Genomic DNA, 61,425 nt, shown 5'->3' on the forward strand with positions numbered 1-61,425 from the left:
CTATTTGATCATCGCTGTATGTTGCTACACCTTCTGGTGTTTTGTAACAAGATGCAAGATGTCTCTTTCTTTTCATCAAACGGCACTGTGGACTATTCGGGAAACTGGAATTATTACGAACGTGCGCGAGGAGGAGCCTTTTGAAGTAATCAGATGAAAACATAATGTTTGGTTGTGTTTAAGCTACATTTAAAAGCTAATACACTTTAAAAGTGTAAATATTTACTATTAGACCCACAGAGATCCTTTTAATGTAATAGGGATTCTGTAATTCTATGATTAGGTCCATAACACATCTTTGTGTATGCATAAATAGGAGCTGTATTTATATGGTTTAGCTACAACTTTTTAAAGCAAATTATGGGTAACAATAACAAGACACAGTCGTCCTTCTGAATTGAGCTGCAGGACAGGAAGTAAACTGCTTAGAGATGTCACCATGAGGCCATTAATAAGATAATTACAATTAGCTTTTCGCTTTAGCACCGTCTGTACCTAATAGAGCAGATGTAGTCTGACGTGTGGAAGTCAGCCATCTGTACCTAATAGAGCAGATGTAGTCTGACGTGTGGAAGTCAGCCATCTGTACCTAATAGAGCAGATGTAGTCTGACGTGTGGAAGTCAGCCATCTGTACCTAATAGAGCAGATGTAGTCTGACGTGTGGAAGTCAGCCATCTGTACCTAATAGAGCAGATGTAGTCTGACGTGTCTAAGTCAGCCATCTGTATCTAATAGAGCAGATGTAGTCTGACGTGTCTAAGTCAGCCATCTGTATCTAATAGAGCAGATGTAGTCTGACGTGTGGAGGTCAGCCATCTGTACCTGATACAGCAGATGTAGTCTGACATGTGGATGCCAGCCATCTGTACCTAATAGAGCAGATGTAGTCTGACGTGTGGAAGTCAGCCATCTGTACCTATTAGAGCAGATGTAGTCTGACATGTGGATGCCAGCCATCTGTACCTAATAGAGCAGATGTATTCTGATATGTTGATGCCAGCCATCTGTACCTATTAGAGCAGATGTAGTCTGACATGTGGATGCCAGCCATCTGTACCTATTAGAGCAGATGTAGTCTGACGTGTGGAAGTCAGCCATCTGTACCTATTAGAGCAGATGTAGTCTGACATGTGGATGCCAGCCATCTGTACCTAATAGAGCAGATGTATTCTGATATGTGGATGCCAGCCATCTGTACCTATTAGAGCAGATGTAGTCTGACATGTGGATGCCAGCCATCTGTACCTATTAGAGCAGATGTAGTCTGACATGTGGAAGTCAGCCATCTGTACCTATTAGAGCAGATGTATTCTGACATGTGGAAGTCAGCCATCTGTACCTATTAGAGCAGATGTTGTCTGACATGTGGATGCCAGCCATCTGTACCTATTAGAGAAGATGTATTCTGACATGTGGATGCCAGCCATCTGTACCTATTAGAGCAGATGTAGTCTGACATGTGGATGCCAGCCATCTGTACCTATTAGAGCAGATGTAGTCTGACATGTGGATGCCAGCCATCTGTACCTAATAGAGAAGATGTATTCTGACATGTGGATGCCAGCCATCTGTACCTAATAGAGCAGATGTATTCTGACATGTGGATGCCAGCCATCTGTACCTATTAGAGCAGATGTAGTCTGACATGTGGATGCCAGCCATCTGTACCTAATAGAGCAGATGTATTCTGACATGTGGATGCCAGCCATCTGTACCTAATAGAGCAGATGTATTCTGACATGTGGATGCCAGCCATCTGTACCTATTAGAGCAGATGTAGTCTGACGTGTGGAAGTCAGCCATCTGTACCTAATAGAGCAGATGTAGTCTGACGTGTGTAAGTCAGCCATCTGTACCTAATAGAGCAGATGTATTCTGACATGTGGATGCCAGCCATCTGTACCTATTAGAGCAGATGTAGTCTGACGTGTGGAAGTCAGCCATCTGTACCTAATAGAGCAGATGTATTCTGACATGTGGATGCCAGCCATCTGTACCTATTAGAGCAGATGTAGTCTGACGTGTGGAAGTCAGCCATCTGTACCTAATAGAGCAGATGTAGTCTGATGTGTGGATGTCAGCCATCTGTACCTAATAGAGCAGATGTAGTCTGACATGTGGATGCCAGCCATCTGTACCTATTAGAGCAGATGTAGTCTGACATGTGGATGCCAGCCATCTGTACCTAATAGAGCAGATGTAGTCTGACGTGTGGAAGTCAGCCATCTGTACCTAATAGAGCAGATGTAGTCTGACGTGTGGAAGTCAGCCGTTGGTACCTAATAGAGCAGATGTAGTCTGACGTGTGGAAGTCAGCCATCTGTATCTAGTAGAGCAGATGTAGTCTGACGTGTGGAAGTCAGCCGTCTGTATCTAATAGAGCAGATGTAGTCTGACGTGTGGATGCCAGCCATCTGTACCTAAAAGAGCAGATGTAGTCTGACGTGTGGAAGTCAGCCATCTGTATCTAGTAGAGCAGATGTAGTCTGACGTGTGGAAGTCAGCCGTCTGTATCTAATAGAGCAGATGTAGTCTGACGTGTGGAAGTCAGCCATCTGTATCTAGTAGAGCAGATGTAGTCTGACGTGTGGAAGTCAGCCGTCTGTATCTAATAGAGCAGATGTAGTCTGACGTGGGGAAGTCAGCCATCTGTACCTAATAGAGCAGATGTAGTCTGACGTGTGGAAGTCAGCCATCTGTATCTAATAGAGCAGATGTAGTCTGACGTGTGGAAGTCAGCCATCTGTATCTAGTAGAGCAGATGTAGTCTGACGTGTGGAAGTCAGCCGTCTGTATCTAATAGAGCAGATGTAGTCTGACGTGGGGAAGTCAGCCATCTGTACCTAAAAGAGCAGATGTAGTCTGACGTGTGGAAGTCAGCCATCTGTACCTATTAGAGCAGATGTAGTCTGATGTGTGGAGGTCAGCCATCTGTACCTAGTAGAGCAGATGTAGTCTGACGAGTGGAAGTCAGCCATCTGTACCAAATAAAGCACATGTAGTCTGACGTGTGGAAGTCAGCAGTCTGTACCTAATAGAGCAGATGTAGTCTGACATGTTGAAGTCAGCTGTCTGTACCTAATAGAGCAGATGTAGTCTGACGTGTGGAAGTCAGCCGTCTGTACCTAATAGAGCAGATGTAGTCTGACGTGTTGAAGTCAGCTGTCTGTACCTAATAGAGCAGATGTAGTCTGACATGTGGAAGTCAGCCATCTGTACCTAATAGAGCAGATGTAGTCTGACGTGTGGAAGTCAGCTGTCTGTACCTAATAGAGCAGATGTAGTCTGACGTGTGGAAGTCAGCCGTCTGTATCTAATAGAGCAGATGTAGTCTGACGTGTGGAAGTCAGCCATCTGTACCTATTAGAGCAGATGTAGTCTGACATGTGGAAGTCAGCCATCTGTATCTAGTAGAGCAGATGTAGTCTGACGTGTGGAAGTCAGCCGTCTGTATCTAATAGAGCAGATGTAGTCTGACGTGGGGAAGTCAGCCATCTGTACCTATTAGAGCAGATGTAGTCTGACGTGTTGAAGTCAGCTGTCTGTACCTAATAGAGCAGGTGTAGTCTGACATGTGGAGGTCAGCCATCTGTATCTATTAGAGCAGATGTAGTCTGACGTGTGGAAGTCAGCCAGCTGTACCTATTAGAGCAGATGTAGTCTGACGTGTGGAAGTCAGCCATCTGTATCTAGTAGAGCAGATGTAGTCTGACGTGTGGAAGTCAGCCATCTGTATCTAGTAGAGCAGATGTAGTCTGACGTGTGGAAGTCAGCCGTCTGTATCTAATAGAGCAGATGTAGTCTGACGTGTGGATGCCAGCCATCTGTATCTAATAGAGCAGATGTAGTCTGACGTGTGGAAGTCAGCCATCTGTATCTAGTAGAGCAGATGTAGTCTGACGTGTGGAAGTCAGCTGTCTGTACCTAATAGAGCAGATGTAGTCTGACGTGTGGAAGTCAGCCGTCTGTACCTAATAGAGCAGATGTAGTCTGACGTGTTGAAGTCAGCTGTCTGTACCTAATAGAGCAGATGTAGTCTGACGTGTGGAAGTCAGCCAGCTGTACCTATTAGAGCAGATGTAGTCTGACGTGTGGAAGACTCATTGGGAGGGAGAAGATCTGACTGAATGCACATTTGAGAACTAGAACGGTACATTTACTTTGTGCTTTTTTTATTGACCAATCACAAGTGGCCGTCACTGGTCCCCCCCCAAAAAATCAGCACCTGAACAGTGGCCAAAACTCTCTCTCTGTCTTACTACAGTATGTGTAGCCTATGTATCTGATGCTGTCTGGCCAAAACTATCTCTCTGTCTTACTTCAGTATGTGTAGCCTATGTATCTGATGCTGTCTGGCCAAAACTATCTCTCTGTCTTACTTCAGTATGTGTATTTTGGACAGGCAAGGAGGTACGGTAGGGAGGCCCAGGCCCCCTAAGGCAAGCCCATAACGCCGGCCCTGCCTTTTATTGACACCTGCGGTGCATATGTACAGTAATGTACAGTAATGGACAGTTAAGGCAGAACATTATTAAAGTTTGTTGACTGGAATTCATGGGCATCTCTGCTGAAACCAACAAAGTAATAGAGAAAGTCCTGTACAGGGAAGAAATTCCATCTACTTTCACACCTGTTCATAATGAAATCAGAGATAGAGCGCCCTCTACAGGTCAGATGACAGAAACACACTCACAGACGCACTACGGCAGATATACTGTCCCAGAATCCCACTACCCAATCACATACATATCACTACACATCCAGATGGGAGGATGCTGTCTAGAGAGGAGAGCCACAGTCATTCTACCACTGGAGGGCGATCTCCCTCCATATCAGACTTTGTGTCTCGTGACACAACCTGACTACATGGGAGAATCTCAATTGGTTACGCCCTTGTGTCCTCTCCTCGTCTCCTTCTCAAAACCCATTGGAGGAGAAGGTCAGAGGGGAGGGACTTCCCAATGGCTCCTGACAGATGAATGTAACTCTTCACCTAGTAAAACCAAAGACTGAATCCTAGCAATTATGGGTGACATTTTCCAGGTGCAAAACTGCTCATAACGTTCACAATGTTGCTGTGAAGTGACTTCATGCAATGACATGACTTTGACTTTTGATTTTACTGCAGAAACAGAAAGTGACTATGGGTACCATTTTTCGTGGTGCAAAAGAGCACAGATCTGTGTAAAAAAAAAGTTTATATATATTTTATTTTTTTGCTATTTTATGTGTGAGTAACAATGCAACAAACTTGAAGAAGGACAAAGCAAGATATTCTGACAAAAATGGCTATAAATAAGGAAATAATACATTTGTCAACAAACAAAACAGGTTTGGGGGTTAGTGAATAGGATGAATTTTAAATTACGCCTCTTCTTTCTCTCCTCTTTTACCTCCTTTCTCACTCATCCATATTCCTCTCTTCTTCTCTACATTTTCCTCCCCTTTAGGCCTCCTATTCCTCTGGTGATTTAATCATTGAGTGCATTTGATGTCCTCTTTTATCATATCATCTGAACATATTATTAAACTGAACTGTTTATTGAAGTAAGTTTCTTACCCTTCTGGTGAAGTTAGTAAGGTTAGTTTTTCTCAGAGTTGTGGTTTCATCTCTGCCATGCTGTTACTGAGAGAACAGGAAGTAGCTTCGTGACTGTGTCAGCAACACATTTGTGAAAAAAGGAAACGCCTCTTTGTACATCCTGTTCTTTTGGTATCTGTCAAGGACGCGTCTTACTTTTCCCCCAACGCAGTTAAGCCAAAACCACACATCATTATTCAGAGGGGCGTTCTACTAGGCTCCCATTGGCTAGCTAGCGTTCTCACACTCACTGTCGATCAGCGCAGATCCAGTGACCTTCCAAGGTAAGGATGGAAAGTGTAATTTAACAATTAGCTGCCTACCGTAATGCAGGCCTGTTATATTCATATTTGGTAACATTTGCCCATGTATTTAATTTTAGAGTTTGAATGAGATGTAAAAATGTCACAGAGAACTCTGTTGAATTCCCTCAATTAAAGGTCAGCTAAGTTAACCTAGGCTACTTAATGTCACTAGCTCGGTATTTGAAGTTGTTATATTATCATTAGTAGTGTCACGGGCGTCGTAAGAAGTGGACCAAAGTGCAGCGTGGTGAGCGTACATATTCCTTTTATTTATTGAAAATGTCACCAACAAAACAAAGAAACGACCGTGAAGCTTAACATAGGCTATAATGCCTCTAACAAAGTCAACTACCCACACTGAAAGGAGGGAAAAAGGGCTACCTAAGTATGATCCCCAATCAGAGACAACGATAGACAGCTGTCCCTGATTGAGAACCATACCCGGCCAAAACATAGAAATAAAGAAACATAAAAAACAAAACATAGAATGCCCACCCCACATCACACCCTGACCTAACCAAATAGAGAAATAAAACAGCTCTCTAAGTTCAGGGCGTGACAAGTAGTCTATTATCAGGTAAAAGCATATGCTTATTATTCAGAATTTCTCAAATATTTATTATAATCATTCAGTCGAATACGCTATTCTACAGCCATTGAATCTGTCTTTGAGTGTTAAGGGACGTTAATGGCTAGCTCAGTCCACGACATTATGTTATTATATTTTTCAATCTTGAAATACAAGGGAAAATGTTATTAATCAGTGACTGAAATTTCGCACTCCGTGATATTCACTTCCGGACTTGGAGACTTGGAGAACGCTCAAAGTTTTGTAGAACGCCCCTCTGAATAACGGGCCGTGGTTTTGGCTTAACTGCGTTGGGGAAAAGAAAGACGCGTCAAGGACACAGCTGTGTCCCTGATGTGAAGAGAACAGAAGCTAGCTTGAGCAGCAGTGCCTAGATATCAGAAGAAAGGAGTAACAAAACTGGTGTTATCACTTTTTTGCACACTATGTTCCCACCAGGTTCTCACACATCTGCTAAATGTCACGTAGAACAAAGAGTTTGTACATTGCTATAAAAGCTGAGACGTAACTCTTGTTCGTTGGGCTCTTTAACTCTGCACCATTGAGTGATTGCTAACAGCTCCAGAATTGCATTTCTTAGAATAAAATTGTTGTTTGAAGAATCTACAGTCTCTTCTTTTTGGTTAGAATTTCCACGACAATTGTTGGTGACGAGGATGGCAAACTCCGTTTGCTGATCGTTGCCGGTAACACCGAGGTTAACTGCACACAGGGGCTGCATTAGACGTGGCTCAGGGACCCACACTCCGCCTGAGTGGAGCAGAAGGGACTCACCTTGGACCCGTCAGGGAGCATTAGTGGACGGATACGCCATCCCGAACAATAAAATGAAGGGTGAGACTGACTTTTTTAACCTGTCTAGCACCGGGGTTCCGCTAGCGGAACACCTCCCACATTCCACTGAAAAGGCAAAGCGCGAAATTCAAAAAATATTTTTTAGAAATATTTAACTTTCACACATTAACAAGTCCAATACAGCAAATGAAAGATACACATCTTGTGAATCCAGTCAACATGTCCGATTTTTAAAAGTTTTACAGCGAAAACACCACGTATATTTATGTTAGCTCACCACCAATTACAAAAAAGCACAGACATTTTTCACAGCACAGGTAGCTTGCACATAACCAACCAAACTAACCAAGAACCAACCAAACTAACCAAGAAACAACTTCATCAGATGACAGTCTTATAACATGTTATACAATAAATCTATGTTTTGTTCGAAAAATTTGCATATTTGAGGTATAAATCAGTTTTACATTGCAGCTACCATCACAGCTACCATCAGAAATAGCACCGAAGCAGCCAGAGTAATTACAGAGACCAACGTGAAATACCTAAATACTCATCATAAAACATTTCTGAAAAATGCATGGTGTACAGAAAATGAAAGACAAACATCTTGTGAATCCAGCCAATATTTCCGATTTTTTAAGTGTTTTGCAGCGAAAACACAATATAGCATTATATTAGCTTACTACAATAGCCTACCACACAACCGCATTCATTCATTCAAGGCACGTTAGCGATAGCAATAGGCACGTTAGCGATAGCGAATAAACCAGCAAAAGATATACATTTTTTTACTAACCTTCATAAACTTCATCAGATGACAGTCCTATAACATCATATTACACAATACATATATGGTTTGTTCGAAAATTTGCATATTTAGAGCTGAAATCCGTGGTTATACATTGTGAAAACGTAGCATCTTTTTCCCAGAATGTCCGGATATATTTCTGACACTCACCTATTCTGACCAAATAACTATTCATAAACTTTACTAAAAAATACATGTTGTATAGGAAATGATAGATACACTAGTTCTTAATGCAATCGCCGTGTTAGAATTCTAAAAATAACTTCATTACGACATGCAGCTTACGTTATAGCGAAAGAGCGCCCAAAATCTGGGCGCAAACTAAAAGTAAACATGTTCGACAGATATATGAAATAACATCATAAATGGGTCCTGCTTTTGATGATCTTCCATCAGAATGTTGTACAAGGGGTCCTTTGTCCAGAACAATCATTGTTTGGTTTTAGAATGGCCTTTTTCCCTCTCGAATGAGCAAGCAAAACTAGCCAAGTGGCGCTAAGCTGTCCATCGTCACCAAACGCAAAGAACGCAACACGCCTAAACTCCCGGAAAAATTTCAATAATCGGATAAAACTATATTGAAAAAACATACTTTACGATGATATTATCACATTTATCAAATAAAAGCAAAGCCGGAGATATTAGACGTCTATAGCGAATGCTTTTCAGAAGCCAATACTGATGACCTTTATGCGCTTCCTGAACAAAGGAATTCGGGGGTCATGTCATTCCAAGCTCTCTCTTTTGACCATAGAAATACCTAGAAACCCCATTTCACCTCTCACAGCCTATTGACATCTAGTGGAAGGCGTATGAAGTGCATGTATAGTCATAAATGTCAAGCAAAATGATAGGGAGGCCCTGGAACAGAGCCTCGATTTCAGATTTTTCATTTTCTGACAGGAAGTTTGCTGAAAAATGAGTTCTGTTTTACTCACAGATATAATTCAAACGGTTTTAGAAACTTGAGAGTGTTTTCTATCCAATAGTAATAATAATATGCATATTGTACGAGCAAGAATAGAGTACGAGGCCGTTTAAATTGGGCACGATTTTTCCCCAAACTGAAAATAGCGCCCTCTATCCTCAACAGGTTTTAAAGGACAATTAAAGTGCACATTAAAATATAGATCTTGTCTTAGTGACAGAAGACTCTACTGTGTGTAGAGGAGAATTTACTGTGTGTGAAGAAGGCGTTGTGTTAATGACAAGGAGGGCTCTACTGTGTGTAGAGGAGAATTTACTGTGTGTGAAGAAGGCGTTGTGTTAATGACAAGGAGGGCTCTACTGTGTGTAGAGGAGAATTTACTATGTGTGAAGAAGGCGTTGTCTTAGTGACAAGGAGGATTCTACTGTGTGTAGAGGAGAATTTACTGTGTGTGAAGAAGGCGTTGTCTTAGTGACAAGGAGGGCTCTACTGTGTGTGGAGAATACCCTGTTTTATAACAGAGGTATTCCTGGGTAAATGCGCATTATTGGGCAAAGTACTAAATTAATATGAATTGATATGCTATGGTTTGCAATCGTCAGATGTAAATGCACGATGAAAGGTTTTCCAAGATAAGATCCTGAGGTACAGTAATCCCTCGTTTATCGCGGGGGTTACGTTCCAAAAATGACCCGCGATAAGTGAAATCCGCGAAATAGAAAACTTTTTTTTTTTTTACAATTAGCAACTATTACATGTATACAAATACAGTGACTCACGTGTAGGCCGTTTCGTCGACATTATGGGTTTAGGAGATGTTCGAAATTACAAGATAATTTGGCCAACTTAATGTAAATTTGCCAAGCTGTTTTATGTACGTACACATAACTGCACGAGACGACAAAATGATAGCACAATTCGTAGCATGTTTTGATACAAGAAGCGGGAGTGAGTTTTTAGCGAATCAGAATGCAGAGCACAATGCACCAAAAAAAAAAATAAGTGGGGTAGTGGTGGGGCAGGACATTCTGGAACAGGTACCGTTCTGGCACAAGGTAGCAGATTTCACCTTGAAAAGTACATTAAGTGTAGCCAACAGAATGTAGAAAGAAGTTACAGGATTTTGAGACCAAGAAACCAAGTAGGAAAGATTGGGATAATTTCAGGAAATGGGAAGGAGAAGCAGCATGTTCTGATAGGAAAGTTAAAGAAATAATGGTAAAAGAAGGTCTGAGGTCAGCCCACATCTGCCAGATGAGACTGCGATGGACTGACGTGGCAGGAGGATTCGACGAGAACCACCTCTGGGGTGAGGATAGAGCCTATCAGACTCAACTGACCTCTCTGTGTGACCCTATTAAAGAACATTACCCACCTACTGTATGACTGATTGGGAAGCTGTCCATAGCTGCATACGAAAGGCCAATTGGAAGGTCATTGGAAGATTACAGGCACAGACTTGAGAACTGTTTCCGTAAACACAGTGGCATCAGACCAGGCACTGACGACTACAACAGCCTCCTGAAGGCTGCCCTGATGAATGGACTACGTCCGGGCCTGGATAAGCAGGTTAAGTTAAACACAGTAGCATCAGACCAGGCACTGACGACTACAACAGCCTCCTGAAGGCTGCCCTGATGAATGGACTACGTCCGGGCCTGGATAAGCAGGTTAAGTTAAACACAGTAGCATCAGACCAGGCACTGACGACTACAACAGCCTCCTGAAGGCTGCCCTGATGAATGGACTACGTCCGGGCCTGACTACAACAGCCTCCTGAAGGCTGCCCTGATGAATGGACTACGTCCGGGCCTGGATAAGCAGGTTAAGTTAAACACAGTAGCATCAGACCAGGCACTGACGACTACAACAGCCTCCTGAAGGCTGCCCTGATGAATGGACTACGTCCGGGCCTGACTACAACAGCCTCCTGAAGGCTGCCCTGATGAATGGACTACGTCCGGGCCTGGATAAGCAGGTTAAGTTAAACACAGTAGCATCAGACCAGGCACTGACGACTACAACAGCCTCCTGAAGGCTGCCCTGATGAATGGACTACGTCCGGGCCTGACTACAACAGCCTCCTGAAGGCTGCCCTGATGAATGGACTACGTCCGGGCCTGGATAAGCAGGTTAAGACGACCTGTTTTGGCTGGGAAACCACCACCATCCAAACCGTTGTTGAATACTGTAAACATGCTGAGAGACAACAGCTGTCTCCAAGACCAAACAGACAATGAAGAAGGAGAGTGTGAAACTCCAGGCTGCACAATTGGCATTGTCTCAGGGGCAGAAGTAACTCACAGTCCAAGGTCAATTCCGCTCATGGTCAAGGAGGGCATGGAGGAGGTAGAGCCAAAGGTGGATGTGGCGTCTGGCAGAAATACGGCCCGCTCTGTTATAATTGTGGAAAGAGTTGACATTTTGCAAAAAAACTGCAAGAACGGATTGGGGGCGTGGCAGGGCGAGGGGCAGGTAACTGGAGAACATAACCACCACCGTAAATGACCCTTTACAACCCACACACCAACTGACACGAGGTTGAGACAGTTGACACCGTAGGACAGCACCTAAAGATTTTTTCTAGCCTCCGTGAGGAACCAATGGTTCGTCTTCTTGTCAAATTCTGTCAACTTTTTACTAGACATAAAATCTAAATCCCAAACCTCGCATGTCAAATGAATCAGTCAGCACTGTGGGATCCTGGGGAGTGACTATGAAAGAGTTGCTCCCAATCCCCCTACCTGTTAAAGTTGATGACACATGCATAAAACATCAGTTCATTTCTTTTGCATGTTGTCCTGTAAATGTGGCAGGAAGAGATCTTCTCCGTAAATTGGGAATTAATATTCTTTGTAAAGAAAAAGTCCTCACTGTTTTACAGCCTCAGGAGACATGTCATCGCATGATGCTGTCTAACACTAACCCAACAAGTGTTTGGTACTATGCGTGGGACATGCAGGTTATTGATGGATCACACTGTGATCCCATCCCCTTCTTAATTGCTCGCATTTGTTATTAACAAACAGTCAGTTTTATGCCAGACTGACTTACATTGCACCGCCCATTTTTCACCATTGAAGAGAGATTTGTAATACGAATAAAATTGGCTGAAAGAAACCGCAATCCAAGAAAAGCTTACTGCGCAGTGACATGTATAGTGGGCCCCAATGTTGTGCTGTTAGTGTAAAGATAACCAAGGTACAGACTTGATCTCTTAATCGAAACGATACCTCAGTTTTTCAATAGCTAAGACAGATGATGTTGCCTGGAAGGACACCGGTGTCTGGTTGAAGTCTGTCTTGCAGGTTACTGACTGGGAAGTTAGTGTAAGGGGTGAGTAACTGGTGGCAGTGAAGTCAAACGCAGGAGAGCAGAACTCGGTAATAGCCGGAGCAGTTTAAATTCAAAACCAACGGCATCAAGAATAAACCAACATGGGTACAAAACCCGACGCGCACCCGTAACCATGTGCACAAGCACTTACAACAAACCACACAAAGACATGGAGGGAACAGAGGGTTAAATACACAACACGCAATGAGGGAAATGAGAACCAGGTGTGTGGGAATACAAGACAAAACAAATGGAAAATGTACAAAAACATTTACGATGGCTAGAAGACCGGTGACGCCGACCGCCGAACGCCGCCCGAACAAGGAGAGGAACCGACTTCGGTGGAAGTCCTAACAGTTAGAGTGGATGGATCTAAATTCACCCCTGGCACATATACTCTGTGTGGGCTGCGCCTGTTCAACAATGTGTGCATGGCTTAGATAATGCAAAACCAACTAAACAGATGGTTTCCGTGGAGACTGAGTCACCCTTGTTGGCTGGTCTCCAAGACTCTCTGTGGGCTAAAGATAAGTATGACATTGGGCGAAAGAGGAGGGTGAAACCGCTGACTGTCACACCTAAGAGCACACACACAGACCCAGCCGGGCCCAGTATCCTCTGAGTCAGGAGGCAGTGAGGGGGATTACCCCTGTTCATGCTTCATTGGTAGAAAGAGGAGCAATTGTGCCTTGTCCAGACTCTTCCTGCAACACCCCCATTCTTCCCGTCCGGAAAGCCTCGGGTGATTGGCGTTTGTTCAAGATCTTAGACCAGTTAATGATGCTGTTCATGTTCAGGGCTCCTGTTGTGCCAAACCACAGCACTATCTGCCGTGCCGGCATCGGCTAAATGGTGTTCAGGTGTTAAATCTGACAGATGCTCAATTCTAGCAGTCCCGTTGCACCACAATCACAGTTCTGGTTCGCTTTTTACTTTTCTGAACAAGCGCTGGACCGTTTGCCCATAAGATTACATGGACTTGACGGAGGTGTTTTCTGCTACTTTGGTGCAAAATTTAGAGTGTTTCATACCCCCCGCTGGGAGTACGTTAATACAGTATGTCAACGACCTGTTACTGTGTTCTGAAACCAAACAAGCATGCGAACTCTGCTAGGCTTTCTTGCTGAAAATGGCCAAAGTCTCAAAGAAAAAGCTGCAGCTTGTCTCTGAATCAGTTAAATATCTGGGACATGACATTACACCAAATGGTAGAAAATTGGGTCTAGAATGTGTGACTGCAACTTTATCAGTACCACAGCCAGTTATTTAGGGGGCAGCAGGTAGCCTAGTGGTTAGAGCGTTGGGCCAGTAACCGAAAGGTAGGTGGCTTGAATCCCCGAGCTGACAAGATAAAACTCTGTTGTTCTGCCCCTGCCCCTGAGCCTACTGTTCCCCGGTAGGCCGTCATTGTAAAATAATAATTTCTTCTTAACTGACTAGCCTATTTAAATAAAGATAAAATAAAACAAAATGTTGACACACAGGAATGGCAGGCTATTATAGAGCCTAGGCACTCATTTATCAATGTTGCGTATGAACAGAAATGTTGGTAAACCATGCTGCGTGCCATCATTTCTAAGCAAAGTGTGGGATTTATCAATTTGTACTTATACTTGAGAATGTGTGTAAATTTAAGCACACCTCTGACCTGCGTACCCACAGCACCTTGTGGTAGAAAAGTCAAATCTGCTAATGAAATACCATCCACCAAATGGAGAAAGGATTGACATACTGGACCAAATCATCAACTATGAAGAAAAAAGTTAATACAATAATAGTTTAGTAATGTTTTTCTTTTATAGACACTTAAGCTACTAATAGTTTTCTCAGGGTGCTATCGAATTCATAAACATGAAAGCATTTAAGCCTAATTGAATAATAAAGTCATTTAGAAAGAGAGTGGAATGTAAGATTGGAGGCAATTTAGTTAAACCAGTTAAATAGTATAAAAGGCAACACTGAGGCGTTATGACTTGTCCAAAATGACAAATCTTGCATTTCTGGAGGATCTGGCACAAGCTGCATTACGCAGGGAGCGTGTTTTCAATGAGCGTGCAGATTCTTTTGCTGAGAGCGACGCTTGGCTTATTAGTAGATTTAGTTTTCCAAGGCGTATTTTATTGTATCTCTGCAACCAACTCTTTCCAGTATTAGAAAGGGAGACGAAATGCACCAATGCCATCCCAGTGCAAACCCAAGTCCTCTCCACCCTGGGATTTCTGGCCACTGGAACATTCTGACAGGAGATTGTTCTGGCATTTCACAACCAACCATGAGCCGGATATTACCTGCAGTCCTTCATGGCATTATTTCGTTGACCCCACAATACATACCGTTTCCGTACACTGCTGCACCCACATCTCAATAAAACTGTCTAACCCTAACCCTAACCCTAACCCTAACCCTACCCTTCTGGTAGGCCTGGGGCTGAGGGGTCAGGGGACACCCTTCTGGTAGGCCTGGGGCTGAGGGGTCAGGGGACACCCTTCTGGTAGGCCTGGGGCTGAGGGGTCAGGGGACACCCTTCTGGTAGGCCTGGGGCTGAGGGGTCAGGGGACACCCTTCTGGTAGGCCTGGGGCTGAGGGGTCAGGGGACACCCTTCTGGTAGGCCTGGGGCTGAGGGGTCAGGGGACACTCTTCTGGTAGGCCTGGGGCTGAGGGGTCAGGGGACACTCTTCTGGTAGGCCTGGGGCTGAGGGGTCAAGGGACACCCTTCTGGTAGGCCTGGGGCCTATAGGCCTCCTATTCATCCTGTGATTTAATCATTGAGTGCATTTGACTTCCTTATTTATCATATCATCTGAACAATTATGAACCTGAACTGTTAATTGAAGTAAATTCCTTACTTTTCTGGTGAAGTTAGGGATAGCTTTTCTCAAGAGTTGTGGTTTTAGTCGTACTTCCTCTCTCTCTGCCGTACTGTTACTGAGAGAACAGGAAGTAGCTACGTGACTGTGTCAGCAACACGTTTGTAAAAAAAGGAAAAGCACAACTGGCTGGGTTTGTGCAAAAGACAAAGAAGGGCGGAGTGCGAGAGACAGCGAGAGAGAGAAAGTGAAAGAGAGAGAGAGACCTAACTAGGCTTCTGCCAAATTTATTACATCATCATAACAACAACATAGTCATCATCATCATCATCCAGATGAATGATGAAGAACCAAGTCCTTTACTGACAATGTAGCGTTGATTTCAGTTTTAAAATGAATACATCAACATAAATGATATACACAATACAAATGTACATAACAATCAGTTGTTAATGCTCAGTGTAAAGCATTGAGGTGACCTACAGAAGCAGTCTTCTGTTCTGGCACCGTCACACCACAACACTATGGACAGTAATTAGTGCCAATATTATCCAACCACTGATATTAGCAACATTTTATATTATACAGTCATTGCTAATTTCTGGTTAGCATCAGTTCATATTATTCAACGATTTCCAATCCATAGTTAGCGTCAATTATTAATTAAGTTCATATTAGCCACCTATTGCTAATGGTTAGTTAACATCAATTAGCATCAGTTCATATTATCCAGTCATTGCTAATCACTAGTTAGCATCAAATAGCATCAGTTATCATCAACCATTGCCACTGAACAAAAATATAAACGCAACATGCAAAGTTTTGGTCCCATGTTTCATGCAACAACAAAAAATCCCAGAAATGTTCCATATGCACAATAATCGTATTTCTCAACAAAAATATGCACAAATTTGTTTATGTTCGTGTTAGTGAGTATTTCTCATTTGCCAAGATAATCCATCCACCTGACAGGGGTGGCATAACAAGAAGCTAAACAGCATGACCATTACACAGGGGCACCTTGTGCTCTCTCTCGCTCTACAGTGCCACAGATATCTCCAGTTTTGAGGGAGTTTGCAATTGGCATTGCTAATGGCTAGTTAGCAGCAGTTCATATTATTCAGTGATTGTTAATCATTAGTTAGCATTAGCATTAGCATCAGTGTTTTGAGGCCTAATGAAAAGCTTTATATCACTACAACCCATTTTTGGGTAGAGTCCCGAATGTCACACTACATTCCTACATAGTGCACTACTTTTGACCAGAGCTCTATGGGCCCTGATCATAAATAGTGCACTATGAAGGGAATAGGGTGCCACTTGGGACACAACAATTGTCTTGGCAGCATCAGCAATCCAGTCATTAACAGAAGCGACAATCAACCAATCAAGAGGTCTGTCTTGACAGAACCAACCAGTCATTGGAGATAATTCACATGATTGGCCTGTGCTTAAGAGGAGTGGATTCCCAACTTCTTTTCTCATTCTTCCTCTTCCCCTTTATATACACACGTTATATACAAACGCACAATATTATACACATCTCAACCCCAGGACCACCCTCTACCTCCTCTTCATCATCCTCCTACTCCTCCTCTACCTCCTTCTCTTCCTTCTCCTCCATTCTGCTTCTCATCCTTCTTTCTCTCCTCTTTCCTCCTCCTCCTCGTCCTCCTCCTCCTCTCCCTCGTCCTCTCCGGCTCCACCACCCCCCCACCCCCACCAGCTCCTCTTCTTCTTCTTCTTCTTCACCTTGTATTTGAGGCGGCGTATCGGGTCGGTGACGCTCCGCATCTTTTTGTCATCAAACTCCTCGTTCAGCATGAAGTTCCTGTCGATAAGCTCAGCTGATTCCTGTCAGACACACGTTGTTATACACACCTTATATACACACACGCACACGCATAATACACACACACACACACACACACACACACACACACACACACACACACACACACACACACACACACACACACACACACACACACACACACACACACACACACACACACACACACACACACACACACACACACACACACACACACACACACAAATAATATATATAAATACATACATACAAAATAAAGGAAACACTTCAGTAAATGAGGGATACAAAGCGCTTCCTTCCGCACAGCTGTGGTTCCTGACATCCCATCATGCTTAGGGTCATGTATAAAAATGTCCAGTTGCCCATTATTTTGGCTACCATGGCTAGAAGAAGAGATCTCAGTGACTTGGAAAGAGAAGTCTCAAAGGAGAAAAAGTGGCTAAGAAATGTGTGTGTGTGTGAGCGCACGTGCGCGTGTGTGTGTAGAGTCACCAGATGTCAACCCAATTGAGTGGCACCTGAGACATCGTTTTCCACCCCCATCAACAAAACACTAAATTATGGAATTTTTCGTAGAATAATGGTGTCACATCCCTCCAATAGAGTCCCAGACACTTGTAGGATCTATGCCATTGAAGCTGTTCTGGCTCATGGTGACCCAACGTCCTATTAGGACACTTTATGTTGGTGTGTCACGGTTTTCTTCCATAGGTGAAGGAGAGGACCAAAATGCAGCGCGGCTAGTGTTCAACATGTTTAATAGACGAATAAACGGTAACACTACTACAAGTAACAAAATAACAAATGTGAAAACCGAGACAGCCCCATCTGGTGCAGACAAAACACAGAGACAGGAAACAATCACCCACAAAATCCCAACACAAAACAAGCCTCCTATATATGATTCTCAATCAGGGACAACGATTGACAGCTGTCTCTGATTGAGAACCATATTAGGCTGGACACAGAAACAGACAAACTAGACACACAACATAGAATTCCCACCCAGCTCACGTCCTGACCAACACTAAACAAGCAAAACACATAAGAACTCTGGTCAGGACGTTACATGGTGTTTCCGTTACACTCACACAATATTATATACACACACTTTATACACACTCACACAATATTATACACACACATTGTCATACACACACAAACAATGTTGTATAAACACACACACACAATGTTGTATACACACAAATGCACGTTATACACACACGTTACATATATGTACACACACGTTAAACGCCCACGTTACACACACACACACACACACACCCACACACACACACAGAGACCTGCCAGTTGTGGAAGCAGTCGGTTCCGAGGCTGCTTATCTCAGAGACAGCGTTGGGAGATAGAACAGAACAGTCTGGACGCAGAACCACCACCCTCGGTACATCCTCCACCTCAAACATAGACTCCAGCTCTCTGATACACACACACACACACACACACAGACATGTTATATACACACCCACACACAGTGTAAGATATACACATACATACACATACATACACATACATACACAGACATACACAGACAGACAGACAGACAGACAGACAGACAGACATACAGACAGACAGACAGACAGACAGACAGACAGACAGACAGACAGACAGACAGACAGACAGACAGACAGACAGACAGACAGACAGACAGACAGACAGACAGACAGACAGACAGACAGACAGACAGACAGACAGACACCGACAAGTTGTCATACACACACAATCACTCTATACACCCACGCACACAGTGCAAGATACACACACACTCTATAGACAAACACTCCACCCCACCCAACCCCATCCACCCATACCTGCGATAGGGGTCATCGTGGGGTAGGAACAGGCATTTCTCCTCCCCACCCAACCCCATCCACCCATACCTGCGATAGGGGTCATCGTGGGTTAGGAACAGGCATTTCTCCTCCCCACCCAACCCCATCCACCCATACCTGCGATAGGGGTCATCGTGGGTAGGTACAAGCATTTCTCCTCACCACCCAACCCCATCAACCCCACCCAACCCCATCCACCCATACCTGCGATAGGGGTCATCGTGGGTTAGGAACAGGCATTTCTTGGGCAGCTCTTTGAGGAGGTGCTCCAGCTGCTCCTCTGATTGGTCCAGGCTGATGTACAGAAGGACCAACTGGGCGGAGCGTTCCACGTAGAACTCATCAGTTAGACGCTTGAAGAAGTCCTAAGTGGAGGGGGTAGATTGGGGAAGGAAAGGGGAAGGGTGTAGAGGGAGGGAGGAGAGATGTGAGATGTTTATAATACCTTAATTGGCACAGAGAGAGAGAGAGAGAGAGAGAGAGAGAGAGAGAGAGAGAGAGAGAGAGAGAGAGAGAGAGAGAGAGAGAGAGAGAGAGAGAGAGAGAGAGAGAGAGAGAGAGAGAGAGAGAGAGAGAGAGAGAGAGAGAGAGAGAGAGAGAGAGACTTGACCTACTCTACTATTGGCTATCAAGTGAGTCAATGTGTGAGTGTGTGTGTGTGTGTGTGTGTGTGTGTGTGTGTGTGTGTGTGTGTGTGTGTGTGTGTGTGTGTGTGTGTGTGTGTGTGTGTGTGTGTGTGTGTGTGTGTGTGTGTGTGTGTGTGTGTGTGTGTGTGTGTGTGTGTGCCTAGGAGCCTGTGAGTGGTGTGTGTTTACCTTAAGTGTGGGGATGAACTCCTGGCACCGTTGGCAGTCTGCGGAACCAAAGAACAGGAGCAGGATCCGGTTCTGGAGACGAAGCATGACTTCTCGTTCCGTATCGTACTCAACACGATCCCTGTTGTTACATACTAGTGAATGACCTAGGAACAAATCTACCATGATCTACTACTGGGGGGAGGAGAGGAGAGGAGAGAGAGGAGAAGGAACGAGAGAGAGAGAGAGAGAAAGAGAGAGGGAGAGAAATCACGTCAGTACACCCCATTGAAGTTGCATGAGAAGTTAGGAATAGGTGGCCATGGGTCCTGGTTAAAAGTAGTGCACTAGATAGGAAATAGGTGGCCATGAGCCCTGGTTAAAAGTAGTGCACTAGATAGGGAATAGGTGGCCATGGGTCCTGGTTAAAAGTAGTGCACTAGATAGGGAATCGGGGGCCATGGGCCCTGGTTAAAAGTAGTGCACTAGATAGGGAATGCCATTTGAGGACTCAGCCTCTCTCAGCTAAGATGAGCTAAACATATATATTTCTTTTTTCAAGACGGCGTAGCAGTGCAGACGTGGTTTGTTGTCCTCTCGTTTACTTATTGTATTTTTCGTCTTTTTTGTATATATTAAAATTTATTTTACAATCTCTTTTCCATTTTTAAATGTAATATACATTCCGGGAACCCGCCTCACCCAATGTGATACGGATCCGCTATTTTTTTTACTTTATAGCCAGAACCTCCATCAGCAGCTAACCAGCTAATTAGCTACTAGCTATTTAGTCATTGTTAGCCACTGCTAGCGGCCTTTACCTTCTGCTCAGGCACCAGCAGTTTTTTTATCGCCTGGATAATACCTGCCAGCCTCGGACTGTTTTTCTCAACTACAACGCCAGATTCCTGCCGTAAACCCTGAACCATTACTCCTGATCATCACAGCTAGCTAGCTGCTACCGAGTGACCCATCCCCGAAGCTAGCCCTGAGCCAGGCCCACCTCCCGGCCTACTCTGTGATCACCCGGCTACTCAGCCGATGCCTCCCGGAATCTACCCCAACACGGGTAGCAAACAAAATTACTACAACTACAATACCTCTTTCGCCATCTGGCCTGGACCCTTTGTCAACACGGTGCCCCGCCGTACCACCACGACTGGTCCGCAGACGTAATTCCATCCGCTGTGCCCTCAACCGGCCTTTGCCGGACGCCGGAGCAGACACTTCTCCTTACCCCGGCCTGCTAACTTTAAACGCTGTGTCTCCCGCATGCTAGCGTAGTAACGACTACCCCACGGGTTCCCTGTTTCATCTATTGCTGTTCACTGTACCCTATGATCACGTGGCTACATAGCTGATGCCTGCTGGACTGTTCATTTATCACGGTACTCCACTTTGTTTACTTTTTAGTTTATCTGTCAGCCCCAAATCAGGCCCTGTGTGTAGTTAACCGACCCTCTCTGCCCATTCATCGCCATTTTACCTGTTGTTGTTTTAGCTGATTAGCTGTTGTTGTCTCACCCGTTGTTGTCTTAGCTAGCTCTCCCAATCAACACCTGTGATTGCTTCATGCCTCGCTTTATGTCTCTCTCAAATGTCAATATGCCTTGTATACTGTTGTTTAGGATAGTTATCATTGTTTTAGTTTACTGTGGAGCCCCTAGTCCCACTCTACATGCCTCAGATACCTCCTTTGTCCCACCTCCCACACATGCGGTGACCTCATCCAGTATAACCAGCGAGGCCAGAGATGCAACCTCTCTTATCATCACTCAGTGCCTGGGCTTACCTCCACTGTACCCGCACCCCACCATACCCATGTCTGCACATTATGCCCTGAATCTATTCCACCACGCCCAGAAATCTGCTCCTTTTATTCTCTGTCCCCAAAGCACTAGATTACCAGTTTTGATAGCCTTTAGCCGTACCCTCATCCTACTCCTCCTCTGTTCCTCGAGTGATGTGGAGGTTAACCCAGGCCCTGCGTGTCCCCAGGCACTCTCATTTGTTGACTTCTGTAATCGAAAAAGCCTTGGTTTCATGTATGTTAACATCAGATGCCTCCTCCCTAACTTTGTTTTACTCACTGCTTTAGCACACTCCCTGATGTCCTTGCCGTGTCTGAATCCTGGCTTAGGAAGGCTACCAACAATTCTGAGATTTCCATACCCAACTACAACATTTTCCATCTAGATATAACTGCCGAAGGGGGAGGAGTTGCAATCTACTGCAGAGATAGCTTGCAATGTTCTGACAAACTTTCCAGGTCTATGCCCAAACAGTTGAAGCTTCTAATTTTAAAAATGAATCTCTCCAGAAATAAGTCTCTCACTGTTTCCGCCTGTTCCCCCTCAGCTCCCAGCTGTGCCCTGGACACCATATGTGAATTCATTGCCCCTCATCTATCTTCAGAGTTCGTTCTGTTAGGTGACCTAAACTGGGATATGCTTAACACCCCGGCAGTCCTACAATCTAAGCTAGATCAATCTCACCCTCAATCTCACACAAATTATCAAGGAACCAACCAGGTACAACCCTAAATCCGTAAACATGGGCACCCTCATAGATTTTATCCTGACCAACTTGCCCTCCAAATACACCTCTGCTGTTTTCAATCAGGATCTCAGAGATCCGCGGTCAAACGACCACCCCTCATCACTGTCAAAACGCTCCCTAAAACACTTCTGCGAGCAGGCCTTTCTAATCGACCTTTTATTTATTTATTTATTTTATTTAACCTTTATTTAACCAGGTAGGCAAATTGAGAACACGTTCTCATTTACAATTGCGACCTGGCCAAGATAAAGCAACCTGGCCCGGGTATCCTGGAAGGATATTGACTTCATCCCGTCAGTAGAGGATGCCTGGTCGTTCTTTAAAAGTAATTTCCTCACCATCTTAAATAAGCATGCCCCTTTCAAAAAAAGTAGAACTAAGGACAGATATAGCCCATAGTTCACTCTAGACCTGACTGCCCTTGACCAGCACAAAAACATCCTGTGGTGGACTGCAATAGCATCGAATAGTCCCCGCGATATGCAACTATTCAGGGAAGTCAGGAACCAATACACGCAGTCAGTCAGGAAAGCAAAGGCTAGCTTTTTCAAACAGAAATTTGAATCCTGTAGCTCTGACTCCAAAACGTTTTGGGACACTGTAAAGTCCATGGAGAACAAGAGCACCTCCTCCCAGCTACCTACTGCACTGAGGCTAGGTAACACGATCACCACCGATAAATCCATGATAATTTCAAATTTCAAAACGCATTTCTCTACGGCTGGCCATGCTTTCCTCCTGGCTACCCCAACCCCGGCCAACAGCGCCGCACCCCCCGCAGCTACTTGCCTAAGCCTCCCCAGCTTCTCCTTCACTCAAATCCAGATAGCAGATGTTCTGAAAGAGCTGCAAAACAGCTCAGCCACGCTCAAGGCACTAAACGATATCATAACCGCCATCGATAAAAGACAATACTGTGCAGCCATCTTCATCGACCTGGCCAAGGCTTTCGACTCTGTCAATCACCGTATTCTTATCGGCAGACTCAACAGCCTTGGTTTCTCAAATGATCCCTCGCCTGGTTCACTAACTACTTCTCAGGTAGAGTTCAGTGTGTCAAATCGGAGGGCCTGTTGTCCGGACCTCTGGCAGTCTCTATGGGGGTACCACAGGGTTCAATTCTCGGGCCGACTCTTTTCTCTGTATATATCAACAATGTCGCTCTTGATTCCCTGATCCACCTCTACGCAGATGACACCATTCTGTATACATCTGGCCCTTCTTTGGACACTGTGTTAATTTCTTTGGGATAGGGGGCGGTATTTTGACGTCCGGATGAAAAGCGTGCCCAAAGTAAACTGCCTGCTACTCAGGCCCAGAAGCTAGGATATGCATATAATTGGTAGATTTGGATAGAAAACACTCTACAGTTTCTAAAACTGGTAACTAACCTCCAAATGAGCTTCAATGCCATACAACACTCCTTCCGTGGCCTCCAACTGCTCTTAAACGCTAGTAAAACCAAATGCATGCTTTTCAACCGTTCGCTGCCAGCACCCGCCCGCCCGACTAGCATCACTACTCTGGACGGTTCTGACCAGGAATATGTGGACAACTACAAATACCTAGGTGTCTGGTTAGACTTTAATAACCTCTTGGCGCACCGATCCCTTTAGCGGGATCATTTTCATAAACAACCACTGAATTGCAGAGCGCCAAATTCCCAAAATATTACAAAAAATATTTATATTCATGAAATAACAAGTGCAATATAACAAAACACAGTTTAGCTTGTTGATAATCCACCTGTCATGTCAGATTTTGAAAATATGCTTAACAGCGAAAGCAATCCAAGCGTTTGTGTGAATTTATCGATCAGTAGACAAAACATTATGAACACCTAGCAGCAAAGTAGCTTGGTCAGGAAAGTCAGAAGCAATAAAATGAATCGCTTACCTTTGATGATCTTCGGATGTTTGCACTCACGAGACTCCCAGTTACACATTAAATGTTCCTTTTGTTCGTTATAGATTATATTTATATCCAAAAACCTCCATTTGGTTTGCGCGTTATGTTCAGTATTCCACAGCCTTAGGCAGGTCATGAAGGGCAGACAAAAATTCAAAATTGTATCCGTTAAGTTCGTAGAAACATGTCAAACGTTTTTTATAATCAATCCTCAGGTTGTTTTTAACATAAATAATCGATAATATTTCAACCGGACGGTAAACTATTCAATACTACAGAGAAAGAAAATGTCGAGCTATCACTGTGGCGCACATGAACTAATGGAAGGCCATCTGGCAGTCCACTGACGCGATGTGAAAAATCTTGCTCATTTTTCAGAATAAAAGCTTGAAACTATGTCTAAAGACTGTTCACACCCTGTAGAAGCCATTGGGAAAGGAATCTGGTTGTTATCCCTTTAAATGGAGGAAAGGCAGGCAATGGAACAGGGATTTTTCAAAATAAGAGGCACTTCCTGTTTGGATTTCCTCAGGTTTTCACCTGCGAAATCAGTTCTGTTATACTCAGACAATATTTTGACAGTTTTGGAAACTTTAGAGTGTTTTCTATCCTAATCTGTCAATTATATATGCATATTCTAGCATCTGGGCCTGAGAAATAGGCCGTTTACTTTGGGAACGTTATTTTTCCAAACATAAAAATAGTGCCCCCTCTTCTTCCAGACTCATATTAAACATCTCCAATCCAAAATCAAATCTAGAATCGGTTCTCTATTTCGCAACAAAGCCTCCTTCACTCACGCTGCCAAACATACCCTAGTAAAACTGACTATCCTACGGATCCTCAACTTCGGCGATGTCATATACAAAATAGCTTCCAATACTCTACTCAGCAAACTGGATGCAGTCTATCACAGTGCCATCCGTTTTGTTACCAAAGCCCCTTATACCATCCACCACTGCGACCTGTATGCTCTAGTCGACTGGCCCTCGCTGCATATTTGTCGCCAGACCCACTGGCTCCAGGTCATCTATAAGTCTATGCTAGGTAAAGCTCTGCCTTATCTCAGCTCACTGGTCACGATAACAACACCCACCCGTAGCACGCGCTCCAGCAGGTATATCTCACTGGTCATCTCCAAAGCCTACACCTGCTTTGGCCGCCTTTCCTTCCAGTTCTCTGCAGCCAACGACTGGAACGAATTGCAAAAATCGCTGAAGTTGGAGAGTTATATTTCCCTCACTAACTTTAAACATCAGCTATCTGAGCAGCTAACCGATCGCTGCAGCTGTACATAGACCATCTGTAAATAGCCCATCCAATCTACCTACCTCATCCCCATATTGTTTTATTTACTTTGCTGCTCTTTTGCACACCAGTATCACTAATTACACACCGTCATCTGGTCATCATAATCTGCTCATCTATCACTTCAGTGTTAATATGCTAAATTGTAATTACTTCGCTACTATGGCCTATTTATTGCCTTACCTCCTCACGCCATTTGCACACACTGTATATAGACTGTCTTTTTTTCTATTGTGTTATTGACTGTAAGTTTATTCCATGTGTAACTCTGTGTTGTTGTTTGTGTCGCACTGCTTTGCTTTATCTTGGCCAGGTCGCCGTTGTAAATTAGAACATGTTCTCAACTAGCTTACCTGGTTAAATAAAGGTGAAATAAAAATGTAAATATTGCTGTGTTGATAACTAGTTAGCCCTGGAAGCTACAGTTGGTAAGCACCCATAATATATCTAACCTAGAAATATAATCTATAGAACAGGCCTCCTCATTAAAGTCAACGATGGCATAATAGGTGGACTAAAACTATCTCTAGCTCGAACAGATATCTAGCAGATATCTCAGAGCGTTCACCTTCAGACTGTAGTCCTCTCTCTCTCCGTCTCCTTATGCTCCTCCTCTTTCTTTTCTTTCTCGCAGGTTGTCCAAAAACCGTTCCCGTTATCGATTATTCTTCATCTCTCTTTATCTTGTCTGTTCCTCTGTTGTTTCCCTCCCTCTCTCTCTCCCTCACTCTCCCTCTCTCCCTTCTTTCCGTTATTCCTTCATTCTTTATTCGTCTGCCTCTCTTCCCAGTGTTTTCCCTCTCTCTCACACTCTGTCCCCATGTCTCTCTCCCTGTCGCCTCCCCTCTCCTCCACCTAGAGTGGGAGATTAGCTGGGTCAGAAGAGTAGGGTGAGTCAGACACTGAGAATATCACCTGTGTGGGAGACAGGGAGATATAGAAGAAAGAGAGAGAGAGACAGAAAGAGAGACATAGAGAGATAGAGAGAGAGAGAGACAGAGAGAGATAGAAGAAAGAGAGAGAGACAGAGAGAGATAGAAGAAAGAGAGAGAGAGCGAGAAACAGAGAGAGGTAATTCAGCTAAACCCCAGAGGATCAACTACACTAATCACATTATATCAGAATGAGAGGAGAGAAGAGAGAAAGAGAGAGGAGAGAGAGAGAGGGTGACGGGTGGTGGTGCTGTGTCCAGACTCTGTGTGTGTGTGTGTGTGTGTGTGTGTGTGTGTGTGTGTGTGTGTGTGTGTGTGTGTGTGTGTGTGTGTGTGTGTGTGTGTGTGTGTGTGTGTGTGTGTGTGTGTGTGTGTGTGTGTGTGTGTGTGTGTGTGTGTGTGTGTGTGTGTGTGTGTGTGTGTGACTGTGGTGTTAAATGATTACTATGAAGTGTGTTGATGTTAATCCAATAAGAAACACAGGCTGAAAATACCTGCAGACTAATCTCATAGAGTGAGAGGGGGGGGGGGGGTCCACCCTTCCCTTGGCATGCTCTTGGTGCAGCTAGATTCTACTGTGATACAACTAGATACATCATTCTGCATACTTCTGGCCCTTCTTTGGACACTGTGTTAACTAACCTCCAGATGAGCTTCAATGACATACAACTCTCCTTCCGTGGCCTCCAACTGCTCTTAAATGCAAGTTAAACTAAATGCACGCTCTTCAATCGATCACTGCCCACACCTGCCCGCCCGTCTAGCATCACTACTCTGGACGGTTCTGACTTAGAATATGTGGACAACTACAAATACCTAGGTGTCTGGCAAGACTGTAAACTCTCCTTCCAGACTCACATTAAGCATCTCCAAACCAAAATGAAATCTAGAATTGACTTCCAATGACTGTAACAAACTGCAAAAATCACTGAAGTTGGAGACTCATATCTCCCTCACTAGCTTTAAGCACCGGCTGTCAGAGCAGCTCACAGATCACTGCACCTGTACATAGCCCATCTGTAAACAGCCCATCCAACTACCTCATCCCCATACTGTATATATCTATTTATCTTGCTCCTTTGCACCCCAGTATCTCTACTTGCACATTCATCTTCTGCACATCTACCATTCCAGTGTTTAATTGCTATATTGTAATTACTTTGCCACCATGGCATATTTATTGCCTTAACTCCCTTATCTTACCTCATTTGCACTCACTGTATATAGACTTTTTGTTTTCTTTTGTTCTACTGTATTATTGACTATGTTTTGTTTATTCCATGTGTAACTCTGTGTTGTTGTACGTGTCGAATTGCTATGCTTTATCTTGGCCAGGTCGCAGTTGTAAATGATAACTTGTTCTCAACTAGTCTAACTGGTTAAATAAAGGTGAAATAAAAAATAAATAAAAAACTGCTTGACTATTTTTGTAATACAGACTCAAAAGAGATGAACTGTAGCGCCCCTGTGTGGTGTGATAAGGAATTGCACATATAACACAGAATGTGGGAGTGAACCAGGGGTATCTTCATAGATGTGGGAAGTAGGGGACCTGAGGGTGCTGCAGCCTCCCCTGAAAAATCTGAAGTAAAAAATAGGAGGTATGGCTAAGCAAGCACAGTGACGTTCTCTATAAAAAATAATAATCATAATCAGAATAATCACACACACACACACACACACACCTGTTAGAACCAATTGAATAACTGAAACTGAACCCACCAACCTTCCCATTGGACTGTTTCTTCTTCTCCTCTTTAGAGTCGTTAGGACTGTTTCTTCTTCTCCTCTTTAGAGTCGTTAGGACTGTTTCTTCTTCTCCTCTTTAGAGTCGTTGGGACTGTTTCTTCTTCTCCTCTTCAGAGTCGTTGGGACTGTTTCTTCTTCTCCTCTTCAGAGTCGTTGGGACTGTTTCTTCTCCTCCTCTTTAGAGTCGTTGGGACTGTTTCTTCTTCTCCTCTTTAGGGTCGTTGGGACTGTTTCTTCTTCTCCTCTTTAGAGTCGTTGGGACTGTTTCTTCTTCTCCTCTTTAGAGTCGTTGGGACTGTTTCTTCTTCTCCTCTTTAGAGTCGTTGGGACTGTTTCTTCTCCTCCTCTTCAGAGTCGTTGGGACTGTTTCTTCTCCTCCTCTTTAGAGTCGTTGCTCTGGACTGCATAACTCTTTGTGACCTGAAGGTGGAGCCGTCTCCACCTGCCATCCAGATACTGTTACAGAGCATCCTCCAGTAGCACCCCACTGTTGGAGATCCTGGGAGAGGAGAGGAGGGGTGCACAGGTCAAGAATAAGAGGATACAACCATGGAGTAGATTTGGATCCATAGACAGGAAGTGACGCGTGCTCTTACAGGATGTTGCAGTAAGGGTCTGCATCTCACAGCTGGTTCTGCACACGCTCCAGGAGACAGGAACAGGAGTGGCGTCTGTAGAGGGGTGTGAAGTCCTTCATCACGCCAGTCGTTCAGCCTGCAGGTACACACCATAGAGGTAGATAGAGGTTCCTTCTTTAGGCACATCACACACACCAGGAGTGTATTCATTAGTCACACAGTGGCAAAACGTTTTGCAAAGGAAACAACCATTTATATTTACAAATTCAGGTAGGTCCTTTCCAGTTTCAATCTGTTTGGTTCTGTTTGGCTCCTAGTGAATAAACCCCAGCAGAGAGTTTGTTGTGCTTGCGGACAATAGAGGTAGATAGAGAGTCCATTTTCTGCAGGTGTGCCACTATAGCAATGCCCATTGTAGAGCGACTGAGACGAAAAAAATAACTTCTCTGGTTGAAAACGTGGCACCGAATGAGTCAGATAGTTTTTTTTTGTAGTTGCAAAATTGACTACAAAATGTAAATAAGATTTTTGGTCATAAAGTCAGTACTTTCAAAACAGAGTTTTATGAGATTTGTGTAACTGAGGATGTCTCAACTTACATGAGGGTTGGGCTTAGGGATTGGATTTAAATCCTGCCCACACGGGGCCACTTCCTGGCAATAACCTGGATCACATGAGGGTTGGGCTTGGGGATTCGATTTAAATCCTGCCCACACGGGGCCACTTCCTGGCAATAACCTGGATCACAGATGCCCGGTGTGCTGCGGTGCACGCTACCCAATCGCTCTCCAGAATCAACCTACAACCCGCCCACTCATTTACAGACAGCCAAACTAACCATTAGCACGCCTCGGACTCATTTACACAGTCATATATACAACACACAAATGTTATGTTGAAAGAAGAAGAGTTGTTTTTCTTTACAAACGGATTGTGGTTTTCCCAACTGAAACACGGTCACATTGCTGAGCGTCTCCAAACACAACTGTCCTCTGAGACACCACTCTATAAACGACCAAATTCAGAAACACTCAGAGCTTGAGATTCTTGACCAATCACGTTCACGTTGTCATGCTGCATCACACGGACGGTACGGTGGCAGATTGGAACATCACACCCACATCAAACCACACCCCCTCAACCACCAGTTTCCCTTGTGAGAAATAGACAGTGAGAGTGATGGGGAGAAAGAGAGAGATGAAGAGAGAGACAGAGCATTCTGTTTCCCTTGTGAGAAATAGACAGAGAGAGTGATGGGGAGAAAGAGAGAGATGAAGAGAGAGACATAGAGAGGGATGGGGAGAAAGAGAGAGATGAAGAGAGAGACAGAGAGAGTGATAGGGAGAAAGAGAGAGATGAAGAGAGAGACAGAGCATTCTCTTTCCCTGAGATGGTAATCTGCCCTGCTGCAATGTTGGAAAGGATTCTGTGTGTTGAGCTTGTTGAGCCAGTAAACCAGTAAACCAGTAAACCAGTAAACCAGTAAACCAATAAACCAACAAACCAGTAAACCAGTAAACCAGTAAACCAGTAAACCAGTAAACCAATAAACCAGTAAACCAATAAACCAATAAACCAGTAAACCAGTAAACCAGTAAACCAACAAACCAGTAAACCAGTAAACCAATAAACCAGTAAACCAACAAACCAGTAAACCAACAAACCAATAAACCAGTAAACCAATAAACCAGTAAACCAGTATACCAACAAAACAGTAAACCAACAAACCAGTAAACCAATAAACCAATAAACCAATAAACCAGTAAACCAACAAACCAATAAACCAACAAACCAATAAACCAGTAAACCAATAAACCAGTAAACCAATAAACCAATAAACCAATAAACCAGTAAACCAGTAAACCAGTAAACCAATAAACCAATAAACCAGTAAACCAGTAAACCAGTAAACCAGTAAACTAGTAAACCAACAAACCAGTAAACCAGTAAACCAATAAACCAGTAAACCAACAAACCAGTAAACCAATAAACCAATAAACCAATAAACCAGTAAACCAATAAACCAATAAACCAGTAAACCAACAAACCAATAAACCTATAAACCAATAAACCAGTAAACCAGTAAACCAATAAACCAGTAAACCAGTAAACCAATAAACCAGTAAACCAATAAACCAGTAAACCAATAAACCAATAAACCAGTAAACCAGTAAACCAGTAAACCAATAAACCAATAAACCAGTAAACCAGTAAACCAGTAAACCAACAAACCAGTAAACCAGTAAACCAATAAACCAGTAAACCAACAAACCAGTAAACAAATAAACCAATAAACCAATAAACCAGTAAACCAATAAACCAATAAACCAGTAAACCAACAAACCAGTAAACCAATAAACCAGTAAACCAGTAAACCAATAAACCAGTAAACCAGTAAACCAGTAAACCAGTAAACCAATAAACCAGTAAACCAGTAAACCAGTAAACCAGTAAACCAGTAAACCAACAAACCAGTAAACCAGTAAACCAATAAACCAGTAAACCAACAAACCAGTAAACCAATAAACCAATAAAACAGTAAACCAATAAACCAATAAACCAGTAAACCAACAAACCAATAAACCAGTAAACCAATAAACCAGTAAACCAATAAACCAGTAAACCAACAAACCAGTAAACCAATAAACCAATAAACCAATAAACCAGTAAACCAACAAACCAATAAACCAGTAAACCAACAAACCAATAAACCAATAAACCAGTAAACCAATAAACCAATAAACCAGTAAACCAACAAACCAATAAACCAGTAAACCAATAAACCAGTAAACCAATAAACCAGTAAACCAACAAACCAATAAACCAGTAAACCAATAAACCAGTAAACCAGTAAACCAATAAACCAGTAAACCAACAAAACAGTAAACCAGTAAACCAGTAAACCAATAAACCAGTAAACCAGTAAACCAATAAACCAGTAAACCAGTAAACCAGTAAACCAATAAACCAGTAAACCAGTAAACCAGTAAACCAGTAAACCAGTAAACCAATAAACCAGTAAACCAGTAAACCAGTAACCAGTAAACCAGTAAACCAGTAAACCAATAAACCAGTAAACCAACAAAACAGTAAACCAGTAAACCAGTAAACCAGTAAACCAGTAAACCAGTAAACCAATAAACCAGTAAACCAACAAAACAGTAAACCAGTAAACCAATAAACCAGTAAACCAGTAAACCAATAAACCAATAAACCAGTAAACCAGTAAACCAGTAAACCAGTAAACCAGTAAACCAGTAAACCAGTAAACCAATAAACCAGTAAACCAGTAAACCAGTAAACCAATAAACCAGTAAACCAGTAAACCAGTAAACCAGTAAACCAGTAAAACAGTAAACCAGTAAACCAGTAAACCAATAAACCAGTAAACCAGTAAACCAGTAAACCAGGGGTGTCCAACTCAACCCGGGGTGTACCTGTGGAACGGTTGCTAAGACACTAACAGCTTACAGACGGTAATCAATTAAGGACAGTTATGAAAACTTCGGACTCTAAAGAGGCCTTTCTACTGACTCTGAAAAACACCAAAAGAAAGATGACCAGGGTCCCTGGTCATCGGTGTGAATGTTCCTTAGGCATGCTGCAAGGAGGCATGAGGACTGCAGATGGGGCCAGGGCAATAAATTGCAATGTCTGTACTGTGAGACACCTAAGACAGCGCTACAGGGAGACAGGACAGACAGCTGATCGTCCTCGCAGTGGCAGACAACGTGTAACAACACCTGCACAGGACCGATACATCCGAACATCACACCTGCGGGACAGATACAGGATGGCAACACCAACTGCCCAAGTTACACCAGGAACACACAATCCCTCCATCAGTGCTCAGACTGTCCGCAATAGGCTGAGAGACGCTGGACTGAGGGCTTGTAGGCCTGTTGTAAAGCAGGTCTTCACCAGACATCACTGGCAACAACGTCGCCTATGGACACAAACCCATCGTCGCTGGACCAGACAGGACTGGCAAAAAGTGCTCTTCACTGACGAGTCGCGGTTTTGTCTCACCAGGGGTGATGGTCGGATTCGTGTTTATCGTCGAAGGAATGAGCGTTACACCGAGGCCTGTACTCTGGAGCGGGATCGATTTGGAGGTGGAGGTTCCGTCGTGGTCTGGGGCGGTGTGTCACAGCATTATCGGACTGAGCTTGCTGTCATTGCAGGCAATCTCAATGCTGTGCGTTACAGGGAAGACATCCTCCTCCCTCATGTAGTACCCTTCCTGCAGGCTCATCCTGATATGACCCTCCAGCTTGACAATGCCACCAGCCACACTGCTCGTTCTGTACATGATTTCCTGCAAGACAGGAATGTCAGTGTTCTGCCATGGCCAGCGAAGAGCCCGGATCTAAATCTCATTGAGCACGTCTGGGACCTGCTGGATCGGAGGGAGAGGGCTAGGGCCATTCCCCCCAGAAATATCTGAGAACTTACAGGTGCCTTGGTGGAAGAGTGGGGTAACATCTCACAGCAAGAACTGGCAAATCTGGTGCAGTCCATGAGGAGGAGATGCACTGCAGATCTTAATGCAGCTGGTGGCCACACCAGATACTGACTGTTACTTTTGATTTTGACCCCCTCTTTGTTCAGGGACACATTATTCCATTTCTGTTAGTCACATGTCTGTGGAACTTGTTCAGTTTATGTCTCAGTTGTTGAATCGTGTTATGTTCATACAAATATTTAGACATGTTAAGTTTGCTGAAAATAAACGCAGTTGACAGTGAGAGGACGTTTCTTTTTTTGCTGAGTTTATATAATCACATAACATGTCTAAATCCTTAATTATATCATAAACAGTTATGACAAATGGAAATATTCTGAAGCCATTTCTTTTTTTTATGAATTCAAATTCAAAATGTATGTTTTTAAATTGGCAGTGTTTCCTGCATATTGACTAACCTCTCTGTCTCTCTGGAGTTCCTGTGGTTCTGGATCCAAACACTTTACACCCAGATCTCATCCTGTCTGAGGATCTGACAGGAAGTGGTCAGAATCTTCCCTGCAACCCAGAGAGGATGTATAAATATGGGGCGGTCCTTGGCTCTGGAATGTTTGACTCAGGACACCACTGCTGGGAAGTGTTGGACTGTGAGTTTGTGGAGGAGTCGATGCCGTTGCCACCGGAGTTTCCAGAGAGCCTGTAAAAATAAAAGACAACCTACATACGAACCCAATTTTGAGCTATACGTTGTCTGAATGGTAATATTATTTGTAGCAAGGAGGACTCTGAAGAGGATAGGGTGTCATTTGAGACTTACTGTAGATACGTCCACATACGCTGTAGTGCACCACGTAGGGACTAGGGTGCCACTTGAGACTTACTGTAGATACATCCACATACGCTGTAGTGCACCACGTAGGGACTAGGGTGCCATTTGAGACTTACTGTAGATACATCCACATACGCTGTAGTGCACCACGTAGGGACTAGGGTGCCATTTGAGACTTACAGTAGATACGTCCACATACGCTGTAGTGCACCACGTAGGGACTAGGGTGCCATTTGAGACTTACTGTAGATACGTCCACATACGCTGTAGTGCACTACGTAGGGACTAGGGTGCCATTTGAGACTTACTGTAGATACATCCACATACGCTGTAGTGCACCACGTAGGGACTAGGGTGTCATTTGAGACTTACTGTAGATACGTCCACATACGCTGTAGTGCACTATGTAGGGACTAGGGTGCCATTTGAGACTTACTGTAGATACATCCACATACGCTGTAGTGCACCACGTAGGGACTAGGGTGCCATTTGAGACACATACTTTTTGTTGCAATGAAGTCACGTCCTTGGTTGGTACCTGTGGGTTGAATCCTAATTTAAGCAGTGCACGTGGAAGCCGTACCTCACATGCACACATAGCTGGAGACTCAGACTGACACTCATGCTTGATTTAAGGGAATGTTCAGGTTACAAGCGACCATACCTGGGTTAAAATAGTATTTCCTTTTCTTTCCAATACTTTGACCGGTTGCTTTAGCCTGCCAGAAGTGCCAGATGGGCGGGGTTCTGGACTTTGAGACTTGCCCATGAGTTCAATTGCTGCCAGGCGAGCTCAATCAAGCCCAGATAAATGATTTGAAAGAAAGCAGATACTATTTGAACCCAGATATGTTCGCTCGTAACCCGAAGAAGCAGAAGCATTAAATCAAGCATGAGTGTCCGTCTGAGTCTCCAGTTATGTGTGCATGTGAGGTTCAGCTTCCATGTTCCCTGCTTAATGTAGGATTTGAACCGTAGATACCAACCACAGACGTGGTAAGGATTGGGGCCCTAGGCTTGGTGTGTCTGATGAGAGAGAGTAGGAGAAATATATATATATATATATATATATATATATATATATATATATATATAGAGAGAGAGAGAGAGAGCGAGAGAGAGCGAGAGAGAGACGAGAGAGAGAGAGAGAGAGAGAGAGAGAGAGAGAGAGAGAGAGAGAGAGAGAGAGAGAGAGAGAGAGAGAGAGAGAGAGAAAGAGAGAGAGAGAGAGAGAGAGCTCTAACTTGACCTACGCTGGATTCAATACTACTTTATCTGTGATTCCCGGGAGCTAAGGACGAATAGAATAGACCCAAAAATGTAAACCCCGCCCATCTGGCACAAGTAGGCTAAAGTGAGATCTCAAAGAACTTGAAAGAGTTCAGATACTAAAGTTAACCTCTATGGTACACATGCATCTAGCATTCAGTTCATGGAGTTATCACACATACATCTATCATTCAGTTCATGGAGTTATCACACAAACATCTAGCATTCAGTTCATGGAGTTATCACACATACATCTAGCATTCATTTCACGGAGTTATCACACGTACATCTAGCATTCAGTTCATGGAGTTATCACACATACATCTAGCATTCAGTTCATGGAGTTATCACACATACATCTAGCATTCAGTTCATGGAGTTATCACACATACATCTAGCATTCAGTTCACGGAGTTATCACACGTACATCTAGCATTCAGTTCATGGAGTTATCACACATACATCTAGCATTCAGTTCATGGAGTTATCACACAAACACAAAATACCAATATCCCCTCCCTCTCTCTCTCTACGCTTTCCCTTCCCTCCCCCCTCTCGCTCTCTTTCCCTCTTCTCATGCCCTTTCTCCCTCCCTCTTCTCCCTCTCCCTCCCGCTCTCTCTCACACTCTCTCTCTCTCTATATATATATCTCTCTCGCTCACTCTCTTTCCCTCCCTCCCTCTCTCTTTCTCTCCTCCCCTTTTCGTTCCTCTCTCTACCTTCTTGCACTCTTGCTCAGAAAAATAATCCATGGAGGCTCTCAGACTAGAATCTCGAGCATTAGGGTCCCTCTCAGGGGGTTCCACCCCGCTCAAGGCCCTTCTCCCTGGGGCAGAGGGCTTCGTCCTTCCCCCTGGAGATCCAGCGCTGTGCCGGGAGCATGGAGAGAAGTTTACCTTGTTCTGTGTGGATGACCTGGAGCCAGTGTGCAGTCAGTGTGGACTGACTGAGACACACGAGGGGCACAGAGTCTACCCCATAACGGAGGCTGTACCTGACTGTAAGGTAAGAGACGGATTGACGGACAGACGCACAGGCAGGCGGGCACGCAGACAGACGGGCAAACAGACAAGCACACAGACAGACTGGTAGACAGACAGACAAGCACACAGACATACAGACAGACAGACAGACAGACAGACAGACAGACAGACAGACAGACAGACAGACAGACAGACAGACAGACGGGATGTCTACAAGCTACCTACACCCCTACATGATGTAACTTCGCATTTAAATATCTGTTCATCGAATATCTGCCATTTAGCAGATACTTTTATTTGATGTGGCATATCTGTGCAGCTACATAAGATAGTGTGTGTGGTTTGCACTGTATGTTTTGCAATCCACTCTGTTGTTGTTGCCATGCCACATACATACAGATGTAGCAGCGTAATTTGACCAGTATTCTCACAGCAAAATAATCCTGCAGCAACAGGATTTGAACGTTCAGTCCATAATGTTGCTTGATCAGTGGTTAGGCTATTAGCTGGCTAATATGAGGCTACATGAAGTGTGATACTGTTCATTTAACCGTGTGTTACTGCTGGTTTTCAGTGAATTGGTGTTAATCATGAAGCTCATCTGCATTTTATGTGGCGCAGGAAAATTCTCAGCAACAAAAGAGTGATGACATTAAGATACTACACCTGTACGTGTTTGACTCATGAAGTGTTATTTTGGTTCCAGTCTCCATGTGCTTTGACGCGTAGAGTAACATGACCTAGTCTATGAGGCCACACACACACACACACACACACACACACACACACACACACACACACACACACACACACACACACACACACACACACACACACACACACACACACACACACACACACACACACACACACACACACACACACACACACACACAAGAAGGGGTGGACTGGCCATCTGGTATTTCAGATGACAGATGACAGATGGGCCACTTTTAGCCCAGTGGGCTGGTGTAACTTGTTTCTTTTTTTAGCAACGTTATTATCTGGGTAAAAATGGGGGGTACCAGTACACAAAAAAGGGCTCAAGGGAAGAAATGGGCCAGTGTGGAGGCCCTTAAAATGGGCCAGTGTGGGGGCCCTTTAAAATGGGCCAGGGTGGTGGCCCTTTAAAATGGGCCAGTGTGGAGGGCCTTAAAATGGGCCAGTGTGGGGGCCCTTTAAAATGGGCCAGGGTGGTGGCCCTTTAAAACGGGCCAGTGTGGAGGCCCTTAAAATGGGCCAGTGTGGGGGCCCTTTAAAATGGGCCAGTGTGGAGGCCCTTAAAATGGGCCAGTGTGGGGGCCCCTTAAAATGGGCCAGTGTGGGGGTCTATTTTGGGACTGTTGGAACAGTCTCAAAATGTTTTGCATTTCAAGAACTTTCAAAATGTGTGAAGCAAAACACATCACACTGTGACACTTTCTGTATTTTGAAAGTTCTATATCTTCAGTAGATCGTTTTTTTTGTGCAATTCGATCACTTTACAACTTCATTTTCATTACGTCAAAAAATCAAATCAAATCAAATCTCCTTCCAGCACAATACCAGTGTCTATGTGAAAACAGCACATTTCTACGTTTTGCAGAAGAACAAAAATGAAGTAAAACATCTCTATTGATGACATCATCAAAAGTTGACACATTTTCCAAACAGTGATTTTCAAACACAATGAGATTCCTGGTGACCTGGGGAGCAAGATCATACCCTCCTCCCTCTGACTAGAAACTCGTTTCAGGTTTTGAAAATCACCGTTTTTCTTACTTTTAATCCCACCCTGTGATGTCACATAGAAGCATTTTTTGGGGACTTTTCTTTTTAATCACAGATCATAGAGAATATCATTCACGATTGACAGTGATGATGGCATATTTTGAAAGTAGGTAGGTCTAATTTGGTGTTTGAGGGTATAAAAATACAAACATTTCTTCAAGTCAATGTGTGTAAGAAATTATGACACCATTTATTATAATTTTTTGTGCACTGGCAACTAAAAAAAGTTGTCACTAAACCACTGTTTAAAGAGAATACTAAGTCGAACATAATTATATACAGTCTCCAATCTTCATTATATATTTTTAAAGGCCGACAGGTTTCATTTCTCCCGGTCTCTGGCCCACACTCCAGTACAGTAGGGGGCGGTGATGCATCATTACCCCTTGACTGCCACCCGCAGATAAACCCCCGAAGAAGTAGAAGAAGCTCGTCAGTCACCTCCGTAGCTTGCTAGCCAACATAGCCGGAACATTGCAGCTCTTTAGACGGTTTCGGTGAATGGGAAGTTGCTGTGTTTGAAACACACGTCTTTCAGATCTACTAGTTACCCCGTTTAATTTCATATTTACGTTGTTAGTCATCTAGCTGACTGGTTAAGTTAGCACTAGGCTAGTTGTTTATGCTAACTAACTAGCTAGCTAACATCCCCGACCATGAGCTCACTAAACAACTCCCCCACCGCCAAAGAACAGGGGGTCTGCTGGACGGAGAAAGAGGGTCTGTGGCTTAATATTGTCGTGAAAGAAGAGGAGGAAGAGGAGGACGTCACAGTGAAAGGAGATACAGACGCGCTCAGAGTGAAAGAGAAGGAGGAGGAGGAGGAAGAGGGGGATGTCGTTTTTAGAGTGAAGCAGCAGGGGGAGGTTACTGTCACATTGGAAAATGAGGAAAAAACTGGAGATCTGATGAACACCGGTAAGTAACTAGTGGGGTGATAATAATGAACTGAAGGAGTCTGTAATGTTCTGTTTAGAGGCGAATTGGCTCTGGCAGCCAAAACAGCCAAAAACTCAGTCTAAACGTGAGTCGGTTCTCAATTGCGGGTACAGTTCTAGAAACATAAATCCCTCTACTTTCATATCACATCAAGATAAGTAACCAAATGCTAAATATACACTTACTGTACACCAGAGGAGGCTGGTGGGAGGATCTATAGGAGGACAGGCTCATTGTAATGGCTGGAATGGAATAAATGGAATGGTATATAGAAACCACGTTCAACTCCTGTTCCATTCCAGCCATTACAATGAGCCCGTCCTCCTATAGCTCCTCCCACCAGCCTGCACTGCTGTACACTGTCTTAATTGTTTTAACCATAGAGAATGGTAGAGGCCTCTAGTAGCCAAAAGACTGTACTAGCATGGGCAGCGTCATTGAAGGCTTCCATCATTTCAATGTAGTCAACTGGGTGGGACTTCCAACTTCATTGGCTGAGCCCTCCTGGTGACCCAGTTGGAGTCACGTCCAACCGGGTTATCAGGAGGGATCAGCCAATCGTAACGAAGAAAATGGACTACTTCAAAATGGAGATAGCCTCAATGGCGCTGCCCATAAAGCTGCCACAGACACTATAATGGCACAGATACAATGAGGAATACTCTGTCTCTATAAAGGTGTCACAGACAGCATAATGGCACAGATACAATGAGGAATACTCTGTCTCTATAAAGGTGTCACAGACAGCATAATGGCACAGATACAATGAGGAATACTCTCTCTCTATAAAGGTGTCACAGACACCATCATGGCACAGATACAATGAGGAATACTCTCTCTCTATAAAGGTGTCACAGACACTATAATGGCACAGATACAATGAGGAATACTCTCTCTCTATAAAGGTGTCACAGACACCATCATGGCACAGATACAATGAGGAATACTCTCTCTCTATAAAGGTGTCACAGACACTATAATGGCACAGATACAATGAGGAATACTCTCTCTCTATAAAGGTGTCACAGACACCATCATGGCACAGATACAATGAGGAATACTCTCTCTCTATAAAGGTGCCACAGACACCATAATGGCACAGATACAATGAGGAATACTCTCTCTCTATAAAGCTGTCACAGACAGCATAATGGCACAGGTACAATGAGGAATACTCTCTCTCTATAAAGCTGTCACAGACAGCATAATGGCACAGGTACAATGAGGAATACTCTCTCTCTATAAAGCTGTCACAGACAGCATAATGGCACAGGTACAATGAGGAATACTCTCTCTCTATAAAGCTGTCACAGACAGCATAATGGCACAGGTACAATGAGGAATACTCTCTCTCTATAAAGCTGTCACAGACACCATCATGGCACAGATACAATGAGGAATACTCTGTCTCTATAAAGGTGTGTCACTGTAACCTTTTTTCATTTTTTTATTTAATTTCTTGCTGATATGAAAAACAAGGTCCTCATGCTTCCAAAACCGTACCTTAACAAGCGATGCGTGTTAATGTTCAGACCGAGCATCTGGCCTCTTAACAAAACTCCCCCGTACAGAAGACGCCTTCGTCCAATGACTCTTATCACATTTTATTGGCCACATATTTAGCAGGTGTTATTGGTCACATACACACATTTAGCAGGTGTTATTGGTCACATACACACATTTAGCAGGTGTTATTGGTCACATACACATATTTAGCAGGTGTTATTGGTCACATACACACATTTAGCAGGTGTTATTGGTCACATACACACATTTAGCAGGTGTTATTGGTCACATACACACATTTAGCAGGTGTTATTGGTCACATACACACATTTAGCAGGTGTTATTGGTCACATACACACATTTAGCAGGTGTTATTGGTCACATACACACATTTAGCAGGTGTTATTGGTCACATACACATATTTAGCAGGTGTTATTGGTCACATACACATATTTAGCAGGTGTTATTGGTCACATACACATATTTAGCAGGTGTTATTGGTCACATACACATATTTAGCAGGTGTTATTGGTCACATACACACATTTAGCAGGTGTTATTGGTCACATACACACATTTAGCAGGTGTTATTGGTCACATACACACATTTAGCAGGTGTTATTGGTCACATACACATATTTAGCAGGTGTTATTGGTCACATACACACATTTAGCAGGTGTTATTGGTCACATACACATATTTAGCAGGTGTTATTGGTCACATACACATATTTAGCAGGTGTTATTGGTCACATACACATATTTAGCAGGTGTTATTGGTCACATACACACATTTAGCAGGTGTTATTGGTCTCATACACACATTTAGCAGGTGTTATTGGTCACATACACACATTTAGCAGGTGTTATTGGTCACATACACATATTTAGCAGGTGTTATTGGTCACATACACATATTTAACAGATGTTATTGGTCACATACACATATTTAACAGATGTTATTGGTCACATACACATATTTAACAGATGTTATTGGTCACATACACATATTTATCAGATGTTATTGGTCACATACACACATTTAGCAGATGTTATTGGTCACATACACATATTTAACAGATGTTATTGGTCACATACACATATTTAACAGATGTTATTGGTCACATACACATATTTAACAGATGTTATTGGTCACACATTTAGTAGATGTTATTGGTCACATACACATATTTATCAGATGTTATTGGTCACATACACATATTTAGCAGGTGTTATTGGTCACATACACATATTTAACAGATGTTATTGGTCACATACACATATTTAACAGATGTTATTGGTCACATACACATATTTAACAGATGTTATTGGTCACATACACATATTTAACAGATGTTATTGGTCACATACACATATTTAACAGATGTTATTGGTCACATACACATATTTAACAGATGTTATTGGTCACACATTTAGTAGATGTTATTGGTCACATACACATATTTAACAGATGTTATTGGTCACATACACATATTTAACAGATGTTATTGGTCACATACACATATTTAACAGATGTTATTGGTCACATACACATATTTAACAGATGTTATTGGTCACATACACATATTTATCAGATGTTATTGGTCACACATTTAGTAGATGTTATTGGTCACATACACATATTTAACAGATGTTATTGGTCACATACACATATTTAACAGATGTTATTGGTCACACATTTAGTAGATGTTATTGGTCACATACACATATTTAACAGATGTTATTGGTCACACATTTAACAGATGTTATTGGTCACATACACATATTTAACAGATGTTATTGGTCACACATTTAACAGATGTTATTGGTCACATACACATATTTAACAGATGTTATTGGTCACACATTTAGTAGATGTTATTGGTCACATACACATATTTAACAGATGTTATTGGTCACATACACACATTTAACAGATGTTATTGGTCACATACACATATTTAACAGATGTTATTGGTCACATACACATATTTAGCAGATGTTATTGGTCACATACACATATTTAACAGATGTTATTGGTCACATACACACATTTAGCAGATGTTATTGGTCACATACACATATTTATCAGATGTTATTGGTCACATACACATATTTAACAGATGTTATTGGTCACACATTTAGTAGATGTTATTGGTCACATACACATATTTATCAGATGTTATTGGTCACATACACATATTTAACAGATGTTATTGGTCACATACACATATTTAACAGATGTTATTGGTCCATACACATATTTAACAGATGTTATTGGTCACACATTTAGCAGGTGTTATTGGTCACATACACATATTTAACAGATGTTATTGGTCACACATTTAGCAGGTGTTATTGGTCACATACACACATTTAGCAGATGTTATTGGTTGAATACACATATTTAACAGATGTTATTGGTCACATACACACATTTAGCAGATGTTATTGGTCACATACACATATTTAACAGATGTTATTGGTCACATACACATATTTAGCAGGTGTTATTGGTCACATACACATATTTAGCAGATGTTATTGGTCACATACACATATTTAACAGATGTTATTGGTCACATACACATATTTAGCAGGTGTTATTGGTCACATACACATATTTAACAGATGTTATTGGTCACATACACATATTTAGCAGATGTTATTGGTCACATACACATATTTAACAGATGTTATTGGTCACATACACATATTTAGCAGATGTTATTGGTCACATACACATATTTAGTAGATGTTATTGGTCACATACACATATTTAGCAGATGTTATTGGTCACATACACATATTTAGCAGATGTTATTGGTCACATATTTAACAGATGTTATTGGTCACATACACACATTTAGCAGATGTTATTGGTCACATATTTAACAGATGTTATTGGTCACATACACATATTTAGCAGATGTTATTGCGGGTGTAGCAAAATGCTTGTGTTTCTAGCTCCAACAGTGCAGTAGTATCTAACAATTCACAACAACAATAATACACACACACACACATCTAAAAGTAAAAGAATGGAATTCTGTGTACTATATTGGAACTGAGAGTCATGATCAACTCCCTGACGGTTGATGAAAAAAACAATACATTATTCAAATACTGAGCTAGCCTATAGTGTATGCTCACAAAGGGGAGGAATTATATTTCTCAAAGGTAGTACGTACCGGAGCGCCAAGTCTAGGTCCAAGAGGCTTCTAAACAGCTTCTACCCCCAAGCCATATGACTCCTGAACAGCTAATCAAATGGCTACCCAGACTATTGCCCAGCCCCCCACCCCCCCCCCCCCCACCCCCTCTTCTACACGGCTGTTACTCTCTGTTATTATCTATGCATAGTCACTTTAATACCTCTACATACATGTACATATTACCTCAACACCCGTGCCCCCGCACATTGACTCGTTACCGGTACCCCCTGTATATAGCCTCCACATTGACTCTGTACCGGTCCTCCTGTATATAGCTTCCACATTGACTCTGTACCGGTACCTCCTGTATATAGCCTCCACACTGACTCTGTACCGGTACCCCCTGTATATAGCCTCCACATTGACTCTGTACCGATACCCCCTGTATATAGCCTCCACATTGACTCTGTACCGGTACCCCCTGTATATAGCCTCCACATTGACTCTGTACCTGTACCCCCTGTATATAGCCTCCACATTGACTCTGTACCGGTACCCCCTGTATATAGCCTCCACATTGACTCTGTACCGGTACCCCCTGTATATAGCCTCCACATTGACTCTGTACTGGTACCCTCTGTATATAGCCTCCACATTGACTCTGTACTGGTACCCTCTGTATATAGCCTCCACATTGACTCTGTACTGGTACCCCCTGTATATAGTCTCCACATTGACTCTGTACTGGTACCCCCTGTATATAGCCTCCACATTGACTCTGTACCGGTACCCCCTGTATATAACCTCCACATTGACTCTGTACCGGTACACCCTGTATATAGCCTCCACATTGACTCTGTACCGGTACACCCTGTATATAGCCTCCACATTGACTCTGTACCGGTACCTCCTGTATATAGCCTCCACATTGACACTGTACCGGTGCCCCCTGTATATAGCCTCCACATTGACTCTGTACCGGTACCCCCTGTATATAGCCTCCACATTGACACTGTACCGGTACCCCCTGTATATAGCCTCCACATTGACTCTGTACCGGTACCCCCTGTATATAGCCTCCACATTGACTCTGTACCGGTACCCCCTGTATATAGCCTCCACATTGACTCTGTACCGGTACCCCCTGTATATAACCTCCACATTGACTCTGTACCGGTACACCCTGTATATAGCCTCCACATTGACTCTGTACCGGTACACCCTGTATATAGCCTCCACATTGACTCTGTACCGGTACCTCCTGTATATAGCCTCCACATTGACTCTGTACCGGTACCCCCTGTATATAGCCTCCACATTGACACTGTACCGGTACCCCCTGTATATAGCCTCCACATTGACTCTGTACCGGTACCCCCTGTATATAGCCTCCACATTGACTCTGTACCGGTACCCCCTGTATATAGCCTCCACATTGACTCTGTACCGGTACCCCCTGTATATAACCTCCACATTGACTCTGTACCGGTACACCCTGTATATAGCCTCCACATTGACTCTGTACCGGTACCCCCTGTATATAGCCTCCACATTGACTCTGTACCGGTACACCCTGTATATAGCCTCCACATTGACTCTGTACCGGTACCCCCTGTATACAGTCTCCACATTGACTCTGTACCGGTACCCTCTGTATATAGTCTCCACATTGACTCTGTACCGGTACCCCCTGTATATCGCCTCGCTATTGTTATTTACTACTGCGCTTTAATTATTTGTTGTTCTTATCTCTTACTTTTTTGTGTTGGTATTTTCTTAAACCTGCATTGTTGTTAAGGGCTTGTAAGTAAGCATTTCAATGTAAGGTCTACACCTGTTGTATTCGGTGCATGTGACAAATAAAATGTTTATTTTCATTTTATTTGCAAAAAAGTTAGGGGTCAAAATTTTGGACACCTCTGTTTCCATTACCTTTCAATACCTCACGTTGTGAGAATAACAGCACTGAGCCTGTTTCTAAAATGTGTTGTTGGGATCTTGGACTATTCAAAGTGTTGTTGGGATCTTGGACTATTCAAAGTGTTGTTGGGATCTTGGACTATTCAAAGTGTTGTTGGGATCTTGGACTATTCAAAGTGTTGTTGGGATCTTGGACTATTCCTCCGTACAGAATCCTTCCAGATGTTTGAAATCTTTTTGTCTCATATGGACTGTCCTTTTCAATTCAAACCACAGGTTTTCAATAGCTTTCAAGTCATTGAGATGAATTGAAACATTTTAGGTTTTTGTGGCCAATTCTACATGTATTTTCAGATGTTGATATGTGCTTGGGGTTATTGTCTTGCTGGAAGATCCACTTGCAGCCAAGTGTCAGCCTCCTGGCCGAGGCAACAAAGTTTTTGGCTGAAATGTCCTGGTAATATGTGAAGTACCAGGATATGATGGCGTTGACCTTAACAAAGGACCCAGGACCAGTAGAAGCAAAACAGCCCCATAACATCAAATATCCACCACCATATTTTACAGTAGCTATGGGGATATTTTCTGCTCATGCCTTCTAATTTCGACGCCAAACCCACCGCTGGCGTACGTGGCCAAACGGCTCTGTCTTCATGTCATTCAATACATGTAAACGCCTGGAGTTTTTAACCAGCATTGGCACTTGGATTGGAATCAGTGCTTTGGTCAGATGACAGGAAAATAGAGCTCTTTGGCCATGCCCACCAGTGGTATTGAGAACAGAGGTGTCCATTTTCAGGAATTGAAAACCGAGATGGCCATAATTTTAACCCCTTCCTTTTTGAGAATGTGTTATTATTTGTTAAACAAAATCTCTTTCTCCGAGCAATTGTAATTAGTATAAAATAATATAATTTCCCAAATTTCTCTCAGTGTTTTAATGATTTATTGTAGACAGTCATTATTGTTCATCTCTGTCAGCGGTGTACACACTTTAACAGTGGCACAAACTCTGCAGTTTGCCCAGGAGAGCAAAATTCATATTTTTTAAAACATGATTTAATTCATTTGTTTTTAAAATCTCAATGGTGTTAATAGTTTTTTAGTTATCAGGTAAGACGGTCTGATCTGATTTGAAATCTCTAAGATACAATATCATGTAGTCTATTATTACGTGGTTGTAATTTAATAAGCAAATTATGAAGAGGACCGAATCAGGAAAAAGGACAGATCAAATTATGAATAGGACCAAATCAGGAAAAAGGACAGATAAAATTATGAATAGGACTGAATCAGGAAAAAGGGAAGATCAAATTATGAAGAGGACAGAATCAGGAAAAGGACAGATCAAATTATGAATAGGACCGAATCAGGAAAAAGGACAGATCAAATTATGAAGAGGACAGAATCAGGAAAAAGGACAGATAGGGATTATGAAGAGGACAGAATCAGGAAAAGGACAGATCAAATTATGAATAGGACCGAATCAGGAAAAAGGACAGATCAAATTATGAATAGGACCGAATCAGGAAAAAGGGAAGATCAAATTATGAAGAGGACATAACCAGGAAAAGGACAGATCAAATTATGAATAGGACCGAATCAGGAAAAAGGGAAAATCAAATTATGAAGAGGACATAACCAGGAAAAGGAAAGATCATTTCGATATGGATTAAATGTTAAAAATAAAACAACAGGTTATTGAATTTAAGCAATGAGGCATGAGAACATTTCTATTCAATAACACAAACTAAAATATCAACTAATACATGGTCTTCCTGATACCACTGTCTCTAACAGGTATAGTGGAGGCATAAGCCAGTCTTTAGTTCTATTCCTGATACCACTGTCTCTAACAGATATAGTGCAGGCATAAGCCAGTCTTTAGTTCTATTCCTGATACCACTGTCTCTAACAGATATAATGCAGGCATAAACCAGTCTTTAGTTCTATTCCTGATACCACTGTCTCTAACAGATATAGGGGAGGCATAACCCAGTCTTTAGTTCTATTCCTGATACCACTGTCTCTAACAGGTATAGCGCAGGCATAAACCAGTCTTTAGTTCTGATACCACTGTCTCTAACAGGTATAGTGGAGGCATAAACCAGTCTTTAGTTCTAGTTCTGATACCACTGTCTCTAACAGGTATAGTGCAGGCATAACCCAGTCTTTAGTTCTGATACCACTGTCGCTAACAGGTATAGTGCAGGCATAAACCAGTCTTTAGTTCTGATACCACTGTCTCTAACAGATATAGTGCAGGCACAAGACAGTCCATAGTTCTATTCCTGATACCACTGTCTCTAACAGGTATAGTGCAGGCATAAACCAGTCTTCAGTTCTATTCCTGATACCACTGTCTCTAACAGGTATAGCGCAGGCATAAACCAGTCTTTAGTTCTGATACCACTGTCTCTAACAGGTATAGTGCAGGCATAAACCAGTCTTTAGTTCTGATACCACTGTCTCTAACAGGTATAGTGCAGGCATAAACCAGTCTTTAGTTCTAGTTCTGATACCACTGTCTCTAACAGATATAGGGGAGGCATAAACCAGTCTTTAGTTCTATTCCTGATACCACTGTCTCTAACAGGTATAGTGCAGGCATAAACCAGTCTTTAGTTCTGATACCACTGTCTCTAACAGATATAGTGCAGGCATAAACCAGTCTTTAGTTCTATTCCTGATACCACTGTCTCTAACAGGTATAGTGCAGGCATAAACCAGTCTTTAGTTCTATTCCTGATACCACTGTCTCTAACAGGTATAGTGCAGGCATAAACCAGTCTTTAGTTCTGATACCACTGTCTCTAACAGATATAGTGCAGGCATAAACCAGTCTTTAGTTCTAGTTCTGATACCACTGTCTCTAACAGATATAGTGCAGGCATAAACCAGTCTTTAGTTCTATTCCTGATACCACTCTCTCTAACAGATATAGGGGAGGCATAAACCAGTCTTTAGTTCTATTCCTGATACCACTGTCTCTAACAGGTATAGTGCAGGCATAAACCAGTCTTTAGTTCTGATACCACTGTCTCTAACAGATATAGTGCAGGCATAACCCAGTCTTTAGTTCTATTCCTGAGGTTGAGAGACGAAAGCTTCTTTAAGCATAGTTTCTAGCCAACCACACTGGTTGTCCATTCTAAACAGAAATTGTTTCTATGCTGGCAGTCTAATTTTCTTTTCCCTTGCTAGCTCGCCAACTAAAGCTAACACAGTCACATCAAGTTCACCTTTGTTTATTTGGTATATACACTTGATGAACGTGGGGTAATTTCTTTTATTTAACCTTTATTTAACTAGGCAAGTCAGTTAAGAACAAATTCTTATTTACAATGACGGCCTACACCGGCAATAAGATGCTTCCTTACAAGTTTATCTCTGGACAGTGCAACAACAGTATACAATTAAATGAGAGAGAAACAGGATTCTGCAAGAATAAATATAATAGAAGATAGTCAACTAATTAAAACTGATATTTCCAACCTGTGCTGGGGAATTGTGCAGTAGACCGTGTTAGTCGTGGGACATTGAGCAGTATAATGAAGGAAAATACCATTCACTTATGCATGTTGATCGATGTACGGACCAATTATGTTCATGTCTTATCATAATCTTTAGCAAATCAATACATTTTTAATTAGTTCAATACATTTAGTTGATTTCCTTCTATGATCAATACATTTTCTAATATTGCTGAATTCTGTTTTAATGTCTGGAATCTGTGATTCCGTTCTGCACATCGGAGATTTTATTGGGTCTTACAGATGGCAAGGTTTATACAATTCCCCTCTGTTACAAACCAAATGTTAGGCAAGAAGCATGGGGTAAAAATGGAGATTAGTTTTATGAATTGCCAGGCTGGGCTATGGGACAGTGGATGCGTAGGCATAATTAAAATAGAACTATTAAAGAGATGCATCAGGATTTTATCAACGAGGCACTTTATAACTACTTCCCTAGAGGCAGATGAACTGGTGAATACCATTTTTATGTCTCTGTGTCAAGTATGAAGGAAGTTACAGTTAGTTTCTGCTAGCATGCTAGCAGATACTATAGACTTCCAGTGATTATGCTAACGCTAGTTAGCAATTGCGCTACGGCTAGTTAGAAACGTCCGTCAAGCTGCACGCATAGACATACAAATGGTATCCATGAGTTCATCTGACTCTGGGGAAGTAGATATTTAGAAAATTCTGAAATATCCCTTTAACAGGCATTACCTGTGGATTATTGTGAATAATTAACAGCTGTCAACCAATCAGCATCCAGGATCCAAATGTACCGTTTGGGATCTAGTCTGGATTAAACCTCATAGGAAGACAGTTTAATCATGTGGAGGTTTCATTTCTGTTGAACTAAATACTCTGTTTGTCTTTGGCAGGAGCGAGGCCAGACTTTCCCTCTGACAGCGGGAAGAGTCCCTCAGGGGAACCAGACCCAGAGACACCCAAACCAGTGAGACCACACCACTGCTCCCACTGTGGAAAGAGTTTTACCTGGTTATCAAAGCTGAAAGAGCACGAGAGAACACACACTGGAGAAAAGCCGTACCAATGTGCCATTTGTGGAAAAACTTTTACCCAGTTAGGGGGTTTTCAATATCATGAGCGGACACACAGAGACAAAAATACCTACCACTGCTCTCAGAATGGAAAGACATTTACCCAGTTAGGGAACCTGAAAAATAATGAAAGAATACTCACACAGGGAGAGAAGACAAACCACTGCTCCCAGTGCGGAAAGAGTTTTAAATGGTTATCAAAGCTGAAAGAGCACGAGAGGACCCACACAGGAGAAAAGCCTTTCCAATGCTCCCATTGTGACAAGAAATTTAACCAGTCATCGCATCTGAAAGAGCATGAGAGAACACACACAGGAGAGAAGCCTTTCCAATGCTCCCAGTGTGGAAAGGGTTTTACCTGGTTATGGAACCTGAAAACACACGAGAGGACACACACAGGAGAAAAGCCGTACCAATGCTCCCTGTGCGGAAAGACTTTTACCCAGTTAGGGGGATTTAAATATCACGAGAGAACACACACAGAAAAAAAGACCTATCACTGCTCTCATTGTGAAAAGACATTTACCCGGTTAGGGAACCTAAAAAAGCATGAGACAATACACACACAGGAGGAGAAGGCTCCCAGTGCGGACATACTTTTAGTCAGTTAGGGAACCTGAAAAAGAAATAACACATACAGGATAGAAGCCAGGGGCGAATTCGCCATCTGAGACATGAAAGAGACATGAAAATAGCTGTGCAGCAACGCTCCCCATCCAACCTGACAGAGCTTGAGAGGATCTGCAGAGAAAAATGGGAGCAACTTCCCAAATACAGGTGTGCCAAGCTTGTATCATCATACCCAAGAAGATTCAAGGCTTTAATATCTGCCAATGGTGCTTCAACAAAGTACTGAGTAAAGGGTCTGAATATTTATGTAAATGTAATATTTCAGTTTTTTTTTATTTTAATAAATGAGTAAACATTTCTAAAAACCTGTTTCTGCTTTGTCTTTATGGGGTATTGTGATGTCATTATGGGGTATTGTGATGTCATTATGGGGTATTGTGATGTCTTTATGGGGTATTGATGAGGGGATTTAAAAAAATAAAAAATAAATAATTTTAGAATAAGGTTGGAATGTAACAAAATGTGGAAAAAGTCAAGGGGTCTGAATACTTTCCGAACTCACTGTATCTAGGATATATAAGCAAGCTCAGAAGTCAAAAAAAGTTGGGGACAAATATTTAACCCCTTTAGTTGTTGGCACAAAACTCCCATACATGATTTAAATCGGTTACCTTCAGGCGAGTCCCATGACAGCCTCCACTGATCTCCAGTGGTGTTTTCCCATATTCTATTAGTTTTAAACATGAGCTGGTTAAAATAGAGGACCATGTCTCGCCAGTCACTGGTACAGAAATGGTTGAGAAACGCTGTACTGTACCGCCCGGTCAAGTGACTGGGTGAAATCGTTGAGGGAGGCGCCCCATGGTCAAATGGAACAGTCATCTGCACTGCTGCCATTTTGGCAACAATCCAGCATGGGTCAATGGCTGTATAAAGAATAAACAAAACCATCGATCGCGTGACTCCATTCATTCCTATAGGAAGAGTCAATAGAGCATGACATGCTCAGTTTGAGCTACTCCAGGAAGTGACGTTGCAGGCTAGCTCAGTGCTGCCCCCTCTGAGGAACTGAAGTTGAAGGCCGACCGGGGTACTGCAGGCTGCCAGTACGATTTTAAAATAGTCGGTTAAAGGACATACATCTGGTGTATTAGAAGCGATTATTGGTACTATGATTGTATTCGATTTCTTTTGGGGGGGGTGGGGGGCCATTTCCCCATTCCTATAATGAGGGATCCTGTTTTCTGCTAACAACGTCTGCAGTACCGCGGTCGGCCTTGCCTTTCCGTGGCTTCAATGAGAGGGAATCGTTCTCCCCTGGGTATGCTGCGTCGTTAAGAAACATACAAACATCTCTTTTCCACAAAATGTATGTTGACATTTTTAAACTATTTTGCATTGGGGAGGTAGATAAAGTGTTTATCATAGTCAATCACCTTTTGTATTTTTTTTATTCGATTTATTTGGATTTTGGACAAACACATTGACACATTGAACAACAATCGTCTGATGCACTGAAGTATTACTAGCAAATGTTCAACACCAGACCCAATGGGCTTTTATGGAAACAAACATAAAGAATGAAAAATAAAGTTTACATCTATTGTAGTACCGTGTGGCTCAGTTGGTAGAGCATGGCGCTTGCAACGCCAGGGTTGTGGGTTCATTCCCCACGGGGGGACCAGGATGAATATGTATGAACTTTCCAATTTGTAAGTCGCTCTGGATAAGAGCGTCTGCTAAATGACTTAAATGTAAATGTAAATTGTATTGTGATATGCTGGTTGTCATTCTTCCTACTGCCCACCAGGGGGAGCTGAACTCTTCACTGGGGAAGCTGCTAGGGAAGAGCAGGAGGTTTGAGAAGGTTACACGGATCTTTGAACACGCCTCCCAACACAACCAGGTACGACTTGCATTGTCGGTCTGTCAATGAATCAATCACAATTAAACAATCAATGTATTTATAAAACCACTTTTACATCACATCTGTGCACCCTCCCTCCCTGCCTCCCCACTCCGTTCCTCCCTCCCTCCCTGCCTCCCCACTCCGTTCCTCCCTCCCTCCCTGCCTCCCCACTCCGTTCCTCCCTCCCTCCCTGCCTCCCCACTCTGTTCCTCCCTCCCTCCCTGCCTCCCCACTCCGTTCCTCCCTCCCTCCCTGCCTCCCCACTCCGTTCCTCCCTTCCTCCCCCAGAGCCATGCCCAGCAGACAGAGAGACAGATAAAGGAGGAGTTTGAGAAGCTGCACCAGTTCCTGAGAGAGGAGGAGGAGGCCAGAATAGCCAGGCTGAGGGAGGAAGAGGAGGAGAGGAATAGAGTGATGAAGGAGAAGAGAGAGAGATTGGGGAAAGAGATGGAGCTGCTGGCTAAAACCATCCGAGAGATCGAGGAAGAGATGAAGGAAGACAGAGATGACATCGCCTTTCTGCAGGTGTGTGTGTGTGTGTGTGTGTGTGTGTGTGTGTGTGTGTGTGTGTGTGTGTGTGTGTGTGTGTGTGTGTGTGTGTGTGTGTGTGTGTGTGTGTGTGTGTGATGGCATACTGTGCATTGGCTAAAATGTGATAAGACATTGCTTTGTTTTCCAGAATTACCAGGAGACAGTAAAGAGGTATGCAGACTCTCCTTCTCTCTCGCTCTCGCTCTCGCTCTCGCTCTCTGTTTCTCTCTCTCTCTCTCTCTGTTTCTCTCTCTCTCGCTCTGTGCTTCTCTTTTTGTTTTATTTTTTGGCACAAATCACACACAGAGCCCTGTAACAGAATAGAGTATGTGTGTGTGTAGGACGTGGCAGAGTCATGAGGAGCCAGAGGAGGTGTGTGGTCCTCTGATAGACGTGTCTAAACACCTGACCAACCTCCTCTACACCGTCTGGAACGACATGCTGCACATAGCCCCTTACAGTGAGTCTGGGGGGAGGGACGGAGTGGTGTGTGTCCTATCTCCCCCTCTCACTTTCCCTCCCCCTGTCCCCCTCTTCCCCCAACCCCTCCCTTCCAGCTCCGGTAACCCTGGACCCGACCACGTCCTGCCCATCTCTGGTCCTCTCCCCTGGGCTAACCTCTGTCCAGCTGGGAAAGGAGAGGATCCAGATCCAGCCCGCTAACCCGGAGAGATTTGACCCGATCGACTGCACTCTGGGCTGGGAAGGATTCAGCGCCGGCACCCACTGCTGGACCGTGGAGGTGGGGCACTCACTGACTGAGGATGTTCACTATACACTGAGGATGGGTTACGAATGGCACACTGTTCACTATACACTCACTGACTGGGGATGGCTTACGAATGGCACACTGTTCACTCTACACACTCACTGACTGAGGATGGGTTACGAATGGCACACTGTTCACTATACACTCACTGACTGAGGATGTTCACTATACACTCACTGACTGAGGATGGGTCACGAATGGCACACTGTTCACTCTACACACTCACTGACTGAGGATGGGTCACGAATGGCACACTGTTCACTATACACTCACTGACTGAGGATGGGTTACGAATGGCACACTGTTCACTATACACACTCACTGACTGAGGATGGGTTACGAATGGCACACTGTTCACTATACACACTCACTGACTGGGGATGGGTCACGAATGGCACACTGTTCACTATACACACTCACTGACTGAGGATGGGTTACGAATGGCACACTGTTTACTATACACTCACTGACTGAGGATGGCTTACGAATGGCACACTGTTCACTATACACTCACTGACTGGGGATGGGTCACGAATGGCACACTGTTCACTATACACTCACTGACTGAGGATGGGTCACGAATGGCACACTGTTCACTATACACTCACTGACTGGGGATGGGTCACGAATGGCACACTGTTCACTATACACTCACTGACTGGGGATGTTCACTATACACACTGACTGAGGATGGGTCACGAATGGCACACTGTTCACTATTTGGTGCTTTTGACCAGGGCCCATACACACACTCTGATGGAGGTTCTTGGTGCTTTTGACCAGGGCCCATACACACACACTGATGGAGGTTCTTGGTGCTTTTGACCAGGGCCCATACACACACTCTGATGGAGGTTCTTGGTGCTTTTGACCAGGGCCCATAAACACACTCTGATGGAGGTTCTTGGTGCTTTTGACCAGGGCCCATACACACACTCTGATGGAGGTTCTTGGTGCTTTTGACCAGGGCCCATACACACACTCTGATGGAGGTTCTTGGTGCTTTTGACCAGGGCCCATACACACACTCTGATGGAGGTTCTTGGTGGTTTTGACCAGGGCCCATACACACACTCTGATGGAGGTTCTTGGTGCTTTTGACCAGGGCCCACACACACACTGATGGAGGTTCTTGGTGCTTTTGACCAGAGCCCACACACACTGATGGAGGTTCTTGGTGCTTTTGACCAGGGCCCATACACACACTGATGGAGGTTCTTGGTGCTTTTGACCAGGGCCCATAAACACACTGATGGAGGTTCTTGGTGCTTTTGACCAGAGCCCATACACACACTCTGATGGAGGTTCTTGGTGCTTTTGACCAGAGCCCATACACACACACTGATGGAGGTTCTTGGTGCTTTTGACCAGAGCCCATACACACACACTGATGGAGGTTCTTGGTGCTTTTGACCAGGGCCCATACACACACTCTGATGGAGGTTCTTGGTGCTTTTGACCAGGGCCCATACACACACACTGATGGAGGTTCTTGGTGCTTTTGACCAGGGCCCATACACACACCCTGATGGAGGTTCTTGGTGCTTTTGACCAGGGCCCATACACACACACTGATGGAGGTTCTTGGTGCTTTTGACCAGGGCCCATACACACACACTGATGGAGGTTCTTGGTGCTTTTGACCAGGGCCCATACACACACACTGATGGAGGTTCTTGGTGCTTTTGACCAGGGCCCATACACACACACTGATGGAGGTTCTTGGTGCTTTTGACCAGGGCCCATACACACACACTGATGGAGGTTCTTGGTGCTTTTGACCAGGGCCCATACACACACACTGATGGAGGTTCTTGGTGCTTTTGACCAGGGCCCATACACACACACTGATGGAGGTTCTGGTGATTTTGACCAGGGCCCATACACACACTGATGGAGGTTCTTGGTGCTTTTGACCAGGGCCCATACACACACACTGATGGAGGTTCTTGGTGCTTTTGACCAGGGCCCATACACACACCCTGATGGAGGTTCTTGGTGCTTTTGACCAGGGCCCATACACACACTCTGATGGAGGTTCTTGGTGCTTTTGACCAGGGCCCATACACACACCCTGATGGAGGTTCTTGGTGCTTTTGACCAGGGCCCATACACACACTCTGATGGAGGTTCTTGGTGCTTTTGACCAGGGCCCATACACACACTCTGATGGAGGTTCTTGGTGCTTTTGACCAGGGCCCATACACACACACTGATGGAGGTTCTTGGTGCTTTTGACCAGGGCCCATACACACACTCTGATGGAGGTTCTTGGTGCTTTTGACCAGGGCCCATACACACACTCTGATGGAGGTTCTTGGTGCTTTTGACCAGGGCCCATACACACACTCTGATGGAGGTTCTTGGTGCTTTTGACCAGGGCCCATACACACACATTGATGGAGGTTCTTGGTGCTTTTGACCAGGGCCCATACACACACTCTGATGGAGGTTCTTGGTGCTTTTGACCAGAGACCACACACACACTGATGGAGGTTCTGGTGCTTTTGACCAGGGCCCATACACACACACTGATGGAGGTTCTTGGTGCTTTTGACCAGGGCCCATACACACACACTGATGGAGGTTCTTGGTGCTTTTGACCAGGGCCCATACACACACACTGATGGAGGTTCTTGGTGCTTTTGACCAGGGCCCATACACACACTCTGATGAAGGTTCTGGTGCTTTTGACCAGAGCCCATACACACACACTGATGGAGGTTCTTGGTGCTTTTGACCAGGGCCCATACACACACACTGATGGAGGTTCTTGGTGCTTTTGACCAGTGCCCATACACACACACTGATGGAGGTTCTTGGTGCTTTTGACCAGGGCCCATACACACACACTGATGGAGGTTCTTAGTGCTTTTGACCAGGGCCCATACACACACACTGATGGAGGTTCTTGGTGCTTTTGACCAGAGCCCATACACACACACTGATGGAGGTTCTTGGTGCTTTTGACCAGAGCCCATACACACACACTGATGGAGGTTCTTGGTGCTTTTGACCAGGGCCCATACACACACACTGATGGAGGTCCTTGGTGCTTTTGACCAGGGCCCATACACACACTGATGGAGGTTCTTGGTGCTTTTGACCAGAGCCCATACACACACTGATGGAGGTTCTTGGTGCTTTTGACCAGAGCCCATACACACACACTGATGGAGGTTATTTATGCTGCTTCGACACCTGCATTGCTTGCTGTTTGGGGTTTTAGGCTGGGTTTCTGTACAGCACTTTGAGATATCAGCTGATGTACGAAGGGCTATATAAAATAAACTTGATTTGATTTGATTTGATTTATTGGAGGAATATTAAATATATATCTGTCTTTCAGGAATGTTACTTTTGTCGGTACATTTCAAAATATAATTTTAACTATACATGAGTATAATAATAACACATTTATCCTGCTTCAAGGTTGGAGAGAGCAGCAACTGGACAGTTGGTGTGGCAAGCCAATCGGTGCGTAGGAGGGAGGAGTTTGAGGCGTGTCCGGAGGAGGGGCTATGGACCCTCAGCCTACGGAATGGGACGTACCGTGCCATGACCACACCCTGTACCACCCTCCTTCTGGACTGGTCCCGGCCCTTTCACAGGATCAAGGTGGGGCAATAGTTAGATAAGAGGGTGGACTTGAGAGAGGGGGAGGTACACCCTGTACCACCCTCCCTCTGGACTGGTCCCGGCCCTTTCACAGGATCAAGGTGGAGCAATAGTTAGATAAGAGGTGGACTTGAGAGAGGGGGAGGTACACCCTGTACCACCCTCCCTCTGGACTGGTCCCGGCCCTTTCACAGGATCAAGGTGGGGCAATAGTTAGATAAGAGGGTGTACTTGAGAGAGGGGGAGGTACACCCTGTACCACCCTCCCTCTGGACTGGTCCCGGCCCTTTCACAGGATCAAGGTGGGGCAATAGTTAGATAAGAGCGTGTACTTGAGAGAGGGGGAGGTACACCCTGTACCACCCTCCCTCTGGACTGGTCCCGGCCCTTTCACAGGATCAAGGTGGGGCAATAGTTATATAAGAGCGTGTACTTGAGAGAGGGGGAGGTACACCCTGTACCACCCTCCCTCTGGACTGGTCCCGGCCCTTTCACAGGATCAAGGTGGGGCAATAGTTAGATAAGAGCGTGTACTTGAGAGAGGGGGAGGTACACCCTGTACCACCCTCCCTCTGGACTGGTCCCGGCCCTTTCACAGGATCAAGGTGGGGCAATAGTTAGATAAGAGGTGGACTTGAGAGAGGGGGAGGTACACCCTGTACCACCCTCCCTCTGGACTGGTCCCGGCCCTTTCACAGGATCAAGGTGGGGCAATAGTTAGATAAGAGGGTGTATTTGAGAGAGGGGGAGGCACACCCACAAGTATTAGAATAGAATGAAATAGATTTAGTTAATTAACTGTTGACCCCGTGTGTCTAACTTAGTCTTCTGTTTCTGTAGTTTTACCCTGTAAGACAGAGCGCCAACAACAGATTTCCTATATTCTTCATTGATCAGTTGTTACAGATAATCCATCTTCTCCTCTCGCCTGAAGGGCTACAAGAAAAATAACCAATTTCCATTTAGTGCCTAATGGACAATGACGTTTTATATTATTTCTTTAGGTGTTTCTGGACTGGGAGAAGGGTCAGGTGGAATTCTGGGACGCGATGAGGGACAAACTCATGTTCACCTTCACGCACCGCTTCACAGAGACGTTGTATCCGTACTTTCAGAGCAGCTGTTCTAAGTGCTGGCTAGTGGTGTTACCCCAGAGATTGTGTGTGGAGGTAGAGCTAGATCCTATCCCTGGGGATGACGATGGAGACCAGATCCCACACGACGGATCATCCAATGAGGGAGAGGATACCAAGACTAGATCCACTGATGACAGCGAGCTGACAGAAACCGGATCCCCTGTCGAAGCCCAGATCCCAATGACCGGATCTCCCAATATCTCAACCACTGACCAGAACCAAGAGACAAGATGCCCTGACAAAACGTCAAACACCGGATCCGCTCAAAGGATGGGCCGGATCCCAAAGACTAAATCCACCGGAAAGGGAAAGATCCCACAGACTGGATCCGCTGTTCAGAAGCAGATCAAAAACACCAGATTCAATGGAAGCTACCACATCACGAAGGATAGGCCGCTAGTCCAGGTCAGGAGGACAGAATCCACTGAGTGATCCACTGAGTGATCCACTGAGAGATCCACAAGCAACAACACAGAGATCAAGTTGCCCTGCAGCCCAGCCCAGATCATCCAACACACAAGAGATCACCCAACACAGACTAGATCCTGTACCTCCACAGACTAGATCTTCTACCTCCACAGACTAGATCCCCTACCTCCACAGACTAGATCCCCTACCTCCACAGACTAGATCCCCTACCTCCACAGACTAGATCTCCTACCTCCATAGACTAGATCTCCTACCTCCATAGACTAGATCTCCTACCTCCACAGACTAGATCCCCTACCTCCACAGACTAGATCCCCTACCTCCATAGAGTAGATCTCCTACCTCCACAGACTAGATCCCCTACCTCCACAGACTAGATCCATACCTCCACAGACTAGATCCCCTACCTCCATAGACTAGATCTCCTACCTCCATAGACTAGATCCCCTACCTCCACAGACTAGATCCCCTACCTCCATAGACTAGATCTCCTACCTCCATACACTAGATCTCCTACCTCCACAGACTAGATCCCCTACCTCCACAGACTAGATCTCCTACCTCCACAGACTAGATCCCCTACCTCCACAGACTAGATCCCCTACCTCCACAGACTAGATCCCCTACCTCCACAGACTAGATCCCCTACCTCCACAGACTAGATCTCCTAGATCTGCTGTATATCCATCCCAGTTAGTCAACATAGTGATATCCATCCCAGTTAGTCAACATAGTGATATCCATCCCAGTTAGTCAACATAGTGATATCCATCCCAGTTAGTCAACATAGTGATATCCATCACAGTTAGTCAACATAGTGATATCCATACCAGTTAGTCAACATAGTGATATCCATACCAGTTAGTCAACATAGTGATATCCATACCAGTTAGTCAACATAGTGATATCCATGCCAGTTAGTCAACATAGTGATATCCATCACAGTTAGTCAACATAGTGATATCCATCCCAGTTAGTCAACATAGTGATATCCATCCCAGTTAGTCAACATAGTGATATCCATCCCAGTTAGTCAACATAGTGATATCCATCCCAGTTAGTCAACATAGTGATATCCATCCCAGTTAGTCAACATAGTGATATCCATCCCAGTTAGTCAACATAGTGATATCCATCCCAGTTAGTCAACATAGTGATATCCATCCCAGTTAGTCAACATAGTGATATCCATCACAGTTAGTCAACATAGTGATATCCATCCCAGTTAGTCAACATAGTGATATCCATCCCAGTTTGTCAACAAAGTGATATCCATCACAGTTAGTCAACATAGTGATATCCATCCCAGTTAGTCAACATAGTGATATCCATACCAGTTAGTCAACATAGTGATATCCATACCAGTTAGTCAACATAGTGATATCCATCCCAGTTAGTCAACATAGCTAATTAGCTCATTTGCAACTTTTCAACTACTTACACAGTTTTTGATAATGAATTAATTAATAATACAAAATAAAATAGTTGAATCATTTTTATTGGAACACAAATTGTTGCAATTTTAAAATCTCACCACCAGCACCTTCAACACCCGTATTTCCCGCAGGCTATATTTACAATGACGGGTTATGGAGAGAGAAGGAGAGAGACAGTCAGACAGAGAGAGAAGGTGGGAGAGGGAAAGCGAGAGAGAGGGGAAGAGATAGAGTCAGACAGAGAGAGAGGAGAAGAGGTAGGGGGAGGGAGAGAGAGAGAAGAGAGAGAGAGAAGGTGGAGGAGAGGTAGGGGAGGGAGAGAGAGAGGGGAAGAGAGAGAGAGTCAGAGAGAGAGGAGAAGAGGTAGGGGGAGGGAGAGAGAGAGAAGAGAGAGAGAGAAGGTGGAGGAGAGGTAGGGGAGGGAGAGAGAGACAGGGGAAGAGAGAGAGAGTCAGAGAGAGAGGAGAAGAGGTAGGGGGAGGGAGAGAGAGAGAAGAGAGAGAGAGAAGGTGGAGGAGAGGTAGGGGAGGGAGAGAGAGACAGAGGAAGAGAGAGAGAGAGTCAGACAGAGAGAGAGGAGAAGAGGTAGGGGGAGGGAGAGAGAGAGAAGAGAGAGACAGAAGTTGGAGGAGAGGTAGGGGGAGGGAGAGAAGAGAGAATAGAGAGAGAGTGTATAGGAGAGGTAGGGGGAGGGAGAGAGAAGTGAGAGCGAGAAGAGAGAGAGAGGGGGTAGAGGAGAGGTAGGGGGAGGGAGAGAGAGAGAGAGAGGGGTGGAAGAGAGGTTCGGGGAGAGAGAGAAGAGAGAGAGGGTGGAGGAGAGGTAGGGGAGGGAGAGAGTGGGAAGAGAAAGAGAGATGAGAGAGAAAGGGTGGAGGAGAGGTAGGGGGAGGGAGAGAGCGAGAGAGAGAGCGAGAGAGCGAGAGAGCGAGAGAGAGAGAGAGAGAGAGAG

General features: G+C 43.9%; 4 protein-coding genes across 7 annotated transcripts in view; 2 read left to right on the forward strand and 2 right to left on the reverse strand.

The window, feature by feature from the left end:
- LOC139545488 (NACHT, LRR and PYD domains-containing protein 3-like) overlaps positions 1–12,705 on the reverse strand; it is a 33,679-nt gene extending 20,974 nt beyond the window's left edge. The window contains exon 1 of one of the 4 annotated variants that reach the window (XM_071353316.1): positions 12,623–12,705. The gene's annotated coding sequence lies outside the window, so the exon portion shown is untranslated. Of the gene's footprint in view, positions 1–5,562; positions 7,679–12,622 lie in introns of those variants that run through there. The other 3 variants (XM_071353306.1, XM_071353335.1, XM_071353325.1) reach the window with 3 other exon arrangements.
- A 2,719-nt stretch (positions 12,706–15,424) lies between these two features.
- Positions 15,425–26,977, reverse strand: nxnl1 (nucleoredoxin like 1). Its single transcript, XM_071353661.1, has 5 exons — positions 25,977–26,977; positions 19,655–19,825; positions 19,044–19,204; positions 18,294–18,426; positions 15,425–17,009 (listed from the first exon to the last, which is right to left on the reverse strand). The coding sequence occupies exons 2-5, from the start codon at positions 19,817–19,819 to the stop codon at positions 16,788–16,790; spliced, it is 681 nt and encodes a 226-aa protein (XP_071209762.1). The 5' UTR covers positions 19,820–19,825; positions 25,977–26,977; the 3' UTR covers positions 15,425–16,787.
- An 8,924-nt stretch (positions 26,978–35,901) lies between these two features.
- Positions 35,902–60,535, forward strand: LOC139545584 (E3 ubiquitin-protein ligase TRIM35-like). Its single transcript, XM_071353534.1, has 8 exons — positions 35,902–36,236; positions 52,459–52,554; positions 52,846–53,082; positions 53,237–53,259; positions 53,430–53,548; positions 53,646–53,830; positions 57,290–57,475; positions 58,480–60,535. The coding sequence occupies exons 1-8, from the start codon at positions 35,982–35,984 to the stop codon at positions 59,041–59,043; spliced, it is 1,665 nt and encodes a 554-aa protein (XP_071209635.1). The 5' UTR covers positions 35,902–35,981; the 3' UTR covers positions 59,044–60,535.
- On the forward strand, positions 38,364–51,017 carry LOC139545625 (zinc finger protein 879-like). The gene is made up of 2 exons (XM_071353600.1): positions 38,364–38,902; positions 49,899–51,017. The coding sequence occupies exons 1-2, from the start codon at positions 38,641–38,643 to the stop codon at positions 50,687–50,689; spliced, it is 1,053 nt and encodes a 350-aa protein (XP_071209701.1). The 5' UTR covers positions 38,364–38,640; the 3' UTR covers positions 50,690–51,017.
- Positions 60,536–61,425: the final 890 nt, after the last annotated feature.

Source organism: Salvelinus alpinus, chromosome 2 (genome assembly GCF_045679555.1).
Source record: "Salvelinus alpinus chromosome 2, SLU_Salpinus.1, whole genome shotgun sequence".
Classification (NCBI taxonomy): domain Eukaryota; kingdom Metazoa; phylum Chordata; class Actinopteri; order Salmoniformes; family Salmonidae; genus Salvelinus; species Salvelinus alpinus.

Bases quoted from the DNA above. Each gene is read 5' to 3' on its own strand.
- LOC139545625 (XM_071353600.1), top strand. From the start codon at position 38,641: ATGAGCTCACTAAACAACTCCCCCACCGCCAAAGAACAGGGGGTCTGC. The intron at 38,903-49,898 runs GTAAGTAACTAG...TGTCTTTGGCAG, and splicing joins TGGAGATCTGATGAACACCG to GAGCGAGGCCAGACTTTCCC.
- nxnl1 (XM_071353661.1), bottom strand. From the start codon at position 19,819: ATGGTAGATTTGTTCCTAGGTCATTCACTAGTATGTAACAACAGGGAT. The intron at 19,205-19,654 runs GTAAACACACAC...CCCTCCACTTAG, and splicing joins AGTTCATCCCCACACTTAAG to GACTTCTTCAAGCGTCTAAC. The intron at 17,010-18,293 runs GTCTCTGTGTGT...TGTGTCTGACAG, and splicing joins ACTGCTTCCACAACTGGCAG to GAATCAGCTGAGCTTATCGA.
- LOC139545584 (XM_071353534.1), top strand. From the start codon at position 35,982: ATGGAGGCTCTCAGACTAGAATCTCGAGCATTAGGGTCCCTCTCAGGG. The intron at 52,555-52,845 runs GTACGACTTGCA...TTCCTCCCCCAG, and splicing joins ACGCCTCCCAACACAACCAG to AGCCATGCCCAGCAGACAGA. The intron at 53,549-53,645 runs GTGAGTCTGGGG...CCTCCCTTCCAG, and splicing joins GCTGCACATAGCCCCTTACA to CTCCGGTAACCCTGGACCCG.